Source organism: Hibiscus syriacus, unplaced genomic scaffold (genome assembly GCF_006381635.1).
Source record: "Hibiscus syriacus cultivar Baekdansim isolate YM2019G1 unplaced genomic scaffold, ASM638163v2 tig00110319_pilon, whole genome shotgun sequence".
Taxonomy (NCBI): domain Eukaryota; kingdom Viridiplantae; phylum Streptophyta; class Magnoliopsida; order Malvales; family Malvaceae; genus Hibiscus; species Hibiscus syriacus.
In genome coordinates, this window is record NW_024062678.1 from 988140 (window position 1) to 1058353 (window position 70214).

Genomic DNA, 70214 nt, shown 5'->3' on the forward strand with positions numbered 1-70214 from the left:
ATTTTTCCATATAATTGTAACCATTAAGCAACCTCAATGGTTAAAAGTAGTAAAGTTTTTTTCAAAGGTTATGTGTTCGAACAACTGCATCTGCAGAGGATATATACATTGTCAATGATTAAAAGAAATTATGAACAAATGCTACCTTGTAATCACTTCGGACTATTTATATATATTAATTTGATCTTATCCTATATTCACAAACAAATGTGATCTTATCCCATATATATTTCTTGTAATATACATATTAAATGGTACCTAATGAGTGACATCAATGATTAAAGAGAATGTTATTATCCTTTAAAGATTTGAATTCGAGCAGTTACGTCTGTACGATACGTGCGTTGTCAATGATAAAAATATTATGAAAGATTATGAACATATACTTTCTTATAATCATCACCCCCAATATATATATATCTCAGGATGCAGGGTCAAGACTATAACAATTATTAGTAAACAGCTAAGCTAGTGGCACTTCACTGCTTGTTCTTTTATCCAAAACACACTTTCCCTTTTGACCACAATTTTCATTCAATTATGTGTTTTGTTTTGGACAGATTCAGAAACATGTTTAGTTAAGACATCCATGTCGATTTTACTTTAATTTAACTACAACATAGAAGTCAGCATATTCACACCCAAGTTCATTAGCGACATATTTTTATTTAGTTTAATTAAAAAATTATATTAACTAACAATTAGTTTATCTAGTGGAATGAGACACTAGATCTTTTAAACACTGTCAAGAGTTTAAATATTGGCGTTTATGAATGGAACAAATTGAGTTGAGAGGGTTGTCTCAGTATTAGACCTCTACAATACTTGATCCAGATTATTTGATTAATAAATCATATATCAGTGGTTGTATTTAAGGACGGACGTATGATTTTCAATGTTTCCAAAATAAAATATATTAAGTTACATTAAGTTAGACCAAATCCGAATTTAATGATCCTCTTAGCCAAAATGCTTCTTACCATATATTGTGAATGATTTTTAGTGTTTAATTTGGCTTTATATAATTTTTCTGATTCAGGAATTATACAATTGGATTTGCAGATCTTTGCCTATTTTTCCTTTAATTCTTGAGTAAACTACGATACCTATCACTTAACTTTCTTTTCACTCCTACTTCGGCCGCTAAACTTTTAAACACTTTGATTTTATCACTCAACTTTAGAGATGATTTTTTTGTCACTCTAACTCTATGTTGACATGAAAATTTTTATTAATTTTTGAGCCATGTGGGCACCAACTCATATTTCTGCCACCGCTTGTCGTGATCGACCAACGCACCAACTACCATCGCCAATGGTCGTTAGATCATAAAATTTTAAATCGCTTTATTTTAAATTCGAATTTCACCTGAATCTCAAGATTCGTCTAATGAGTATCCTATCCGACAAAGCTCTTTCAAAAGACCTTGGTGAAAATCCGAAGGCCAACAGAGCTTGTACTTTCACCAAGGCTTAAGCAATAGGGTGCAGCTACGACTAAGGCATTAGTTCTATACTTCTATCAATAAATTTTCATCGAGTCTTGTTGGATGGGAGATGACGATCGTTAGACCCCAAAATATGAAAGTTAACAGAGCTTCTATTTTCACCAAGACTTATGCAATGAGTCTATTTTCACTAAGACTTACGCGAGGTGCAATTACAGCCATGGGAAATTTTCACCAACTCTTCTATCAAAAAATTTTCACTAAGGCTTGTCGAAAAGGAGATGGAGCTTATTAGATATTCGATGAACAGAGTCTCTATTGAAGATCCTAATGGTGGAGAGATCCCTCTTGGGGCACGGAGAAACATATCTTCGGATTCCATCCGACGATGGACGATGGATGACAAAGATCAAAGAATAAAAATTAAGTGTTTAATGCTAGATTCATGAAATTTTGGGGTGTTTTTTTTTTGTTAAACAAACATCAAATTCATATCCAGAAGGGCGAAACAAGTTTGGTGAGAAATTTTGAAACCCATCGACCGGTTGCGACAAGCGGTGACCAAAATTTGGACAAATGGAGAGAAAAGAGGAGAAAAAGAGGAAAATGAAAGGGAAAAAAAGTTTAGTAAGGATTTAAAACTACGTCGTTCTGCTGTAAATTTTGTTTTTTTTTCCAAAATGATGTAATTATAGTACTCTTAATCACCTCATAGCACTATTCACTATTTAACGGTAGGGCAAACAAGATATTAACCGTTCAAAAGTTGAGTGATAAATTTGAGAATTTTTAATGTTATAGTGACCAAAACATGAGGAAGAAAAAGTTGAACGATGAAATTTGTAGTTTACCCTTAATTCTTTTATACCACATAGATTTATAGGGTTATTATTTTATATTCTCCGCACATTATACTACTCCGAGATCAACTTTTTGGGTTTGCATTCTAAGAACAAAGACATGGATGCATGCATAAGAAGATTTAATATAGTAGTGGGAATGAATAAGACAACTTCCACTTACTAAGGGTATATAATGATCCCACTGTATCCTTGAACTTGCCTCTCCTCATCTACCTAATATGTGACCCTAAACCTACATGGAGTGGAAACCTATCCTTTTAGTTAGAATTTCAGGATAGACACCATCAATAAAATAGGTAATTAATCGAAAAAATTTTGAATTTACACATGCGGACTCTCAACTCTCAATGGATTCACCAGTGGCCCTACCTCCTTGTTCTTGCACGCTAAGAGTTGGTCAAAAGGAGGCCAGAGAAGAAAGATTTTAATTGGGAAAGAGTAACAAAAAGCTCTTATCAAAGTAGCATTTAAAGATCCTACAACCCACATTTCCCATCCTCTTAGGGGCATCCCATGACCCATTTCAAGCTGTCCTCCTCCCTATTTCTTGTATGCATTGCATCTGGCCCCTAATTCTCCTTTGTCTACACTGCAAAAAAACAAAAATGTAACTACAAATAAATAACTTAAAATTGTTTTCTTCCTCAACCCCAATCATTCATTGAATGAATTGGCAGCATCCATTAGATTTTATGTACTGGACAAACTGGCCAGGGTTTTCATTGGCTTTGCAAGTACAACAGTGTTACCAGCTCCGAGCTCGCGACTCATGCAAACCTTTAGGTATACGAATAGTAAAACTTCAGGCATACTAATTCTAGACAAGCGGAGCGTACCTCACAAATAACCAGCAGCGGTCACTTGTCGATCACATACTACCTCGCGAACACATTCCACGCATGATCACCTGCGACCACGAGTTGATACTCGTGATCTCTTTTGATGATAAACTAGTCTAAGCCATAACTTCTTAGCACGTCCAGTCAATACCAATATCACAATAATTTCCTATCGACACCTGTCCAGGACATTATAAATAGCTATAAAACAGAGAGTAAGGGTACTTACACATTTCTTCTCCGAAAGACAAGGCCTACATTACCAAATAACCCTCCGACTATCATCTACTGTTATTGTCTACATCATACTCAACAAAAAGTTTTGTTGCCTCTGCGTTTGTAACGCGTATTTGCATCAAAATCTTATTCTTTCAAAATTCTATATGGTCAAAGTTAAGGCAAGCATCATGAGGTGCTTGTTTCTGTTTTTTTTCTCGTGTAAATGTCTTCACACAGCTTTTCAAATGACATTGTGGGGCTATAAATTAAGTATATTGGTAAAACTACAGTGCCTAAAGTTTGATTTCTTTGTTATGGGCTGTATGAAAACTCATGTCTGGTTCATTTGTCGGCCTTTGCGTATCATTTCTTAATCGATTAACATCTGAAGTTTGTCATTAAACCAGTGTCTTTAATGCAAGTGAAGTCTATTCAGAAAGGAACTGATATAACCAAAGTTCTTATTCATTTTAAGCCCAGTTTCTCCAAGTCTATCCGCAAAACATTAAGTCTGATCAAGTTGATTAAGTTTTGCATGAGGTTGGTTGTTGATAGGAATAAATAGGTCACAACAATTATAGATAGTTTACCCTTCTGATTTGAACCGAATCAAAGTTTTTTGTCTCCATAAGGAGGTAGGAGAGGGATGAATGAAGAGAAAAGCAATTCATATCTTTCTTTTAATCTTGATCGATACACTTTTTAGTGACTCTTAATGATGATGTCAGACGTAGAATTATTATAACTATCTGTAGGTTAACAAGCTAAATTGATATGGTCGTTTAACAATAGATTTAGCTCTAGTAGGTTAGGTGACTTCCCTAGAAATATCAGACATTTGAGATTTTTTCTTTGGAGATATGGAAATGTTTTTTCCTGAATTTTCCGGAATACACGAAGTACGAAGGAAAATTGGAGGAAATACAACATTGCTTGTATGCTAATTTCTTGTAAATACTCAATACGATGCTTTCATTAATGCTTCAGCATAAGTTTTCACTTATACTAATCATCATGAAATAGTGGGGTACATTTTCATCATGAGCTGTAATGAAATTAGGACCATGGCGATGTTGAGTGGAAGCCAACTCCAGCATACCTTTCCATGGCATCTGAGTTGAAGTCACAGTCTGTGCTGGCTGCCATTAGCTTCATTGAAAGAAACTGTGAAATACCCCAACGTATAAGATAGTATCAAATTACGGCCACAACGTAATATAACAGTCATATCATAACATTTTTCAAGGTCACTGCAGCACCATAATTTAGTAGCGTGACATATAATCATGCATAATTACGAACTCACCTCAACCTGATTCTGCAAGGACTGCACATAGTTGATGATCTCATCTAGCATTACTGCCATCCCCATTGTCTGCAGATTGAAAATTATCAAACAATGTGATAATGGGTGGAGAAAAGTTTTGTGGGTTTTGCTGCTTAGTTTCAGTACATTACTTGATTACCTTATAGCAGCCGGGAACAATATCTTCCAAGCATCTTAGACTCTCATTTATTTTCTGTCTTCTCATCTGAATTAGGATTAAAGTAACTATTTAATCAACGTTAGATGTCATTTTGCCTTAAAATAAAATGTTATAAAGTCGAAATACTTCAGAAAAATAAATACATATCAAAATAATTATTAACCAAACATTATAGACATTTTTTAACATTATACCCTTTCTGCCAAACTGTGACTATCAGTGGCTTCACCTCTTCTGGCCCTCACATGAACCACTTGCTTTGGTTTCTCCTCTTCCATGGAAGTGTCATTTATTTGTGCTCTTTTCCCTCTTCTCGAATTCTGCATAACAATCATAACAACCAAATTAAACAAGTTCCTAAAACCGTATTTCTTAACATAAAATCCTACATTTGTTCCTGTTGAAGATCCCGCTTTCGGAAACCTACATGAGGGATGATGATGAGTTCCCACAACTACTCTCCGATATCCAATGCTTTTCTCTTCTTGCTAGTATATTCCTCTAAACCCTGGTTGCTATTATGTTCAAAACCTGGCAGGTTTTGAAGTTGGTAAGCTTGGTGACTGAAAGGCAAGAAGCCTTGGTAATTCAAGGCTGAATTGTCCATGTTTAACTCACAAATTTGGATGGAAGGATCAATATCCAAGAAGGAAATGAGTGAAAACTTTGCAAATCCATGGAAATGAGATGAGACTAGTGGTATATAATATTTATAGTGGGATAACCTTTTTTTATTAAAAAAAATCGACTTTAAGAATAGGCATAATATCAAAATTAGTCCCCAATATTGATTAAAATTGTCTTTTTATCCCATATCCTATTTTTAGAGTATTTTGACTCCTAACGTTTCATTTTAAGATAAAAATGCTCCTAACATTTGATGGAATAATCATTTTGTCTCTTGTTCTTTTTGGGAGAGACATTTTAGCCTTCAATGTTTCATTTTAGGTTAAAAATGCTCCTATTTTGGAGCATTAATCATGTGTTAACAAATAATTTTCATCTATGGAGAGAGTTTTTGGCCTAAAGTGAAACATTGACGGTCAAAATACTAAAAAAAAGAGTATAGGCCAAAATGACTATTTAATAAATGTTGGGGGTTATTTTTGGTATTATGCCTTAAGAATAAAATAAGAGATGCATCTTTAGAGGACCACGTGGCAGTTGAAACTTCTGTGATTGTGATTTCTGCTCCCTGGTTGAGCCCAACATAGCGGATAGAGTTATATTTCCAATAATAGAATAAGCCTTCAGGCCCCAGCGGATAGTAGGGGTGTTCAAATAATCGAATTAATTCGGTTAACTGATCGAATCGAATTAGTTCGGTCGAATACGATTCGGTTACCGAATTAGTTCGGTCGGTTAACGGTTAAGAAAATTTTTAGAATTCGGTTAACAGTTAATTCGGTTCGAATTCGGTTAATTAACCGAATTAACCGAAATTAAATTTTAAATATATTATATATAACATATGGGCTCAGCCCAAACCATTTAAAACTCAATTAATAATTAAACCTAAATCAATATTAATTAATTAAAAAAGTATATAATTTTTTTATTTTATAATTATATATTAATTAAATTAATTGTAAACTGTTTTTAATTAAAAAATATTAAATATATTATATATAACATATGGGCTAAGCCCAAACCATTTAAAACCAATTAATAAATTAAGATCCAATAACTTCTAAACCTAAATTAATATTAATTAATTAAAAAATTTATCTGAATTTTTTATTTTATAATTATATATTATTTAAATTAATTATAAACTTTCTTTTGAATTAAAAACATTTAATTTTTATATAAATTAGAAAATTTTAAAAAAAATTCGGTTAATTCAAAAATTAACCGAATTAACCGAAATTATTCAGTTCGGTTAATATGTTCGAAAAAAAGTTCGGTTCGATTAACGGTTAAAAAAAAAAGTTTGGTTAATTCAGTTCGATTTTAACCGAATGAACGACCCTAGCGGATAGACTCAAATTTTAACACAAGATTAATAAAAAAATTATAGCGTAAAATATATAAATGGTTCGATTATAGGGTGTTAATTTTTTAGTCTTTAATTGTTAAAAGATATAAAATGACTACTCGACTATTCATATATTTAAACTCATCTTTTTCTTGTTAAAAATTGATGATCATTTGAGTTGGACGTTAACATATTGATTGTATATGATAAAATCATATTTTAATGATGTCTACTAACATCGTTGTTATTTTCAAGCACTGGTTCGACGACATAATGTTTCAAACATTAGCTCAACGATATAAATAAATGGATAATCGATCTACAAAATCAACTCAAACGGTTTTTGTGATTAGATTTTATCATATTCCAATCAACAAGTTAACTTTTACAAAAAAAATAATGAATTTAGAATATATGAATAGTCTGTGGCCATTTTGTAATATTTAAGAGCTGAAAGACTTAATAAAATAATATCCTATAATAGAAAACTATTTTAAAAATCTTAATAATTAAAAGATTGAACAAACTAACACTATATAGTTAGGGGATACTTTACCCAAAAGTATAAAATATTAGGAAGAGAATGATTTCTAATATTTTATTCATCAACCTTATGAGTATATATATAAGTATAAAGATCATATAATATGTAAAGTTTTATCCTACATCAAATACACCTTTAGCCTAATCAATATATATATATATATATATATATCAATCTTAAGATTTAATCTATAAATCTGTATTTAGACAAAGTTATTAAAATTTATATAAAAACAACACATCAGTATTTAACCAGAAAATAAATCAATTTTAATGAAGATCAATTATTATTTATGGAGACCAATATAATTCTAAATAGAGTACATTGACCTATGTTTACTTTATTACAAGAGAGACAACATCATTAACAGCACATCACACAAGAATGAATTAGATTAGATGTTGATGTAAGAATATAAACTTAGGCAAATTTATCCCAAATTTTATTTTATTTTTAGTGATAGAGGAAAATAATGTATTTGATTGTCCATTATTATTATGCTATTGTTATGATTGTTTGTCATTGTATCTTAGGAGATAAATGTCTATCATTATTTAAAATGTGTAAAAATGACTAATTTATTTTAAGAAAATTATTTATATATATCTCAACGAAATTATTCTTATATTTTTTAAATAAATAATTTATGGTGATTACAATATAATATTTATTTATAATTTTATTTAACTATTGATAACATATACTTTATGCACGTAACTAATCGAACTTAAAATTTAAAGAGAAAACAAAATGCCTTAATCGTTTAAGCAACTAAACGGGTTCGACCAAAGTATAATTTTAAATAGAATACATTGACCAAGTTTACTTTTGGCATCAAATTAGTGCAAGCCATTCCATGCCACGTTCTCGTTGCCAACACATCGAATCCCCGTGGCCCGAATGCTTCTGTCTTAGGCAATTAATGAATTAAATAAAAAGTTCCTTCCCCCGTTGTTCCAGTTTGCTGTATCTCACATTTATTATTAGTATTTCTGTATGACCCATCAAAGAATTATGAATTTTCTTCAAAAACAAGTTGTTTTGGAGCTCTTGATTCTTGACATAATCTTGTGAATCTTGCTACTTCCAGAAACGGGTTGGTGGAAATTTGTTCAACCAAGTTAATCTCAGACGGGGCTCTTGATATGTTGCAGGAATCAACAGATATTTCCTTGTGCACAAGTTTACGGTTTTAGAAGGATTTGAAAGTTCACATTTTCTTCTTTGCGGCAAGTGTTTTCTTTTTCTTTTCTCGTTTCTTTGGTTAGTTTAAGTAGTCGGGATTATGTTGTTATTGGAGTTCGACACATTGGTTTTCAAAAGTTATAATTTTTTGAGTCTTGAATTGGATTTCTAATGAAATCTGGAGTTGTTAGCAAATGTTTACAATCGTGTGAGTAGTTTTGTTTCATTTTTATTTTGCTTGCCGGTTAAAGTTGGTGGAGAAATATGTTACCAGGCTTGTTGTAGGTATCATTTGTTAATGCCAATTGGATACATTAAAAGATTGCAAAAAGTGCAACTCTTATTGGTGAATTCATGATATTTAAACTTTTATTTAATGGATTGCATTGCAGTGGGCATGAATTGAGGGAGGAAGTTAGAAATGGCGTTTGCGAGCAGAACAGAAATATGCTCGAGGCTTTGGTAAGAGAAGGATCGTTAAATTGGTTACTTAGCAGGCGAAGCACCTTTGCAGAGGAATTTGAGGAGAGGTCTCCATCTGCTGGAAACAATTTGATACCTGAGCTCTCTCCATTTGCGAATATCGTTGTGCGCAGATGCCAAAGTAGGTTGCTTCTGCTCCAACTTCTATCTTAATCGAAAGTTTTTTGTTTGATTAGTTTTCTATGTGCTTCTAAGTCTAATTCAGTCCGGATGCAAATAAGGACAATGCAACCTTCCTTTGGACTGCTATATGTAGTTTCCTTAACAAAAATGAAACAATGCAGAATCCTTGGAACCACTTCAATTGAGCTTCAGGAAAGTTTTAATGCTGAAGCATCTGATTCAGTAAAGCATAAGTCATGGTATGCGAGGAACTTCTTGGAATACTGCTGTTTCAGGACTCTTGCTCTTTCTGCTCAAGTGATGGGTCATCTGGCAGATAAAAAGTTTCGGCGCCTTACATTTGACATGATGGTTGCCTGGGAAGCCCCAGCAGCTTCCAGTCAATCTTTAATTAATGTAAGTTTCATATTTTATGTATTTCTTTTCTATTTTTATTTTGAATTGTCTATCCAGCTCAGTTGGTAGAGCATAAGGCTCTTAATCTTGGGTCGTGGGATCGAGTTCCACGGTAGACAATTTATAATTCGGAGGTCTCCCACGGAAGTTGCTCCCAACCTGGTGTTGGGGGCAGCCTACTATCATACCTCCCTCTTACCTTATATTACATATGAGAATAAGGGTCAGCTAATTTTTTTTCTTTATTTTTTTTCTGTGTGTGTTGGGTAGGGGGTGCTTCATCTTTTCAATCGTGAATGCATGCTACATTATATTGTGTGAGAATGCCAAATGATCTTATATCATCTGTAATTAAAACCTATTCTCTTATTTTGCACATTCAAACTTTCTCGTGTACATGGAAAATGGTTTAGGGCCTTTAATTATCAATTGAACTCTAGAATTATGCAAAAATTTGTGGTCATCATTTTGTCTTGATTGCAGTTAGATGATGATCTGTCAGTTGGGATGGAAGCCTTCTCTAGGATAGCTCCTGCAGTTCCCATCATTGCCAATGTGATTATTTGTGAAAATCTTTTTGAGGTTCTTACCATCTCAACAGGTGGCCGGCTTCAGTTCTCCATCTATGACAAGTACCTAAATGGACTAGAGAGGTACGAGTCTTTGCATTGTCAATCCTAAATACTGTCATGCCCCTCTGTTGTTTCTGTTTTGATCCCTTAGTGTTTCGAATGCAAAACTTTTCTGGTCAAGATAAAAAAAAATTGTGCTTACTTAGATCTCATTTTTGAAGGTTTAGACTTTTAGATAACAACTAATCACCAAATAGGCTATATAGCCAAATAGAGGAATCCTAAGATAAATTCTTGAAACAATATTAAAAGGTTTGTCAATTGCAATCAATCACTAGAAGGAAGACCAAAGGCCTGAAATGATAGACTTTTAAGAAGTAAACACAACAAGTGGAATTCAAATTAGTTTGTCCAGTGCCACAGGTACTAGCTACTACCAAATACTCCTTATTACTAAAATATGTGAAGAGGGAGTTGCAGAGTTGTCAAAGTTTCAATCCCTTTCTAATCTTAAATAATCAGAATTTCAAAATTCTAACATGTATGTACATACCATGTAAGTGTCATGGAAAATAATTCTTATATGGTCTTACTATACATTTTTATAATTTTTCAAAAAATTTCTAATATTTAATTTTTTGAGAATTTTGTTTCTTTTTTCCTAGTTTTTTACAATTCTTTTGAAATTTTCGGATTTTAAAAAATTGTTTGCCATGTGGCGCTTTCTGGTCCTGTAATGTCATCTTTGAATGACAGTGTAACAATGGTAACATTTTGCAAATTCAGGTACCAAAGTGCTAAAAAATTTCTAGGTACCAAAGTGATAAAAGTGGACAACTTTGGGGCCAAATAAGCATTTAACCCTATTTTATGGGGAAATTTTGTGGATCGATCATTGAAGATGGTCAGTCAAGTATGGTCAGAATTGCAAATAGGAAGGGCATTTCGTTATAACTGGTGCAAATAGGATAACACCACTTAACACTTCCCTTTCATGGAGCTCACTAGACTTGCACGTGGACAACCTCATTGAGGGTTGTTGACCTCACATGGGTTAGGCAAGAGCAACACAATATAATCTAGGCTTTGCTATCATGTTAAAGCATCAAACGTAAAACTAATCAACAATAGGTGGAGTGGCCTAACTTCAATAAACGACCATAAGACATCTATATTTAAAAGATTTGGGATACACCACTTAACAATCCTTATCAAATGATGATGTGTCAATGAGGTTATCTTCGAGGAATTGAGAATTATCACTGATACTGGAGAGACCTTGGGTTGAACTTCTAGTTTAAAATGCATGGGAATTTATTCTTGGTTAAAAGTTTATTTTGTTAGATTTGAATATTATTTGATTTCATTTCTAGATGGTGTGCCATGCCATTTCAATTTACATTATTCGGTTAATCTATTTCTTATGGATTTCCACTAATGATTCCGAGGCACAATCTGCGCCTGCCTAACATAATCTTGGCATTTTGGCTGTACACACCACCTCATAATTGAAACTCATATGGAGCATGAGGGGTTTTGTAATCCTTGAGCACTTGGTATGCAATTGACAGAAAACCCAAATTAATGTTGTGGATAAACTTTGAAGCAAATAACCCTATAACAACTTTGCCTCTAATCATGCTAATTATTTAACTAAACCAATTCACAATGGGATGTAACATACACCATTAACATGATGAATAATATGATATTGAAAGTTATTACCAGAAGCTTAGTAAAATTTACTGCCTATTCCAATGCTGATTACTCCTTGTATGGAGTTTTAGTTTTAAGTTAATCTGAAGAGTTCATAGTAAATAAAGGTCTAGTAATTTATGAAAGTATCTTCATTTAGCAAATCTGCATATCTAAATATAATATTCTAAAATTTATCTCTATAGAGCAATTAAAAGATGAAGAGCCAATCAGAATCATCTCTTTTGTCTGTTGTTCGATCATCAAAAGGAGAAAGATACTTGAGGTGGATGGAACAGTTACTACTTACCAGTTCTTGAACATATTGGAATATCAACATGGCCAGTAAGTTGATGATACCAAATTTTATTCAATAACTTGTAGTATATGATATCTTTGTTGATTGTGAAATTCTTTAGTTCGACCATACTTTTTTCCTTTCCTTCTTTCATACCGTCTTTGTTTTTTATAAAAAGCTTTGATTGTTGATTACCATATGGTCCAATATTTGGCTTGTTCTGAGATTGTTCTTGCATGTCTTCAGGTCGATTAATACTGACAGATCATGCATTGTACTTTGAAGCTCTTCGAGTTGTATCTTATGATAAACCCAAAAGATATGATTTATCAGATGATCTAAAACAACTGTTAAGCCTGAGCTCACTGGACCATGGGGTACTCGACTTTTGACAAGGCAGTCTTATACAATCAATTTCCTTGTAATTCTTCTTGTAACTGCCCTTATGGTTTTTATGATATTTTTTTTGTTGAATCAATCATGATTTGTATTTAATGCTTTAGTTTTAACATAAGCTCATCTGACAATATAATTTATCTTCTGATTGTATATTGATTTTCTCTTGTAGATCAGAACCAGCTATTATCGAGTTTCCTGAACTTAAAGGGCACACTCGCCGTGATTACTGGCTAGCAATAATCCGGGAAATTTTATTGTTCATAGATTATAAATAAGTTCAATATTACTGGAATTGAAAAGGACGCGCACTTTCTAAAGCTGTTCTTGGAATTTTGCATGTGCAAGCTGTTCAGGAAATTAGTTCCTCGAGTTCTGTTCGCTTTGAGTCTCTTCTCATGTTAACCTTTGTGACCAATTGCCCGGGGAGATTTAATACTGGAGACTCTAGCAAATATGTCAAGCTCAAGGGAATTACCGGGGTACAATGTTGCGGCTAATGGTGGCATGTACTCAATCTCATACTCAATCTCAGCCTGACCATGGTTTCGATTGCTTGTCGGTGAACTAGCTGTGGGTGAGATTAGTATGTTGGAGAGAGCAGTTAAAGAGTCTAGAGAAAACTATAAAAAAGTGGTGCTAGCTCAAAAACAGTTGATGGGTTAAAGTAGATGGTATGGCACCAATATAGCTGTTATGAGGTATCACAGAAGATCCAACTGATTGCTTTAGAGTTTCAAAAATTTAACCCTTCTTTAGTTAAAATAATGGGGTTGGTTAACTTTATATATATGTTGAATATCGTTATCGAATTAAATGTGGTTGGGGACTATGTAAATGGCTAAGCACCACATGCGTGCATTTGTTTTGTAGTGATAGTACTTTATTCTGCCTCTGATATTCTGTTCTTTCTCCTGCTTCTAAACTTCCAGGACTTATACTATCATCTCATAGTTCTTTTCTTTTTCAATTTGCAGGAGCTACTACTTCCGGTGATGGAACTTGGGAAGTTTGCTTCTTTCGCTGGTATATTGGGATGATCATCTGAAGTCTTTTCTGTTCTGTTTGATTTTCACGTACATTATCTTCAGGTATGGCACAAATTACAATTGTGTAAATGTTCTCTTACTGTCAGTTTAGGTACTTAGCCCATCCAAAGAAGGTAGTTGTGTAAGGGAGGCATATTGGTTTTTCTAAATCGGAACTCAAGTTGGCTACGAAGTTATGTTGATATCGGTAGGTTTCTGGATCATAGGAATTGGTTGTTGTCCATTTCAGGGATGGCTGGGATATGCCTTTGCATCGACTCTATTCCTTATTGCAATATTTATGGTGGTTACGAGATTTGCAACCAGGGCAGGCCTTCGGTTGAAATCATGGTAAAAGCACCTCCTCCTATGACCACAATGGAGCAGCTTTTGGCTGTTCAGAATGCAATATCTCAAGCTGAACAGCTTATCCAGGATGGAAACATTGCTCTTCTCAAGTTTCGTGCCTTGCAGCTCTCTATTTTCCCACAGGTTTACTCTTTTAGTTTGTTTTTGTCCCTACCTTGTCTTTAAACCGAGCTGCATGCGCTGACACCGTGACGATGACCAGGCAAGCGAGAAGCTTGCAGCCGTGCTGGTGTTCATAGCATTGATTCTGGCGTTGGTGCCTAGTAAATACATGGTTATGGTGGTTTCTTGGATACGTTACGAGGTATCACCTCCGAGGAAGGCCAACACGGAAGATGGATGAGGGACTGAGAGTGGTGGTTCATCCCAGCAGCTCCGGTCCTTGAACCCAAAGCCAAAGAGAAAAGGAAAGATAAGAAGAGAGTGATTAGTTTTAAAATTGTAATATGATTTACAAGAATATACCGTAATCTGAATTGGAAAATAAAGAATGACTTGAACTACTCAACATGAAATCAAATTGTTTTAAGGGTAAACTACACATTTATTACCTCAACTATTTGTTGTTTAAAAGTTGTGGTTTTATATTGGTCACCAACAATTAAAAACTTAATGGTAGAGTCATCATAGGTAGTGTCTACCATATTTTTTTATAAAAAAGTTACATCAATAGTTTTGTTAATTTTTTAAACACAGGGATTAAAATGAAATTAAAAATGTAATGTTAGATATGATTTTGAAGAAGATTATAGTTTGGTGACCAAAACGGAATAAAAGAGATAGTGACTAAACATCCAGTTTACCCTTGGTTAATTGAATTTGATAGTTTCGAATCTCAATGTCACATTCTAAAGACTAATGCTGGTATTTGAAAAACAAAAATTTATTATTCAAATAAATAACTTAAATTAAATCAGGCAACCACAATATCTCTCTGGTCATAGACTAGAATGGATAAACTGAAACTGAAAGCTCTATTTTGGAAATTCATCATAAATAGAATGGCATAGATGTAATAATAAGGTGTTTGTTTACGTGGAGTCTACCCCATGAATATGACACTTCACCAAATTATTACTTATATGTCACCATTTTTTCTCAATAAAATGTCAAATTTAGAGGAGTAATGCATCATAGTCCAAAAATTGTCTCATTTTAAATTGGTTTCTAAAATGTAAACATTCTACTTTCATCTTCAATTAGACTCTCATTCTATATTGGTCCAGACTTTTCAATACTTGAGTCCCTAAACTATGAACCTCATTCTATTTTTTTCTTAAACTTTTGAACATTCAATTTCCAGACTACGTATATACTACAAACCCGTTAAAAAACCGTTATAACTATATATATTATTATTATATTATAATTAGAAAATTAGGTCTAAGGTTGAAACCACTTACATATTTGGATGAAATTGAGGATGAAATTGGAAGATTCACAAGTTTGGGGGCCAATTTAGAATAAGAGTCATAGTTTGGGGGATGAATTTGGAATATTTAAAAGTCTGAGGATAATCTAGAAATGAAATAAATTTAAGAATGTATAGAATGTTAAAAAATTAAGGAACCATTTTAAAATGAGAACCATAGTTTGAGGAAGTGTAGTAGAATATATTCAATTAGTTAAGAAAGATTGATATTATAACTCTTTTTAAAGAAGTCCAATGCTAATCAGAAATCTAAGTTATATTGAAAAATAATATTTAGGTTAAATTATGATTATAATTATTATATTTATTATGCAAATATATTAATTATAACATAAATTATAAAATCTTATAAATTAAATTTATAGCATCAACACGTTCTAAAAAAGTAATTGAAAAAACAACAAATGTGAAGGTTTCTTGCTATTATGCATATTAAATTTATGTACTTTTAAGAAAGAAAACTAAAAATCACTATTTAATAATCGAACACAAAATTAATAGATTTGCATATAAATTCTTTATCATTCTAGCCATGATAATTATTAAATAATTTGTTATAATATTTTAACTTAAAGGATAATTTTATACTGAAACTCACAACAAATAATCAAATTAATCCCTCCATATAAAAAGCATTCAATTGAGCCTTAACCTTGTAAATTATATCAATTTAGATCTTTGACCTACATTGATTGTCATTGTGCTAACATGATCATTGCATGACAATTCATTGTGTATATGTGGTAGTCCGTAGTGTTGAAATGTCAAACCACTATGCTAATGTGACAGTCCATATACAAATGATAACGTGATATATGGAATCCATTGATTTTTTTTAGTATAAGGCATAATTGGTATTTTAGGAATTTTTTTGGCTTAGTTGATTTTATATGTAGTGTTTTAGAGGTTAAAATTCAAGATTTTAAAATTAAATTAGGCAATTGTGTAAAATAAATTTACTCCACTGGTATATTAAATAATAACATATTATAATACTTTAAAATGTTTAAATAATATTTAATAATTAGATAGGGATATTATTTTTTTTGAAAATTATAATACCATCATTTAAAATATTCATATTATTTATTTTAATTTTAGTGATATTTAATATCCATCATTTTTAATATTATAATAGATATATCAATTAAAATCGTAGTTTGATTGCAACGGGATAAATATGTTGATACTTATTAACTTAGTTTATATGTGAAAAATATATAGAAAAATAATTTTAAATTTGTATGAGATAAAAAATATGTCAATTATATACAATTATAGTTTTAATAAGAATATTTTAAATTATACAAGATAAAAAAACGTTGACAGTTTTTAAATTATTTTTTAAAAATAAAATTGGTTATAATTATACGGAGATAAAATATTAATAATTGTAATTATTAGCAAAATACTTGAAATTGTATTTGATAAAAATGTTGATAATTATAGTTTTAGTTAAATATTATATATCTATATGTTGACATGCATGAGCTATTTTTCATTTAATATGAGATTATTTTAAATTTAATATGAATTATGAATCATACTTTTTCAATTAAATAATATTTCATCTTTTATAATTCAAAAATAAATAAGTTAGTATATTTTTATTTTAAAATTGTAATCACATTATTTTTGTCATAATTTTATTTTATAATAGATAGGTTTTAAAAAAAAATCAATGTACTCGTTCAAAATGATCATATAAGATTATTTTTTATAAGTATTTTTTAAAAGTTATGATTACAATATCTCGTTTATCTTATCTATATTTAAAACTTCAAAATACAATTAAATGAACAAGTGACACAATGTCCCCCTACTATAGAGCTAGGCTTTGTTGAGTTTCCTTACTATTAAAAGTTTAATTATACCCTATCTATAGGGAATTTTAGAGTCTCTCAACTATTAAATGTTACGAATGATCACTCAACTATTTTTATGTTCCAAACTCATCATTTCTATTAAAAAATTGATGACGGTCTGAGGTGGACGTAGCATGCTGACTGTGATATGATAAATATTATCCCAAAATCTCAAGAATTATACAACTTAAACGATTATGAATTCATATTTACCATATCTGAATCACAGATTAATATCCAACTCAAATGACTATTAATTTTTAACGGAAAATGACGAATTTGGAATATAAATAGTTAATGATCATTTTATAACTTTTAATAGTTAAGGGAACACCCTGTAATTAGAGATCATTTTATAACTTTAATAGTCGATGAACCCAACAAACAGTACCCTATAGTCGAGGACTATTTATGAACTTTACTCCAAAATAATTATCCAAATTTTATAATTTAGAAACAAAATCGATATAGTATAATTTTCGTCAAAAGCATAAATCTCACACTAAAAGAAATATATTTATAAATTAAAAGGGTAAATGTAAAAAATAATTATTTATTCCTTGAAATACGAAACTGTTCCATGAATAAAATCAGACCTTATTTGCATCATCAAACCAAATAATTAAAACTATAAAAAATTAATGGAATAAAAAATATATATTTAAAAAAAAGTAAAACTAATAATCACGAAACTCATTCATCCCCTCCAATCCTGAAGAAGAAGAAATAGAGCTTCTCATGTTCGGTGTAAAACAAAGAATCAGTGTAATTATAGAACGGCTGATGATGATTGACGCAAAGAAATCGGCGGAATTCGGCGTAAAAACCGGAATATTTGTTAAAAATGAAGCCGCCGGTGGATCAAACAACGGCGGAACGAAACAAGAATCACTTGCCCTTCACTTTTTCATCGGTTATAACCGACGACGAGTCATTATCATCGTTTGTTGATCCTCTGCTGTCTTCTTCATCGCTCCTCCGCCTTGGCTGATGAGGCGCCGCCGCATGGTTAGGGGCGCTCTGATGATGATGATCTTCTTCATTTCGTGACAGTCCGTGAGTTTCTGCACCAACGCCATGAAATCTTTAGGGTGTGTGTGGATGACTTTGGGAGAGTGTGTATATGATGACCGGGTGCCGTTGCTGTTGCGGCTTCACGGTACCGGTACGCCGAGAGACAGGCTGCCGAGTACGACGACGACTTCTTTATGAAATGGGGACTCCTGCTGACTTTCAACGGCCCATTGGTAGAATTATTGGTGGTGCTGTCTTTCTTTGCATGAAATTGTGTTTGGTTCATAATGCTTTTTCCTTTTAAAAAAAACAAAAATGATTTAGGTTTCGTTTTTATAAGATTTATTATGTTTCTTCTTTTTTAAATAATAAAAGAGAAATTGGTTTTATAGAAAATTTGTTGGATAATATATACTATATAAACACGTGTTTTGGATAAGCCCACACTTATATTTTGTTAACAAATAAGGTTATTGTTGCCTAGACTTGCGGTAAATCTCATTTTTGTCTCTGACTGTCTCCAATTCTAAATTAATGTGTTAATTCCATCATACGTCCCTAAACTAAAATTTCTATTTTAAATCTGTCCTGTAACTTTTTAATATTCTAATTTCATCCTCAATCCATGCCTCTCATTTTAAACTAGTCATTAAACTTTTGAATATTCTATTGACCCTCTTTCTAAATTGGTCCCAAAACTTTTGAATCTTCTAATTTCATCCCCAACTTCATTCAAGTATGCAATTATTTCAAACCTAAATTTTATTTTCTTTCAAACATATAGACCTAACAATTTTATACAAGGGATGCGATTATTACATACATAGAGTTTGGGATGAAATCGGAATGTTCAAAAAGTTTGGGAACCAATTAGAATGAACTCATAGTTTGGGAATGAAATTGAAATGTTCAAAAGTTTGAGGACTAATTTAAAATGATAGTTATAATTCAAGGATGAAAATCTTCTAATTTCATCCCCAACTTCATTCAAGTATGCAATTAGTTTCAAACCTAAATTTTATTTTCTTTCAAACATATAGACCTAACAATTTTATTAACAAGGGATGCGATTATTACATACATAGAGTTTGGGATGAAATCGGAATGTTCAAAAAGTTTGGGAACCAATTTAGAATGAACTCATAGTTTGGGAATGAAATTGAAATGTTCAAAAGTTTGAGGACTAATTTAAAATGATAGTTATAATTCAAGGATGAAATTGAAGCATTTAATTCTAAATTTTAGGTCAAAACCTATCTTCACATCACTATAAATAACATCATCTTCTTTGAGATTTTGAAGACGCCGTACGTATCAAAAAAGTCTTATTTTTCTAATAGGGTAAAGTCATTAATTGTGAAAAAATTAATTGAAGAGATTTCAGATAAACCCAAATTATGAGTTTTTTTTCTTTTTTACTTTTGTTTCGTCAGCCACATCATAGATGAGCGCAATTGACAATTTGTAAGGCGAAGAAACATATGTTTTTTTTTTTACGAATTAAATTTAAATTCACGAAATAATTGAAGAGTCACGAATAATTTATAATACTTACTTTTTTACTTTTTCTTTAAATTTTTTTTACCTCAATCAGGGGCAGATGCATTTGGCTCTAGGAGCCGATTGCATATAAATTATTAAATATAATTCAGGATATTAGGAAAACAAGAAAAAAAATAAAAGAATTTGCATACTTATTTTGTTGAAAAAAAGAGTATCAAAACTTTTGGACCTCAACTATATTTAGAAATTTAAAACCGCCGCTACCTCAACTGTTCGTTCTATTATCAACATGTAATACCCCAACATGCACTTACTTAACAATATTAGATTTGTCTCACTTTGCCATTTGAACGAAGGATCAACGAGATTGAATTTCACAATAAAAATGTTCAAACAATTGACATTATAGGGTAAATAAAGAAAGAAAAGTACACGTAAAAAATGATTCCTTGACGATTGACATAATATGGTGCCCTGAGGGTATTAACAAAAAGGATGGTGGCTCTCGTCACGATCAAAGGTGATCGTGCACCATTTTCATCATGTTGTTCTATGAAGGACTTAACTAGGTCTTTCCATGAGCTTAGTCAGGCACGACTCAATTATCGAGCTTTACGATGATGAAATAAGAATATACTAACCTCGACTATAATGGATCACAATCTATGTGTTTTGACATGCTATATCCATTCTAGTCTCTAGACATTCAATGGATTCCTTGTTTCCTGTCTTAGTATAAGCAGAGCATATATTCAACACACGAATCATCATATCTAATATTTGAAACCAAATAAGACGCTTGGCTAATCTACAAAATGAGGCACTTCCCCATTTCTCAACTTTAGTATCAGTACTTCCTCACCTGCTTTTAGGCCAAACAAACACCGGGATAGAGAAGCCAAAAAGTAAACGATAAAAGCATCTGCAAGTCACAACACTTCTTACCACATAAGGCTCAACTTTAAAAAGCTTTGTATTGGCCTTCAAATAAATTGGCAAGCTCGCAAAGGAGCCTTGAGATGAAATTAATTCCTATAACCCTCCGCAGCTATTAAACCTTCTCATTGGCGAAGAATCTGCTGGAGCTGAAGTACTTGATTTCTTTGCTCTGGAGGCAAGAGATTAATCTGCTCTGGAGTGAGGCTCATTACCTGCTGAAGTAGTGCCTTCTCCATCTCAGGAGTCAACTAAAATGAGCAAACAGAAAAACTAACCAGTAAATAGATCAGCTCAGCTATTGATAATTAATCTTCGATTCTATGAAACCCAAAGTTTGGATAATCACCGATGCAGTACGAGGGGCCTGGTTTCCAGGACCCATCTGATTGGGAACCAAAGACGAGGGTCCTTGAAGCTGTGGTAGTGTTGAATTATCTGGTTGGCTTGACATCCAAGAAGATCCTCTATTGGCCTGCATTGAACCTCGAACTTGATTGCCAAAGTCGGATCCTAAATGTAAGCTTCCTGCCTGAAAGAATAAAGAAAATTTGTCAATTAAGCAATAGACATTTCAGACAAGGTACTGTTCCATGAGACATGGAATTTATTTCCACTAAATATAGAAAATCAAGCTCAAGGAATCTTAAAACTGCATTTGTCAATTAGTACTTTTTCATTTACTCTTTTTTCCCTTAAAATTAAAATAAATAAAGTTGAATACTAAAAATATATATCATATTTATTAACAATAAACTTTAAAATATAACACAAAGCATAAACTAGTCAACCAATCACCTAGAAGAAGTGGGATCCATATTGACAGATTGCATTGTGCCACATAAAAGGTAATTGGATATACTTTAAATACAAGATAGAACACGGAGCGTGCAGGCTCGTCATCTTAGATAAGCAAAAACAAAAAACTTGAGCTTACTTTTATAATCAGCCACAAATAATGGTTCACTAATTGCTAAAAATAATACATATAAAAAACTAGATTATCCACATACTTGATTTTGATACATTGATTGAGGTGGCAACTGATTTGAGTGTGGTGTCTGTCCTTGTGGAAAAGAGGAACCAAGGCCAGGTGGCGGTTTATTACCAGACTGGACAATAAAACAGTAAAAAGAATTAGTGTGACATTACAAGGGAGCATCCAAGACCGACTTCCAAAATGTAACTTCCGACTTACATGGAACATCGGCTGTGAATGATGCTGGGGAACACCAGGGTGCTGGAAACTGACATTAGGACCCATTTGGGGAGTATACTGATGATGTAAAGTTGGCACAGAGGAGGGTCTTGCCTGTTGTGCCATAGGTGGCTGCAGAGGCATATGAGAAATTCCAGTTGTCTGCAATGACTGTTGCAACTGGCCGGATGCCATTGGCATATGTGTTTGTTGATGATGTTGGGGCTGTGAAGATGGATGAAGAGGAAGTGAAGGTACATTTGGCAGTTGGGATGATTGAGGAAGGGGCACTGGAGGATTCAGATGTCCCTTCATCTGCCGAGGTGTCTGAAGGGAATGTTGTGTCATGGGTTGAGACGGAAAGGTTGCTGCAGGTACAGAAGCAGCTGAGATTTGTGTGCCAGCTTGGTTTTGATGTTGTTCCCTTAAAGGAGGTTGGGTCTGGGATGGAGCAGTTTGGTCCTGCAACCCAAGTTGACCTTGAAATGATTTTGCTGGTTGGATGTTTGGCATTGGAGGCTGTTGTGATGATTGCTGAGACTGAGATTGTTGTGATACAGGTGGCTGAATGGTAGGAATCTGAACACAAAAAAAATGGATTCATAAACAGGTACAGTTCCCAACATAAAATTTCAAGAAGATTTTGCAGAGATCAAAGCATACCACTTGAGGGGGCCTAACCATTCCAAGCATAATCTGAGCCTGAAGCAATAAATAAATAAACAAATAAAAGAAACCTGTTTAGACATGGAAGCTCCCCTAAAGATTTTCAACAAAACACCGTAGTCTAAACATATGCAATACACAGCAAAATTCGGTCGATTAACTATCAAGCCCTACAACATAACAATTTCCATAATTCTTATTCTGAGTTTGAACTAGAACTACAGGCATATAAATAAAAAAAAGGGCAAAAAAAGTTCATAACTCTAGCATACAAGGGATATCAAGAGAGTTTTAAAGGTAAAGGATCGTGCAATTCTCATAGTAATAGCAATAAAAATAATCATTCGAACCAACAAATCACAGCAACGTATAATAATTACTATGGAAATAAAAAATAAACCTTTAAAAGAATCAAGAATAGATTGGAAAGGGAAACGATGGGAGTTTTATTAAATTTGAAAAAGGAAATATATAAGACAAGGAAAACCTGGAAAAGGGCTTTAGTCAAGAGAGGGTTTTGAATAAGGATCTCTTTTGCTTGTTGCTGGTTTTGTTCTATAAGTGTCTGCATACACCCAAGAAACAATCAACAGAAAATACATATCTAAATTACAAATTATATTTCACGGCGAACGAACCGGCGTTTAGAAGAAAGGAAAAAGGAAAGGGAAAAATTGGAAGAGAAAGCACCTTCATCTGAGACATGATATCATAAAGTTGATTCTTCGACATTCCGGCTATGTTGGCTGGCAAGCCCTCACCGCCGATTTGCTTCCCCGCCATGATCTCCGTCGACTTTCCGTCTAGAGCCACACAGAGAGAGCGTAAGAGATTGACGTTTTAAGGCTTCTGCATGGGGTTTTATAGCATAGTGGTTTTGAAAGGCCGGCCCACAATAGAATTTGGGATCCAACCCCATTGCTCTACAAATCATCCAAAACTCAAACCCAATTATTGTTTCACTAATTTGTGCAAAAGAAAAATGGTTTGATTTCCAATTGTTTTCTTTTGACATTAGGATGTCATTAGTCTTATTCATACATCACAGTACACAATATTTTATGTTTAGAATATATGAAATTTTATAAAATTATATTAAAATTAAAAAACATATATAAAGTTTCAAAAATATAGATGGTATAAAATTAAATCGTCAGTAAAAATAATACATAAATTATATAAGAATTTAAAATATCTAGAGTATGACCCTCTTTCAACACCCATCGATTTATTTTTTATTATAATGATTAAAAGTGTTTGAATTTAAAGATGTTAATAATATATTTGAATATGTTTGAAATCGATCAACAATAAGTTGTTTTAATTATATTATTAATTAATTTTTTGAGATTGAATCTAATTAAAATTGTTGACCATATTCATGTATGTAATGGGGTGAGGGAGAGATAAGATAGTAGACTGGCTCTAACGTCAGGTTGAGAGCAGCTTCCGTGGAAAACTTTCAGCAGTCAGAATTATAAATTGATTCTAACTAATAAATTTATCTTATTATTCTTATTGAAAAGAGAAAATAACCTCAGTGACCGGAAATGCCTTATAATATACGATTTTGATCAACTTTTTTTTGATTTACCAAAATGACCAACAAAATCGCAATGCGATCTCTAAATCGCAACGCGATCTCCAGTATCGCAAATCAGTTTCCAGATTCGCAACGCGATTTTGACTATCGCAATGCGAATATGTAAATCGCAACGCGATAATACAAAATCGCAATGCGATAATACAAAATCGCAATGCAATTTTCCAAATTTACGTTAATCCAAATTCGTTGCGATTTTGAAAAATCGCAACGACTGGTGGTATTGCATTTGTTTCTTAAAAATTTTCTCTAAAAAGATAATATCCGCGCGGACGTGTAGAAGACACGTATAACCACGACCCGAGACGGGACGGTGGCGACAACAGTGCGCGAGAGTCTCCCTTGTTCTCTTCCACTCAACAAGGAAGTGGGAAATCCAAGCCTTAAATACCCATTCCCAATAGTGTTTACAATACTATGTGAGATTGAGCATTGTAAACACTTAAAAAAAATTTACACTATCACAACACATTCTTTATTGTTTCAAACTAAGATCTTACAAATGGCTTGGGAATCTTTTACACTATCGCAACACATTCTTTATTGTTTCAAACTCCACGTGAATTTGAAATAGTTAAAATGTAAACTTATTTTGGATTTTTCACTATCGCAACACTTTTTCACTATCGCAACAATACGTTTTTCAAACTTTCACAACACATTTTTCAAAATCGCGTTGCGAATTTGAAAACTGAGTTGAAAAATTAGAGTTCGCGTTGCGATTTTGTTGGTCATTTTGACAAATCCAAAAAAAGTTGGTTAAAATCGTATATTATAAGGCATTTTCGATCACTGAGATTATTTTCTCTATTGAAAATGAACCATTGAAATTAAAACTTATTAAATTAATATGACTAAAAGAATTAAAAAAAAATTGATTAATGTAATCATTAATCAAATTAAAGAAATTTTAATCGGTTCAATTAATAATTTTAAAAAATAATTTAATTAACGATTTAAGAAAAAAATTAATTCAATGCAATCTATGAGTAAATTAACCGTTTCAACACCCTTACGAGGGAACCACATTCCTTAGTAGTAATTTTATGTTGATTATTTTATAATAAATAATGAAAAAAGAGTTAATTACATCATATGTCCCCAAGTAATAATTCTCATTTTAAATTGGTCCTTAACCTTTTGAATATTCCAATTTCATCCTCAAATTATGACTCTCATTCTAAATTAATCCTTAAACTTTTGAACATTTTAATTTCATCCTTAATATATGACCATATTTCTAAATGAATCCCCAAACTTTTTAATATTCCAATTCCATGCCCAAATTCATCCAAATATGAAATTAGTTTCAATCATAATTTAACCTAAATTTTGTTTTTTTTCAAACATATAATAATATAACTTGACCAAACAATTTTATTAACAAGAGACATTATTAGTATATGCATATAGTTTGGGATGGAATTAGAATGTTTAAAAAGTTTGGGGGACTAATTTAAAATAAAGGTTATAATTTGGGGATGAAATTGAAGTGTTCAAAAGTTTGAGAACTAATTTAAAATGATAATCATAGTTTAGGGATAAAATTGGAATATTAAAAAGTTTAAGGACCAATTTAAAATGAATGTTATACTTTGAGGACATGTGATGTAATTTACTCATGAAAAAATTGAAATCACAATTAAAGCGAATAACAACCTATGAGATAATTGTTACCATGCTTGATGAAGGATAGCAGTACAATAGATCCTGAAACCCAAGGGAGAAAAAAGGGAAGAAAATAAAGAGAAAGGTTGCAAGCATACCCAGATTGACAACATAAAATTAAAATTATTTAAAAAAATAAAACTCCATTCCATTTAGGAGAGAAAAATTGCAAGCTAACCAAGATAGATTACATATAAATTAAAAAACTTCCACAACATATATATATATATGGGATAAGTTTCTATTACACAATGTAAAACAATTTTAGTTTTACACAAATTTAGGATCAATTGATGAGTGAAAATAGATGGCTGAGAAGATATTCACAAGAAGAAGAAAAAACAAGGAGTCAATCTCAGCCATCTATTTTCACTCATCCAATGATCCCAAATCTGTGTAAAACTAAAGAGTTATACATTGTGTAAGTAGATCATAACCCTATATATATAATATTCAATTTCTAAACATTGATATTGGTTTGGAAGGGTGTATAACTGCCATAAGAACCTAATGTAAGTGGAGAATTTTAGCAAGGCAATAGAATAGAAGTGGCATACCTCTGAGTGCAGTAACATTTTCTCATCAAAACCAACTGCTGTAAGACAGTTTGAAGTTGAAGCCTCTAACTGCAGATCTGCATCAACAAGCACAAACAAATTAAGGTCACAATACTCATATGCATAATAACAGCCCTCTCAACCCTACTGAGGAAACATTACAAATTTCAGATGGTAAAGGAATGGAATAATTAGAAAGAAATGCAATCTATAAATCTCAAAATATGACCAAAACGAGGATATATTGAGCTGGGAATCTCATAGATATTAAAAACTTACCATTTCATCAGATCTCAAATAGAAAACAATCATAAAGAATACTCCACCTGCTTTAAATTTCAGGAGTTTCTGAGGTTGGGATAATATCACAGAGTTTTCACTTAAAAAACACAAATTGTAATAGGACTTACTGCTTTCTTGCGAAGATACTTAATATGATTCCAATTCAGAAAGATCTCTCTAAGGCTAGGGTCTCCCTAGACATTGGTTCCACCCAAAGAAATTTTTTGAAGAGACTTATAGGTTCTTGCTAGGGCAGCCTAGTTGAAAAGGCAAATGCAGTCCGCGAATCAGTTGAAAAACAGAACAGTAAATTCTACAATAAAGAAACTTAGTGTAGCTCAGAACATTTTACCAGTTAGAAGATAACAAGCCGGTGAAAGGAAATACTGAAACAATAATAAATAAGCAAATAGGAAGTAAAAAAGAATCCTATCATCACTCTGTGACCATCTCATCCTGCTTTTGTCCTTGATAACCTTGCTTTTGACCATCAACATTATTGCTTTATTTGTATACTATAAACTTTATATCAGCATAGAAAGTAACTTAATAATTTCATTAACCAGCATCATACGGAAGGCAGCAATAAAGGAACCAGCACTAATACGGTGGTAATATAAACCATGTTCAATGACAAAGCAGTTTTGATCGAGTAATGACTAGTAGCAAGCCATAATAGCCTCGTAAAGCATTGACTACTTCTATGAATCTTATAGGGCACTTTGGAAAAATAAAATTAAGTTAGCCAGTAACACATACAAATAAAAAAAGTTTATCAGATAGGATAGGTCTTTGTTATTATAGCAAATCCTCTAAAAGTTCAATTTTGTAGCATATGGCTACAACTAAATGGACATTATGCATCTCAATGCACCATGTAAAACCATTGCAAAGTATGAAGCAAACAAACACCAAAATAACACTAGATTCAAGAAATCAACACTAAAAGCATTCGGTTGGGAATTGTTTATCAATTTCAGAATTGAAATATTGTTACTGGTTGAACTTTGATAAAAGAATATCAAAATGCAGGAAAAGAAAGCATAGCCAGGTTAGGCATTTCAATGATCATTTGACCAGAAGAAAACAAATGGCAGCATAGAGAAATAATTGAATAAACCTAGCAGAAAGTCACATGCAGTTACCTTTGTCTATTTGACTGGGTTCTGATTCAACCTGAATAAGGTCTACTTCCGGTGAACAAGGAGATGCATAAAACCCATGCCTTAGAATACCAGATGCATTATGTTCCCCGCAAATCTACATAGCTGAAATTGCTAAATCATCTAGAGCCAGAAAAGTTTCCGTAGTAATAGTAAAGTAGATTCTAAAATCATCTCAAAGGTCACGAAAACATAGCAAACCAAAAACAGGTGTGGGGAATGACAATAATATGAAGAAAGAAAAATTAAATAAGCATACATCATAATGGACAACATCATCAAGGTTGACCATCGTGCAGTTGGTACAAAACCACTGCATAAACTCTATGCACTTTTGAACAGGCTCCCAGTCACTGTCATCCTCGTTGTAATCATCAAAAGCATCTCGATCGTTGTACATATCTTGAATCTTCAATTCTTTCGGCAGCCTTGCTTTTTTCGCAGACAAACCAAAATAGCAAATGCAACAACTTAGAAATTAATCATTTTTTTTGAACCAGCATTCCATAACAACTATATTCCTTAAAATTATAGGAGTTCGTTATATGCTCTGCTTACAGAGACTCCATCAGGTCGTCTGTCATCATTTATATTTGCAAAAAATATCTCTTCCAGATGTTCCTATATCCCCTGTGTCAACAGATACGTCACAGTAACAACCTGTGATGTTCTCATCGGATACCAAATGTTTTCTTTTAAGAGCTTGATTGTTCTTAGCCTCTCCATTCATCACACAACTCGCTTGAACTGCTTCAGAAGCCATTTTGTTTTAACAGTTCCGGTGGAGATTTTCACCCATCATTCATTTATTTGAACCTGGAATATCTGCCAGCATTAGGAGAACAAAAAATTACGAACTGAGCAAATCAGACATCAAAAGACTGCAGAACTATGAAATCTGAAAACGAAGTAAATATTGGGATTGTTTACCATCTTTTAAAACATTTGGAGAAAAATAAATAAAGACATTACTTTTCAATGGTATCATTCGGATAGAAAGCAATAATTAAGTAAAAAAAAATCACAGATAACTAAAACTAACAATAAATAACAGCTGCATAAAACATCAAATCTACAAACACCCGCCAAAATATGACCAAACTGAAACTAACCAGACTTAAAAGAAGGACCCAGAAAAATTATAAAAGCCCACAATTAAAACAGAAAATTACACACAAGCGCGCGCGCGCGTACGGACACGGACACACCAAAAACTTTGTTTTTCAAAAAGGAATGACAGAGTTAAAGCCAAGAAAAAAAATGTTCGAAGTCAAAATTGAATTATCACTCTGCAGTAGAACATAGAAATCGAGACTACATAGCAATAATATAACAATAATTCAGCTATACATATCCATTAAAATACCGAAATTTCAAAATGCGAAACAGACAAAACTATACAGAATTTGTATTTTTTAGAAAATATATACTAAAAAAATAAAAACCCACATAGTAATTCATAAGCATACTTAAAAATAAGTAATAAATGAACGATTTTTTTTGAATTCCGAGGCTATTGGAAGCTAGAAGTATTCATTAGAGTCCTTGGTGATTTATTGGATTCAAGTTACTGCTCCCGTTTCTTGTAGTGTTTCTAATTGCACCCTCACTTGTTTTAATGATTTTCCAATTTGGTCCTCGGTATTCACTCATCCTTCGAATATCAAATAGATTTGAGATAAGATAGTGGATTTTTAAGAGTAAACTATACTTTTGTTTTCGGTTTGTCTTAATTTTATCGGTTTTAAAAGATTTGCTTTTATGTATAATACTAAACTTTAGGTGTTGATACTGTTGAGATACTAGTGATACTTAATTCTGATTTCAATGACAAAATGGTATATTAAAATTCAAAATTGACTTATAAAATTGATACTTTTACAATTAGTATAGATACTTTACATTGATTTCGTATCGATATCACATATATGGTACCAACACTAAATACATCCATGGATCAAATTCAACCTTAAAATCTTAAAATATGTTTTCATCCTTTCCTACATTTCATAATTCAACACGTATCACCTAGCTACACTACGAATACTTATCGATTAAAAGATATAAACCCTATCATCTAATTGTATCATGACACATGTATGATCTCATGTCAAACTCACCTTGTTAGTCATGAATTAATACATGATCACATTCTTACTACTTTGACATCATAATAAGCAAACAAACTATGAGTTACCAACTTAATGTTATACAAACATAGGTATAAGTGCATCCATATATATATATATATATATATATATAGCTAAGAGTTTAGTAAAAAAGATAATTACACTGACAAAAGTCTAATGATGACTTACGATCCAATTATAGGTTCGATATTGTCCACAATACATCTCAGACAATAATATATCATTGAATTCAATGAAGTCACAATACACACAATACTTAACATATTGATTATAAAAGCTTATTGCAACTTCTTTTAACAATGATTTGTCATCTGTTTTCTCTGAATAAGCTGATAGAAAATATATTCACTAATAAATTTAGCATCCAAATTCATATTATCATAAAACTCAAATTTGACATAAATCGCTAATGGGATCAAATTTTAGGGTTTACTTACACTTGGTGAATGATAAATTAACATTGTTCAATAGGAAATTCCACAAGCTTTCAGTGGTGTAATTTAGAGTTTTGAGTTCTTAAAACACTTGAATCTTTAAATTCAAGTTTAGGATTTTAAATCAACTTTCTTCAAATTAAGAATGAAAAACACTATTAACATCGAGAGCTTATCAAATATGTAATTAATTTGAAGTTTGGATGATTAGAATGACTTAATCCCTAAAATGAATATTTAAGAGTTCAAACCTTTTCTTTTATCAATGGTGATTTTGGTTTGGAGAAGATGAAAGGATATGGCTGCTTTGCTTATTTAATCCCACGTGTATATGGAGAAAAACCCACCTTAATGGGTTTGTAAATTTAGTCCAAATTCCAGAAATAAGAAATTTGGACTAAATAATAAGAATACAAAACTTAGTAGCTTATTCACTAAAAAGAATGGTAAAATCGTGAAGCTAATTCATCTTTGCTAGCCTTTTCACACAATCATTGCAAGAAATAATTAACCCTTGCCCATTATCTTTTTCCTTGTTTTCACTTGAACACTTATGTTTCCATTTTACATTTTAGACATAAAAGTATTCACTTAGTACATTTTAGTCCTTAAACAGCTTTCAAGACAAATCACATTTTAATACTATTTATTCAATGAAATCAATCACATTTCTAGAATACTAAAATACTGGAATAATAATTGGAAAAGAATTTTTCAATCATCGGACATCGAAAAATTCTAAACTGATTTCAAGGCGTTACAAATTTAATCTCATTTTAAAACAAGAGTATTGAAACTATCATTCATGTATTGATACTAATAAAAAGATATTATACTATTTTTAGCTTTGAAGTTTCAAAAATTCAATTTTTAATATAAAATATTGATGCTTCTGGTCCAAGTATCGATGCTCAAATCTGGTATCGAAACCAAAAACGAACACTGAATTTTTCTTTTTTGACAAATTGCACATGAAAATATGATACTCTTACTGCAAGTATCAATACTCTACAACAAAAATACAAAAATTAGTAGTTTTAGTCACATTAACATGCTTCTAAATGGGTCTAAATAGCACCAAAACCTTATGCAACCAATATGACCATGTTTTATACATAAATCATGACATGTAGACATATTCATCACATTGAATACAACATTCAAATTGATTTTAGCATGCAAAGTTCTTTCTGTGCATTTTATGTACTATGAACATACCATATAGGCCTATTAAGCAAAACTACTTCACAACCTTTCCTATCTGACCAAAAATGCATTCTAACTATTATAAACAAATTTCATATATCATGAGTGGAACATATGCAAGTTTCCAATTCCATAGCATCCAAGAATCATATTCTGACATAGAGAGTAATTTTCAACATAATTTATGCAAACTAGTACTATGTTCATGCAATATTAATGACAACTCTTGCCTGCATATACCAAATGGTCATTTTTCATTTCTATAAAGTTTCATGTAACATATGCAACCCAATATACAATTTCATACATTCAAAAACCAACACATGCTAAATTGGTTAGCATAACATGTCATGTATCAAGTTTGATCCCACACACAATGCATCATAACAAGTTCATATATACTTGTACATATTCAAACCTCACAGAATCAAAATAATCTCATCAAATACAACTCAAAAGGATAACCTTGAGCTATTTATCCTAGCTATACCGGAAATTGAAAACAACGGGGCCAATAGGGGAATGCAATACTGAAATCTAAAAAAGATCTCATAGCTCTATATATACTCAATGAACTTACAGAGTTACAGTATACAATAATCATTCAGCAACCGTTGAAAGAATTGTTCGTTCTAAATCTTCAATATCCCTCATTAATTTCTGATTCTCTTGATTCCCATTCTGTATCTCAACATGTAAAACTGCATGGAACAAAAAAACATGACAGGTCATATGTCGTATAAGAAATCTTGCAGAATTTCGGCAACCTTCTTAGAGTGAATGACTGTTTGTCAAATCTCAATAAATTTATACACTAGCATGCATCTTTCACAAGGAGCATTTCTTTTGATTGATATCCAAGCATTTCATAAACATCCTAGGAACATTGCATTATATATCTTGCTCCAAATTTACAGTAAATATCTTCCCTCTCGCTGCAAAGAAGATTTTGAAATGATGAAAATGTTTCATACAACATTATCCTAGTTTCCCCCACTTTCCCGATCCTTGTTATTTGTTCTCAACCTCAATCAAGAATACATTCATGTTCCATTCTGCTGTTTATGTTATTTATATCCAAACTTTAAGCATCATTGACATATGCGAGGAGCACAAATAATGTCCGGATCTCACTGTTTGCAGATAAATAGCAGAAAAATACTCTGATAAATACTTTTGTGATAATTGTTAGCTATATATAGATGTTATCCTTATCGTAATCTATACTTACCCTTTGTTTTACACTAATTCATTGTATCTCTCTATGTGGTTAAGTCATAACCACTATAACTAACAGTACCATTTGTTATTCTTCAACCATTCACTTCTTTCTTATTATTTAATGCTTTGGACCCGTCATGATGGGCATATTGGAAAGTAATGGAAGGGATAAACCCTTGGGAAATGGAAGATAAAGGAATGAGAAACGTAGAAATAACCAGCCAACAGAATTTAGGTGTAAATAAATGTATGTAGGACCAGTGTACTAGTCCATAAAACAAAATCAAGCAGAAATTTATCTTTTAAGACATCCTTCACCGAGTAAATCCCTTGTCGATTAATATACAATCTAGCATTCATCTGGTTCTTCAATCTAGATATGTTCTTAACAACAACTAGGAACCAGCAACATCAGAGGGGTTAAACTGAACATAGATAGTCCCTCCTCAGTCCTCAGGCAACCCAAAGCTGGATTTAATAAATGGTATGGTCTTGGTTGGGGATAATGACATCTACAGTTCAAAAAGTAAAATGGATATTGACAAATTAAGCAGACACTGAACACAGGTGATAGAAGATTACTGGTATCCTATAAAAATGGTATTTAGGTGTGACAAAACTAAAGCCTCTCCTAAGTTCTAACCTGCTGCTTCAGGGAAGTCAATAAAGCAGATGATACTTCTGTCAACAACGGAGTCTATTTGTTAATTTTGTATCTATCTGTAATGTTCCCAGTTTCTTATCTGAACTCTATATATTGAGGATACTATGGGAATTCTTTTCTCAAATATAAAAGTTGTATATTTCCACTATTTATTAATTTAATAGGTTCCCTGATCCAAAAAAAAAGGGGAGAAATGTATTATCAATGTGATGGCAGTGGTGCTGTGGTATAAACACTGGCCAGTAAATAAAAGTGACCAGTAACAATAAACATCAGGAATCAGAAAGATGAAAGGAAGACCATGTAGTCCAAACAACGGAGAGAAGGGAAAATCATGCACCTTATTCTAAGTTCTAATTATGTATGAAGCTAATTCTACATAGACTGCTAATCCTTAAAAACTGGGATATAGGGTATTACCAGCATTTGAAGTATAAAGGTCCTCAAGAACTTCTTCCACAAACGCGGACATTGAATTTCTAAAAGCATTATTTTTCTTATCCAAGAGATGAATTTCATTCTCAAGACGCTCTTTCTCTGACAGCAAACTCACCATCTCATCGTTTTCCCCATTTTCAATATCCCTTTGAAATTCTAAGCACACAGTTTGGTAAATCCTTCTCTGTAAAACGAATAGTAAGAAATTCATTATCTATATAAATTATTACAATTAGCCCATCGAATTTTACATAGATATTTAATACCTTAATCACAATTATATCATGTATATGACTCTATGAATTATGATATAAATACACCGATTGCCAAGTTTATGAATATATCGAAATATATCCTACATTTATTCTAGTTGCAAACTGGAAAATAATGTTAAAAAAGCTGCTGAAGATGATATATTATGTCATACATTTATTCAGATCAATAACAAAGAAGATAACCCAGTACATACCGTTTCCTTTCAATCCTCTTTAACATCTCATCTCGTTTCGTTGTTAGACAACTCAACTCATCCTCCAAAAATTTAAGCGAATTCCTTGAATCGGCTATAACCCAAAGAACCATATTTCAACCGAAGAAATCAATGACAAAAAAAAAAAAAAGAGTAGAAGAAATACCGGAGACGGAGAGCAAGCCATCGATTTCGAAGTGAGAAATGTAAAGCGATTTGGTAAGCTGAGACTCTCTGGTAGTAAGAGCAGCTTCGAATTCCGTACACTTGACCATCTCTGATTCTATCTCCCGCGTTACTTGAATATTGGATTCGATTTCTTCATTCACCTAACGAATAATAATTAGCTAAATTAAAGAAAATTGTTGGATTCTTCATTAGAAATTCCAGTAAATTCGGGAGGGGGCGAAGAAATAAGAAAGAAAGAGTACCTGATCGAGCATTTGCTTGAGGCATGAAATTTGGTATAGAATTGCTCCAGAATCCTCCATCTTGATTTTTCTTAATCCAAACTCCAAATTGTTGATTTGAGCTGGGGCAAGGAAAGAGTTACTTGAGAGTAAGGTGAGCAAAACTCTACTCGATTAAAAAAATCGACATTTTTCAACTCGATTCAAAAAATTAATAAATTTCACTCAATTCTACGCGATCGCTCACTCTACCTGAGCGCGCGCGCCAAGAGCTAAAGAAAAAACTACAAAACTGATTTTAAATGTTGATTTGATATTATATTGGGTAAAGTACATTCGTGGTCACTAAACTATAATTCAAATGATTATTTTAACAATTGAACTTTTTAAAGTCATAAAATAATTGTTAATTTGTCGACATATTATGAAATAATTACTACGACGTTATAAAATGATTATTAATTTTATCATATTATTACAAAAAAATTATTAAATTCCATCAAATTATAAAATGGTCCTTAAAATTATTTAACTTTATTATTATAATAATATCATTGTTATAATTTTATAACCGTTCAAAAATTTTAATGAATATTAACTTTTGAAAATTTAATGAATATTAACATAATTTAATATACTTTATATTATATGTTTATATTCAGATAAACCTAAAACAATAACTTATCAAAAACATAAATTTTGAAGAAGAAGAAATGGTGCTTATGTTGGTTGGACGAAACACGAAACACTTAAATGCGTGCAGCGTCTAAGTTAGGTAAGCCAAAAGAACATGTTTCGTAGAGGAAAGACTCTGAAAGGTATTGTCCAAATATTCTAAGCGTTTGTAAGAAGGGTCGTCTAAATGAGAAGAGCGTGTCATAATGCCCATGTTGTCTTTCCCCCGTCTTCTTCTTTTTCTCCTTCTCGTATGATTCTTTGGGGTAGAGAGGTTCATAACTCTTGAAAAGTTTTCTAGCTCAATTCTTGTTGCTGATGGTCATGTTGCTGCAACTGCAATTGGACCGTTTTGGAAAGCTTAGAGCTGGGCACGTAAGTTCTGTAGCTTCATATGCAACTATTGACCAGGAAAACAAGACACCAAGGGGACTTTAGGAAGAATATAAGGATGACATTGGTTATTTTTCTGTTGAGAGTTCATTTTGATTAATTCTTTTACGTTGGGAGGTGTTCACGCTCACCACGCCAATTGTTTAATGGTAAAATGCGGGGGTTATAATGATCATAAGCGATTCACTCCTTTTAGTTTGGACGAAGAGTCGCAACTGATTCTTTTTTGTGGAGATAGTGGACAATATTAAGCCGAAGACGAATAGTAATGGAAAAACGAATAGTTGATAAGGGGATGAATAATCGAGAAGGTTTGATCCTCTTTACCTCGCATAAGGATTTATACTTATATTTTATTTATTGAAATGTATGGGGATATATATATTGATTCTTATTGTTAGTGTCAAAACTATAGTTATAATGACTATTCGTAGATTGATAGAGTAAACGAACACGATCGTCTAACAATAAATTTGATCATAACATATCTCTCGAGTCTGCCAAAGGTCTATCAAAAGATTACGATTGATAAGAAATACGAAACTCTAGAAATTTTAACTCGTAAAAGAATTCTTCTAGAAGCTTCGATAAACGAAAAAATAATTACTGTGAACTTATATCATGTATTATTTTCTGATGAATCGTTTAATTAATAACATAAATACCCAAATCCTTATATTTACTCATTTTCATATCTCATCATATATATGTTTATTCACGTTAGAGTACGGTACGCATGAATTCTAGAAAACAATCCTATGGTGAACCTAAATAATATCATTTGTAAATTTAATCTGTCAATAATGATGTTTTAAATTTTTAGTTATATTATTTGTTACATGTTTAAAACTTTTTACAAATTAATTCAATAAATCGCACGAACCAAACGATCTCAGTAGTTAAAGAATTGTTATTATTCTTTAAAGTCTCATGTTCAAACGCCGCGTATGCATAGATGTATGAGCATGTAATGTCAAATGATTGAGAGATTTTGAACGGATACTGCAATATATTCATCCCGGATTAAGGAAAAAATCTAATTCAATAAAATCTTGACCATATACAATAATTCTATGCATCGAGTAAGAAGACAAGCATATGATAGTATACTAAGCTTCTCCAAATAACTACGTTCAATTTTTTAACAACTTTACCAGTCAATTGAAATCCACAAACTTCATCCCTAAATCAACTACCTTTTAACATTTTTATCTTCCATCTCAATCAAAATTTCATTTCTTCAACTAGCACTAATTCTTTCTGGTAAAAACCAGCACCTTTCATTTCTCCAGAAGTTCGTCCCTGGGCGTTATCAACATTTCCCAAAAACACGATCCGACCTGAAATTTTCATAGCAAACGTGAAAAGTCATGTACAAGCTCATTTTGGTACAAAACAACAACGTTTTTTGTTAACTTGCCTTCACCCCAACCACAAAAAAGACAACCATGAAGCAAAACCCAAGACCAGGGAGAAAAAAGCTACCAGTAAGCCACAAGATAATCAGATCCATCCATGCATGGACACACCATTCATAAAAAAACTGAAAATTTCAAGCAAGAAAACAAATTGTCATTCTAAGCACTACTATGACCTTTTTCAATCTTATATGGGTTAATGGCACGAATCGGTTTGTTCTAATGTGGCACCTCTACTTTCAAAATGTCTAATTTGGCACCTGATGTTTAATTCCGGTTATCAATGGGGTACTTGACCCTAATGCCCTTAAAATTTTTGCTAACATGACATGTTATCAAAATAGGTGATGGCATGTGGCAAAGTCAAAAGCATAAAATCCAAAAATATATAATATCAAGACACACTAAACCAAAAAATGACTATTAATCATTAAAGGCTTAAAGTAAAAATAAGTACCTAAACTATGCTCTCTTTTTGTTTTATGTACCTAAACTATTTTTTGGTTAAACTAAATACATAAACTATTATATTTAATCATTTTAAGTCCTATTATTTTTTCAATTAGAAAATTATTTTTCGACCAATAAGATATTGACACATCATACAAAATTAGGTACTTGTTTTGACCAAAAAAATATTTTAGGGGCTTAAAGCAAAAAAGAGACATTGTTTAGGAGCTTATTTTGATCAAAACATAGTAAAGGTACTTAAAGTGGTTATATATAATAGTTTAAGGACTTATTTTGACCAAAAATTAATTTAGGACTTTAGGTACTTAAAGCAAAAAGTACACTTTAGGTACTTTTTTTTTAGTTTAAGCCATCATAAAATCCTATGTTGCTTGGACTCGGGTATGGGTATGGGTATGTGTCTAGATGTCGACTCATCAATTGGTTAAACTTAGACTCAAGGTTACAGCACAAAAAGGTTCAAGAGGTTGTCGCAGGTGGAGGTACTTGTTTTATATGTGTTCTTAAATATAATATTTTTTTATAAGAACGTGGCCTCATTAAAAAACCCTTCATAACAATCAAGCTCCGAAAAACTTAATAGTAATAGGAAGGAGGAAAAGAGTGCCAAAATTTTATTACCAGAAATAAGGATTACATCCAGAAACAGAATAGATAAAGTACATATTTCCCCATACAAACACCGAAAACAGGACCCCTAAATAACCGAACCAAGACACCTCTCCTCACACTATCCTATACCCGATTTTGCTATACCATCAGCTTCATCATTAGTACATCTCTTAACAAGGGTAGTTATAACATTGAATTGCAACACAGTCTTCTGAATAACTCTAACCAAATCAACATAGCGAACCGGACAAGTTTGCGGGTTGTTTATCCACTTTAAAGCAGTAGATGAATCACTCTCTAAAATCAAACTCCCCTTATCCCTCCACACCGAATTAAAAAACAAGTTTAAGCCTTTTTGGATCGCTAAAATCTCTGCAAGGATCGGGGGCCTGGACCGGTTGCTCTTGACAAAGAACTCAACCTATTATTTTCAGCATCCCTGAGTACAACACCAATACCACTACACCTCCAATCAAAATTAACTGCCCCATCCACATTCATTTTAAAGAAACCCGTAGGGGGTGAACACCATTTTGGCTTATTCATTCCCAATTTAGAGGTGAACGGTTCAAATCTGCCAAGGTTAAGTCACAAGGCAGTCTACTTGGATATGTAGATCATTGATTTTAGCCAAGAACCAAGAAGCCACCCTGTATTTAACCAAAAGAAAAATTATGCCTTATCCAGTATGCCATTCTCAAACACTATATGATTCCTGTAATTCCAAACAGTCCACAAAACAGCACCCGGAACAAATTTCCAAATATCCGAACTTGGATTTAACTCAAACCATGAGAGCAGAAAACCTTTAGGATCATTTGGTAATACAGAAATTAAATTCCACATTCGAAGGATGCGCAATTTCCCACAGTTTGACACAAAGAGCAAATGATTCACCGACTCCGGCTCCAAACCACAAAACGTGCATAGAGAATCTTCAATTCCTTGGACACCCCTACCAATAAAGCAGTCTTAACAGCCAGCTTCTGATGTATCACCTGCCAAAGAAAACCTCAACTTTAGGAGGTAATAACCCACTCCAAACAATCTTTGACAGGCTGGAAATTAAGCTACTTCATGACTTACCGAAAAACACGCCCTCCCTTACCTTTCCAAGTGAAACAATCTTCAGTCTCTAATCCAGGCTGAAATGTATCCAACAACAACATCAGTTCAATCCATTGATCAGTTTCACTATTCATCAAATTTCTCCTCAAATGAATGTCCCAAATCCACCTCCCATTGCTAACATTTCTAAATTCTGCAATGAACCCATCCTTTTTAACCAACAAAGCAAACATCCTGGAAAATTGGTCTTCAAAGGGATGTTGCTTAACCAACTATCATGCCGAAACCTAATTGAATCTCCCTTTCCCGCCTGTAAAATTGGTGATTACGAAAGCATAACCCGAAGGGTGTCATTCGACCTATAGTTATTAAATGTGTGATGATAAATTAATATTTTCATATAGTATATAATACAACAATCTAATCTCTCTTCTTCTTTTTCTATCCTTATCCTTGTCATATCAACACAAGTGTGGCTCCCATTTTGGCGAGTTCAAGCATAGATAAAACCACTCACCCATTTGACCATATAGACACAATTGAATTTTTTGTTTTGTCAATTGTCACATAAGGAACAAAACAAAACGTGGCATGAAATATTAATCAAAATTACATCCTTATCACTCATGTCAAAATACATAGCACTAAAATATGTAGAAAAAAATATTGGCAGGACATGACAGTGCTTTCATTTTTTCAGTTCAGTAGAGCTAGTAAAATACTAAAGCGTGTAGTTACTATAGAACAGAAGAAAAGAAATATGCTTACCATTTCGACGAATGGAAACCTCTCTCAAGAGTCGAACCAGACCAGTGATGGAATCAGCAAAGATGTGTCTCCAGATTTCCCTCCAAATATACAATTGTACTGCATCACCCCAGGAGAAAAAAAGAGAAGATTGTTAAACCAAGATCAAGAATGAAGAAAATCAACAGCTGATATAATTATGATAAGAAATTGCAGTTAAAAGGCATCGGGCCATGCTCAAAGCAAGATTACATAGCATTAAATATCCCACTCCAACCATTCCAAGAGACTGATTAGACACTCATTTTGAATTTCATGCATAACAGAACTAATCATCCTAAGTTTATATACTGCAAACAATTCTATCTGAAAAGCTGCTATTCATAGAAATGATCAACTATAGTTCCCCACCCATTATCATGGAATAAACAAAACAGCCAAAAGCTATCTAGATTCATAGGTTAATCAGTAGTTCATTCAGTCCTTCAAAGTATATAAATAGATCATCAATTGAACCATCTTCCAATACACTTTTATGGCTAACCTTTCTAATGAGCAAGTCTGCGGTCGGGGGTCCTTTAAATATACAGCATGTAGCATTTTTAGTTATTTTATAAATCTTAGAGCTGTGCTGGAAAAGAAAGATATTCTGTGGAATAGAGGTTGCATTGAGATAGATCATGCATCACAAAAAAAGGCATCCATTAAAGATGGCTCATAACTTTAAGGATTTACTAATGTAGGGCATTCACCCTTACTCTTTACATGTTGTGCTTCCAAAACAAAGGAAATAACATTAATTAACCCTTTTGGTACCTTTTTACGAAAAAAAAAACAACGGTCAATACTAGAAATGGCAACAAGGAACAAAATTAAAGAATAGGAAAATGGACATAATCTGAATATCGGAAGCAGCATTTCTGCATATCAGGTGGACGAAATATGCTTCGAATAAAACCTTACCCAGGAAGAGCATGCTTCATGACAAGGCCTCCCAATCCCTCTTGGTAAACACAAACTCGATGCCACTGAATAGCACATCGATTAGCATACTCTTCCGGTTCCTCATTCTCATGAGGCCTCCTGTTGTTTCGAATCCCACCTGTCCCCACAGAAAACATTGTAATCGCCATCCATTTTTCAGTTTTTCTGCACTGGGGTTTGGCCTACCTGTCCAACCAAATTGCCTACAAACAGAAAACCATCAAAAGCCCAAGAACCATTTCCAGTTAAATTTCAAATAGAGTTCCAATACTAAAGATTTCTAAAGTTAAAAGTCCATCCCAAAAGTAATCTAATACGGAATTTTCACTTCTATTTTTACTTTTAACTTCTAAGTTAGCGAATGCTTAGAATTCTACAAACAGAAATAATGAAATTTGAAGAATATCCTTTAAAAGAAGAAGAATAAGACAAGAGCAAAATCATTGGAGTGAAATGAATGAACCTTGTAAATGCCCATATCAAGGCCATTCTCACATCGGGCGGTCGTATAAACGACTCTGGGGGGAGTCCTTGGCAGATTCTAGGGCGAGATGAGTTGGGAAATGGATCAGAGTCGGAGTCGGAAGTTTCAGCAGAGGGGGAAAGGGTGGCGGTGCTAAGGGGAAGTTTAGGAGTTTTGGGTTAGAGAGAAGAGATAGACAAACCCTTCTTGATAAATTTGTCATTGAATTCGCCATTTTGGTGTTGAAAACGTGAGGTGGGTTTAAAACCAAAACTTAAACCCTAACTGTATAGTTTTTTTATAAAGTACACAAACGGTGTCCGATATATAAGTTGATATTTTGTTAAGTTTCTGATTATTAGAAGTTATAAATAATCATCTAACTATAAGTATTGCTTTATTAAGCCCTTTCAACTATAAAAATTGTTTTCTCTGTTTTATTGAATCACTGACTATATGTATGTTCTAAACTCATTCTTCTTTGTAAAAGTTTTGGCGTCCGTCTGAGCTAGATGTTAATCTACTTATTAGATATGATAAATCTGATCATATAATTGTTTAAGTAGTATTTTGTGATCGAGTCTATTTACATCATGCTATCGATCTAGTGCTTGAAACATTATGTCCTTGAACCAGTGATTAAAAGCAACGACAGTGTCGATAGACATGATTTTATCATATCCCAATCAACATGTAACATTCGGATTAGACAATCGTCATTTTTTAATAGAAAAGGTTGGATTTGAAAAATATTAATAGTCGATGATCATTTTATAACTTTTAATAATTGAAGACTGAATAAATGACACTATAATCGAAAGATCATTTCTAGTGCTTGAAACATTATGTCCTTGAACCAGTGATTAAAAGCAACGACAGTGTCGATAGACATTGATTTTATCATATCCCAATCAACATGTTAACATTCGGATTAGACAATCGTCATTTTTTAATAGAAAAGGTTGGATTTGAAAAATATTAATAGTCAGATGATCATTTTATAACTTTTAATAATTGAAAGACTGAATAAAATGACACTTTATAATCGAAAGATCATTTTATAAATTTTAATAGTTAATTGACTCGACAAAGTAGTGTCTTATAGTCAGGAGACTATTTGTATATTTTACCCATAATTTTTCTTTATAATTTATGTGAGCTCATTATAATAAACTATTTTTAGTTTATATTTTAAAAATAATTATGATTATTTTATTCAAAAATTAACGGGCATAATATCATAATAAATTAAGTTTATACTAATTTTAAATCATTACATGAGTACAATTAGATGATTTATATTATCTTTTTTTTTCAGTTAACATATTCTCATTTCTTATCATTAATTTCAAGTCTATTTTTACTCCTAATAATCTAAAATAAATATATTTTTTAAATTTTGGAGTATTTATCGATATCCAATCTATAAAAAAGTTTCAGATTTCACTTGTTTTATTTAACGTTCTCTAAATCAAATAGGGCTTATAAGAGTCTCTTGAATTAGAACACAGAAAAGAGATGTTAGACAAGGGATGCCAAATTTCATCTTTGCTTTCACCAATCATTTGGCTGTAAACTGGACTACCATTTCACAAAGCCTGAAAATGGATACAAAACCAATCTATATCTATGTTTCAAATGGTACAAAATTTCCATATTTGGATACAGAATGCAAAAGTTCAGTCTTCCATCTCTTTACACCGCAATAAAGCCGGCAGGTTTAGCCTCATTCTCGGCTGATCTTCACCCTTTTGGTCACAGGAGATAAGAAAAGCTTTCTAACCGAGGCAACGGGATCTATAACCAGCAGAATAAAATCTAGGAAGATTATTATCATGGATAAGAGCCCACAAATTTTCTTTTAATTATCATGGATAAGAAACAGTTCCATAACGAATTGCTTTATGGATGTCGAAACCTAACTGTTATCAACAGATTCGAAAATTGAGTAAAACTGAGGACATGCCATACCATATTCACATTCATAAATACTTCCATTTCAGCTCCATTACTTGAATAAGTAACATTTCGAATTACCTTAATCATGGAGGCAGATGAAGGAGGAGAACATGCCGGTGAAGAACGAGGACAATCTTTCCCACATAGCAAAGCAGATAATGTTTGTTGCCATCCGGGTGCCCCACCACTCATTGATGCAATCCATGGACAATAATGCCTGTGCTGCCTGATTGGATCAAACTCTGATATTTTATCCATGCGCAGTTGCTTTTGATCCTTTCCTGGAAAATGGGGGAACATTAGTTGATCACCCCTTGTAGTTAACTTACAAAATTCATGAAATCAGGCAGACAGGAATATAACATATGCAAATACCACAAACCCATAAGCCAGATATAACTTACATATCAAGAAAGAAATATTTTTATTACCAATCAGATAGACGACAAAGTTCTAATGAGGAATTAAGAAAAGGGAAATAAAAGACCACGCATCTACTTGATCAGCCTTTCCAGGTAGCAGTAGCACTGAGAAAAATCACAAAGCTCCTAGCTGCTCCAACAAAAGGTTTAAAGTACAACAGACATATTTGGGGCATTATTAAGAAGCAAAAAAATAAAAAATAAAAATAAAAATAAAATAAAAAAATATTGAATTCTAACTTGTGTCAACGAATGTAAACGTGCCATCCCAGTGGCTATGAAGTGTTTTGAGTGTAATCAGAGTTCATTATTGCCTAATTATCCTTGGATCAATGACCTTTATCAGTCCATTAAGAACTTTAAACCGTTCTGTTGCAAATTCCAAGATGAAAATAAGATAAATAGAAATTATATTAAACCCCATCACCATAAATTGAAAGCAACTCCAGAAGATAGTCTCAACCACCAACATCAACATAGTTATTCCTTCCATGTAAAAACATTGTTGCTTACTTTGGGCTTTAGTGTACTAGAAAAGTTGAGCATTCTTATGTGTATGGAAACAATCGCACAATCACATTATAGAAAATAGAATATTCACACAAGATATCGTAAGGCAAAAAAAGGAAATCCATATCCTAATTTAACTTCTGTAACATAAAAAGAAGTAGCATCTTCCTCCAATCGGAAAAAGTTTGTAGTTTAACTTTCATAATCATAAAACAATATCGGTTAAAAGCATAGCAGCAATGCCCCAAAAAAAAGGGAACTAATTAACAACATAGAAAATATAGGGAAAAAAGGCATATTGACAGTAGAACTTTCATTTTATTAAAACTTTTCCAATACTACCGAGAATTAAGCTTGTAGATAGGAATAATAATGCATTAATGCTTACCTTTGGGATAGGATAAGCCCTTATTGTTTTGTGCAGTCTGGACTTCATCGATCACCCCTTCCTCACTATTGGCACAAGTTTTGTCTTCTCTTGAGGTCATCTTGTATGTGCCATCAACATTTAAATCAACTTCCAAGCAAGAGGCAATACATGTAGAGTCTTGATTAGGTAAACAAATTTCTTTATCACAGACTTTCTCTGCTTCTGCAGTTTGTTCTGGATGGCACTTTTCAGATGTAATCATAACCGATGAATCATTATTTCCTTCATTTCTAGGGAAGCATTAGCACCTTGTGTCATAACAGAAGAGCCATCATTGTCTACCTTTTCAAGATAGTTATTACTTTGCCAAGAATCTTGGACTACATTCTGAGAACTCTCTATTTGAACCCTCATATTAGAATCATCTGTACCAGCATAAGGAGAAATTTCTTTTGCAGTGACGTTGGATCCTTCTAATGGAGTGACATTTCTAGAATTGTGATCTCTTGCACAAACATCATGGTTTGAACAAGGAGACTGATCATTGCTTTTAGAATTACAATTAACTGGTCCTCCTTGTTTGCCATTTGAAGTTCTCAACTCTGCCAATGGGACACCTGGCTCACTAACACTATTATTAAAACAATCTATTTCTTCCTGAAACTTGGATTCTACTGGAGTATTTTCTTGATTACTATATATCTGATCTCTAAACTCTGGATTATACAAAAACCTAGCACTTAAACTCCGGCCAATAACAGGTAAATGTATTATTGCTTTAAAGTTTTGTCGTGTTGGTGGTGGACCTCCTGCTATAGTAAATTTTAAATTTGAAGATTGCTCCATAGATGATGACCTACTGTTCGAAGGAACACCACCATCACAAACATTGTTTTCGTGACCAGAATCATGGGCTCCAGGATTGACTTCTTCACACCCAAATAATCTGAAGAACTCTACAGGCTGTTGAACAGTGAGAAAGCCCATAATCCAAACACTTGCGCCACAAAGTCTGCAATCTAAAACAACAGTTTGGGATCATACTGCAATCTAAAAGAATTCTCAGTCTTTATTTGCCTCCAAATTTTCATTTTCATCAGCTGCATGAAAGTTGAGACACAAGTTTAGTCCATAATCAGCTCCCTGAGGTAAACTTAAAATTTCAGCATCTTTGGCAAACTGATTCTGTCCATCCTTGCAATCAACTACATAAGGTAGTAAACGTGGTTCCCAGCCACAGAGACTTATAAGCTTTTGAGCCTGCAAAATTTTCAAATTAATCAGTCTTCAACAGCAACAGAAATTCAGGAATGCATAAATGATAAAAATCTCCAATGCAGGACATGTTATATTGTACAATCATAAATTGGCGAAACCATTGGATTATTATCACTCTTTTTACCGAAGCACGTGGATGGTATGAAAACGCAGTACAAGAAAGTTTCAGAAAGCAACATGCTGTTTAAGTGTACATGTACCAGCCCTAATGTACTTGTAATGCAAACCACAATGAGAAACAAATTTCATACCTGATAATACAAGTTAGCAGAATCCACATCAGATCCATCTTCTACACTTTCTAGTCGAGAAAACTCACATTCTCTTTCAGAAAATCCACCGTTAGGGGTTCTTAGAAATTCTTCGAGCTGAGGGCTTCTCATAAATTCAATGGCCGAATATGAAATTACTGGAAGAGTTATAAGTTGAAAGAGTGGGTTGGATCTCGCCGGAATTTATCAACTAAATCAGCAGGCACAGTGGGAGGAAATTCGGCCAGTCTTTCATCACAGACATTGTCAATCCAAGGGCAAAACATTTGTGTCCACTATCCAGCTTTAATCTAAATACTGAGGCTGCCTTCTGAAGAGTTATAAGTTGAAAGAGTGGGTTGGATCTCGCCCGGAATTTATCAACTAAATCAGCAGGCACAGTGGGAGGAAATTCGGCCAGTCTTCATCACAGACATTGTCAATCCAAGGCAAACAATTTGTGTCCACTATCCAGCTTTAAGCTAAATACTGAGGCTGCCTTCTCAACTGAAGTGTAAGAAAGATGATATCTAATTTAGCTTTGTAAATACCAGAATTTCCATACTATTTGTTCAAAGTTAAGCAATATTAGATACAAAACATGCCTGCTGCCGTGTCCAAGAAGGTGGAGTAGAAAAAGGAGACGTGCTCCGCATGATTCACAGGCTAGAATGTCCATATCCACATGACCCAACCTATCGTGGCACAATTAACAAAGCACTTGCCACCTAAAAGAATGGAAAAATTATCAGCTCTTTATATATATAACTTACGAAAGAGCGGAATCAGATATGGAGAACATAAAATAGAAACCTTGGGCTTGGCAAACCAGGTCATGGATTTGAAAGTTGATAACCTCCTGAGAAAATCTCCTCTATCCCATGGTCTGCAATTTGGAGATTCACTCGCAACTAAGCAATGCTGCTTCTCTTCCGCTGCTAAATCATACGATGGATTCGGCTTTCTTTGCTCGTAATAGTTGTCCTTGTCTTCCCAAGCCTGTTCCCGGGGCGGTGGCGGTGGACTACCAGTTAATACAAACATATTAATAAACAAATAGCAGTTGACAGAAATTTCAAGTTTCATCGACTAGAGGAAACAAATCAATAGTTAAAAGGAAACCTGGAGGAGGAAGGGTTTGAAAGAGCTTGTCCATGATCGAATGAACCTCTTCTCTGCATCGTCGGCCATCTTTACTTTATCGAAGAAATAAAATCTTCGCTGTACAAAAAAAAAATAAACGAAACAAAGGAGGAAAAGAATGTTGCTGAACTTTTGCCGCTCCTACAAGACTGGGCTCTGCTAATATCTAACCATTGGCTTTCTTCTCGCCTAGCATTGTATAAGTTCAGGGCCAGGCTGAGAGCACAAAATAATGAAGATAGGTCAATTAGTAGGCCCAAAATAGGAAAGCTTCACCTTTGGATTCAAGGGTGTAAAGTGCAAGTTATGGCGTATGTGATTAAGAATGGAGACGGGATCCGAACTCAATCGATTCTGGCCCAATTCGATTCTATTGGATTGGATTTTTATAAAATTATCGGGTTTAGTTGGATCGGGTCAAATTTTTCAGGATATTTTTTATAAATATATTATTTGTGTTGGTCAGATTCAGGTTTAAACTTTTATCTCAAAAAGATGGGTTGAATTCGGGTCAGGTGAAGAGTATATATTTTAGGGTTAATGTATAATTTTCAGGGCGGGTCAAGTTAGGTCAGCCGTTGGGTTGTTTTTGTAGTTGAGTCATTGATAGTTTTAGCGAATGTCTAAGAAAAACCCGTTTAATTTAAGGTTAAATAATAATGGAAATAAGAATAGGTAAAAATGTGATAAAAATATATAATATTTTAGGTTGTAATTTAAAATGTTACGAAGAATGTCGTTTTTGATTCACACCATAGTTTCATGTTGTTCAAAAAGGTCGTACAATGGACAAAGTTGAGCCACTTCTTGGTGATGGGATTTATCACATATCTATGACCTAAATATCTTCACTTTCTCATCAACTTTAACTCATTCAAAATGGTGCTATGAACTGTGAAGAATCTGAATGATATTCCGGGTCAGCATCCTGGTTTTGCTTCACTTGCAGCCGGTGCCGTTTCTCCGGTCACCTTCAGGTCAGTTCATACATACATAAATACATACATACATATAGATCATGCATGGATGGTCAGTCTAAAGCTAATTTATTGGCATGCATTTAGAAAATGAAAAAAGCAAGCTCCTGCAGGAAGATGAGGTGCAAGATGAGGGAACTGAAATGTTCAACAGCAAGAACATAGAAATGGAATTAAACCCAAAGTTGATTAAGAAAATAATCGGTGAAAAGTCCGAGCATTCGCAGAATCTTGTAATGGAGTTGGAGATGGAGAAATCGACCCTCGAAAGGAGACTGCTTGAGTTGTATAGTCTGAAAGAAAAGCTATATTACATTGCTTGCCTGCAGAGGAATTTAGATGACAAAACTGCAGAAATCGAAAAACTCGAATTTGCAATATTTGCACTTAGGGATGAGATAAAGGATCTGAAAGAATATAATGCAGGTAGCTTGGAAGTGAAGCAACTAGATATGGAAAAGAAGATGATAGTGGAAATGCAGATGAAGAATGGCAATGCTAGCCAGATGAAGAGGCAAATATTTGTTCTTCAAGAGCAATTATCTGGATTTGCTGCCAATGAAACCTCTGTTCAAGATGCTTCGGTCGAAAAACGGCTTGAAGCTATTAAAGATATCGAATTACAGGTCCTTAAGATGAGAAGAATAAACAAAGAACTTGAGTTAGAGAAGAGAGAAATTTCATTTAAGTTATATGCTGCTCATGCCAAAGTATCTGCACTTTCTGACATGAAAGAGGTAAATTTAAGTCTGGATTTCTTTTCTTGCTAACTGCTAGTTTTACTATTAGCTATTGCACAAATTACTCGCGTTCGTGTTCATGTTCATGTTCCTGTTCGGTCCACGAAGTTCATACTCGAAAGTGTGATGCACCTCAAGGCACAAAATAGCAGAATACATCATTGCTTGAATCTGAAAAGTTTTCCTCTTAACTGGTGCTGTTGCAGATTAAGACTATTGCCAAGATTAGCGAACTGAGACATGTCAATGGGGACCTCTTGAACGAAGTCGAAAGACTGCAGAAGAGCAGATTCGCCATGGTTGAGGAGCTAGTGTACCAACGCTGGCTCAATGCTTGCTTGAGGGCTGAAATCAAACATCATCAAGAAAGAACTTGCAAGAGAAAGTTCAGAAAGCTTCAGACCCTAAATCGAGCAAGATAATTACACGATTCCTCGATACGAACAGCACTTCGTCATACACCTCTTCAACCAATACTGAAGAGACAGATAGTAGCACCATTGATAGCTCTTGAAATAGTAATTCCGGCACGGGTGATTGCGCCTCTGGAGCGACGATCCTAGTGTTGTTTTATCACCAAACAAGTCCAATAAAAGCCCTTCGGACAGAAATGGCATCATACGCAGGTTTTCTACTTCAATGGTCCCTTCAAACACATCAATGCTAAGCGCTAAACTAGGTGGTACATATGGCAAGAAAAATGTGTCAGCTCCAAAGGAACTTACTGAAACTATGAAGATGCCGGATCTTACAAAAGTAAGGAGAGTTTCTTTTGATGCTGCTGCGGTCGAAACAGTTTCACCGGAATCGGTAGAAGGGCTATTATGAGAAGGGAATCGTTTCTTTAGTCACCGAGGATCGGTCAAGTGCGAAGACCGGTGCATTGGCTGGCAAGAAACATGAATCTCCGTCTGAGATCGCTCCAGTGGAGCCAAACCAGTCAAGTGATCATTCAAATAGGAGATCCATTGACAATGATGATGGTGACGCCAAAGAAGTTAGCAGGGTGGTGTCGGAACCGTCTTTCGGTTGGGCATGGAATTCAGTTTCGACTTGAAAAATGTGGATTGGAGTCGCCACCGATCATTTATTTTAAACAAAATAGGTTGATCGGATACCTTATTTCTTACCTGATCCGCTTCTTACCAAAGATGTGTCGGATTCGGGAGTCGGTTACAGTCAAGGAAGGGTTAGCACCCTTGAACTGCCCTTTCGGTACTGTGTAATTTCCAGTTTTCTTTAATTAAGAAAATTGAAAGTTAAATTAAAAGGTAAAACATCGATCCGAATTACTTACCCTTGATTGATTGAAATTCCCTTAAAAAAAGACGTTAAAGAACGAAAATGAAAAAATAAAAATAAAGGAACAAGAATAAGATAAAAATAGAAAAAAAAGTTAATAAGCAGTAAAATAAATAATAAATGAATATTAATAATCTATATACAACCAATGAAAAATACAATGAATAAAAAATGATCATCAAAGAATAAAACAAAGTAAAGAAAAAGGTAATCGAATAAAAATGATTGAAATGTACACATAATAATAATGGATATATAAATAAACTATTAAAAGTATATATATATATATATATATATTAAAATATAGCATTAAGCAAAAATAATCAAATAAAGAAAAAAAAATAGTATACATATATAATAATAATATATATATATATATATATATATATTAAATTAGTAAAATGAAGATAATAGTAAGAGAAAATCGCCTCAGCGACCAAAAAAATTATAATACGATTTTAACCAACTTTTTTTGGATTTGCCAAAATGACCAACAAAATCGCAACGCGAAATAAAAATCGCAACGCGATCCCCAGAATCGCAAATTAGTTTCCAAAATCGCAACGCGATTCTTGAAATCGCAATGCGATAGTACAAATTCGCATTGCGATTTTCCAAAATCGCAACGCGATATTAAAATCGCAACGCGAACACATAAATCGCAACGCGTATCCGTAAATCGCAACGTGTATCCGTAAATCGCAACGCGTATGGGTAAATCGCAATGCGTATCCGTATATCGCAACGCGTATCCGTAATCGCAACGATAATCCGTAAATCGCAACGAGAATCTGTAAATCGCAACGATAATCCGTAATCGCAACGAGAATCTGTAAATCACAACACTGAAATTTTGGGTATATAACCTGAAATCATAAACTAAATCCCTAAATCGCAACTCATTCCATCTCCATCTATCACTCTCTCCGGCGACATCCGTTCCTATATCCACGACATCCTTCCCAATCCGGCAACAGGTTTTAGTTTCGCAGCTCGTCTGTTTAGTAAATTAATTTACAACCATGAATCATCTAATGTTGATCATGTTTGGATAGATTTGTGTTTTGGAGGTCATGGGATAATGTTCATGGTGTTTTACAATATGCCTTTACCCATGAATCTTCAACTAAAATTGTCTTTACAAAAGTTAACTTATGAAACTCTAATGCTACGTGTTTCAAATAATTGAATTTAGAGCCCCTAAGTGGATTTAGGCTATCTTATCAGAGAAATGGTAAAGTTTATTTGTTAACCGACAATGAAGATGTTGAACGATTCATTGCTTACATTAGTGTTTCACAAGATGATGTTACATTGTATGTTGTTGAACCTAGAAGTAGTATTGTTGGGTCAGTAGCGGGTAGTAATCAACTAAGTTTTTCTCAAAACCCACAACCTTTCTCTAATCCAAATCCCAATCAACTTTCAGCACCAAATTCGGTTTTCGTATGACCATAGACGATGATGAGCCAACAGAAAAAATTGTGAGTACTAGTCAGTATTCGAAATTTGGTCTTGGTCAATATCCGGACTTTGATATTGGTCAATACACGGATTTTGATGATGTTTCAGAAGAAAAACAGACCATGCGTGTAATGATATTGATATTGGTCAATACCCGAATTTTGATGATGAAACAGCCGTTGCCGAAGAATGTATTGTTGATGATAATGAGGAGGAAGTTACGACTGTGATGAACATGTTGAACATCCATTCTGTAATTCATATAATCCTGAAGAAGAAAAAGAAGAAGAAAAAGTCCCCGAAGAAAAGAAATGCCACGGCGTATAACTGGAATATGCCAGAATTACTTCAGATACCGGAAGAAGAGTTGATAAAGAAAGCAGTTGATTGTTACACAAAAGTTATTCGTATCAAGAAAGATGATTGTTTTGATACAAAGGAAGACTTGAAGATAGCTTTATATACGAAATGTGTGGAAGATGGCTATCAACTAAAAGTTAACAAATCAAGCAAAGATCATTTCGAACAAGGTGTATGATTGACAAAAACTGTGGCGTATGATTGCAAAGAGATTTGCAAAATGTTTCAAGTTAGGACTTTTATTGATAAACATACATGTTCAAGAACCCAAGTTTTTCCTCACCATAGACAGGCAAACAAAAAGGTGTTGGGTGGTTTTCTGGCTGAGTTAATGTTTTTGAATGGCAGGGTATATCGGGGACATGAAATTATGACTGACATGAATGCTCGTTCAAGATTAGTATATCATATTCTCAAGCTTGGAGAGCCAAATGTTATGCCTTGGAATTGTTGAGGGGTCGCCAGAAGCATCGTTTGCCCAACTGCCGGCTTATTGTCACAATTTAAAGCTGAAAAATCCTGGTCGGTAACTCATATCAAAACAGATAGAGATGGACGCTTTGAGTTGCTGTTTATCGCCATTGGTGCTACGGTTTTTAAATCATATAATTTTGTTGACTCATTTTTGTTAGTTACATGCATTTCACATTTAAATGATTATATTTCTTGTGTATATTATTTTGTAGATTCGTTCGTTTATTACTTGCATGCGCCCAGTTATTATAGTACTCGGACAACATCGACGTCATCCATCCGAGTGAAACCAGCTTTCTTATTAAACAATTTCTTCAGGTCGTCGACATGTAGGTTCGGCTTCTCCATTGACTCATCCGGAAAACCCGGGATAACCATGATGGCGGGCGATATGACGAGTGTACCGACCTACATCATCGTGTCCGAATCGTAGACCAGTGATTAAGCAGAACTCCTTCCGCCCAAACAAGTATACGCTGGTGGAAATGAAACCATATCTCTTCCTCACCACGTTGTATACTGTCGGGTAGATTTGATGTCATGGTCTGAAGCCACAAATGGGTCAAATTAGCATCTCCACCCGGATGCTGTACTCTCAGCCATGGCCCGAAGCAGGTTTCCTCAAACAATTGTCTTTGAGCAGGTGAAAGCTTCGAAGCAATTGTAGTGGCCAGGCTGACTTTATTCTCAAGGTCAATTGAGCCGAAAAAAATTTCTACAAAAACAATAAACATACCAAGTTAGATATACCAAAAACTACACTGTGAAGATATACCAAAACAATAAACATAAAAAGTAGTTTATTCTTGAAACTAAAATTTGCAACACTGTTTGTCTTTTGGTTGAAATGAAAATCGCAACGAGAGAATCGCAACGCGAAATGACAATCGCAACGAGAGAATCGCAACGCGAAATGAAAATCGCAACGAGAGAATCGCAACGCGAAATGAAAATCGCAATGCGATTTTGGTTTCGCGTTGCGATTCTCTCGTTGCGATTTTCATTTCGCGTTGCGATTCTCTCGTTGCGATTTTCATTTCTCTCGTTACGACAGTCATTCTCTCGTTGCGATTTTCATTTATCTCGTTGCGACTCTTCTGCAAATTGAAACTTGAATGGATTGCATTACTTCAACCAAAAGACAGAACAAAGACAAAGACAAATATTAACTTGAAAATCGCAACGAGAGAATAGCAACGCGAAATGAAATCGCAACGACAGAATCGTAACGCGAAATGAAATCTAAGTGATATGAAAAACCTACAATAATGCAAACATTTCAAATAAAAATAATTAAAAAACTAACCCTCGGAGGTTGATTTTCCATTTCTGAATATTGTGAGGGATTTCTGACCGTGAATGTTGTGAGGGATTTCGTCGGAGATGGGGACGAAATCTTCGGATGGGACGGATTTCTTCGCCGTAGAGAGAGAGGAGATGGGACTGAGTTGATTTAGGTTTTAGGTTATGAGTTGCGATTACGGGATTTGTCTTAATATCGTTTTGTAATTTGAAATAAATACGTAGCGATTATAATGGCGCTTTAAATATCGCGTTGCGATTTACGGATACGCGTTGCGATTTTATGTATTATCGTTGCGATTTACGGATACGCGTTGCGATATCGGATACGCATTGCGATTTACCCATACGCGTTGCGATTTACGATACACGTTGCGATTTACGGATACGTTGCGATTTATGTGTTCGCGTTGCGATTTTCATATTCGCGTTGCGATTTTGGAAAATCGCAATGCGAATTTGTACTATCGATTGCGATTTTCAAGAATCGCGTTGCGATTTTGGAAACTGATTTGCGATTCTGGGGATCGCGTTGCGATTTTGTTGGTCATTTTGGCAAATCCAAAAAAGTTGGTTAAAATCGTATATTATAAGACATTTTTGGTCACTGAGGCGATTTTCTCTAATAGTAATAGTTATATTAATAAAAAAAATATATATACATATATAATAATTTGTAAACAAACAAAAAGTAATAATATAAAAGTAAAATAGAAACGTATATGTATAAGTAATAATATTAAAATAATAATAATTATAATAAATAAATAAAAAACAAAGTAACATGACTAAATTGAAAGAAACCCTGATTGAAGGTCGAATTCAAAGAAATGGGGTTTAAAAATCGAATTTGGGGGTAAAATGGAAGTTTTAGAAATCGGAGGGTCAAAAAGCACAGTTTACCCTTTATACAACAGAAACATGCGGATCCCCTCATTTAAGCCAACAAACGTTTTAAAATTCATTTCATCCTTATTTGAAACCAAAGACTCCCCCTTTTCATCCTTTTCTCTCGCGTGTTCATCCTAGTGGATGAACACAGGCTGCCTATTTCCAGAACCCGTCCGTTGGCCGCCCCGCGCCGCCTCGTCGGCCGCCGTTCATCGACGGTAAACCTCGAATTTTTTGATTTTTCTGAAAGCTCGTACCACCCTCGTCACGAAAAACACCACCATTTTCTAAAATAAGCCTCGTAGGGGTATAGATCTAGAAAAGAAATTTTCGTACACCCCTACTCCGGTCATTGGCTTTCAATGTTTAAATCTGAGAGAGACAACATGCAAAAGAAGGAAATCACAACACTCATGCGAGATCGATAGTAACGAACGAGGTAAAGTATTCTTACCTTTTTATTCATTTTGAAGTTGGTACAAAACGATTTGGTTCACTGCTTTGTCTGCGTATTTTTGCTTGTTATTTTGTATATCCACCGTGTGAAAAATCTCTCTCGTTCTCCCTTTCATGGGTTCTGATTACATATATTTATAGGATAAAATCCTATTTTTAGGTATTTACAACCGAATAAACACTGCAATCTGTTTGTGTTTGTTGGTGATGAATGGGTTTCGTTCGCCGGACGCTTCGGAGCTGTTGGAGGTGAGAGACGTGCACCGTGAAACTCGAAGGGAGAGTCGTGAGGCATGGGATTCTCGTTGAAGGGGAGAACGGCGCCGGAGAGAAGCTGGCTAGGGTTCTGGAAACCCTAGCTTTAATGGGTCTTGAACCGGTTTGGGCCTGGGGCGTGTAATGGGTTACTGCTTGTATTGGCCATTGTTTGGTCCTTTATTGGACTTGTACCCTAATAAATAAATATATATATATAATATATATATATATATATATATATTATAATATATATAATATAACATTAGAGGACGAATTTGAGTGTCTTCAATATAATATAACATTAGAGGACGAATTTGAGTGTCTTCAGCTGCCCCTCTTTGCTCATTATCGTGTAACGACAATAGAGCAAAGACTAAAAGACACGAATTTCAGTCGTATCGAATTTATTCCGTTGTGGAGTTGAAATCCGATATTAGGACTGGTTTGTCAATTGTACTGAAATATGGAATGACTCTATTGTCGTGAGGTCGAGTCAAAACTAGAAAATTCTGAGCCTGAATCCTTCGTCGTGAAGTTGAAATCGAACTCAGAGTACTGGAAGTAGCTCATGGATTGTCTTCTAGCCAAAGATACTTTGTTGTGAAGCTGAAACTCGACTTGAAGACTTTGGTGTTGTGGTGTTACAGACGACTCCGTCGTCGTGAAGTTGGGTCCATCTGTTTGTGAAGTTGGAATTGTTTATGGCCCCTTCGTCGTGAAGTTAAACCTGAGAATTGGATATCCTTCGTCGTGAAGTTGAAATCCAAGTACTGTTCCGAGTCCAATATCCTCCGCTGTGAAGTTAAAACTGGTTCTGGAACTGGGAAATTCTTTACTGACAACCAGCGGTCCCTTCGTCGTGAAGTTGAACTTGCGTTGTCTGGAGTCCAATATCCTTCGTTTTGAAGTTGAAATTGGCTCTGAAATTGAGAAATGTTTGTTGAAAACCAGCGGTCCCTTCGTCGTGAAGTTGAACTTGAACTTGCGTTGTCTGGAGTCCAATATCCTTCGTTGTGAAATTGAAATTGGCTCTGAAATTGAGAAATGTTTGTTGACAACCAGCGGTCCCTTCGTCGTGAAGTGAACTTGCGTTGTCTGGAGTCCAATATCCTTCGTGTGAAGTTGAAATTGGCTCTGAAATTGAGAATATTTTTGACAACCAGCGGTCCCTTCGTCGTGAAGTTGAACTTGCGTTGTCTGGAGTCCAATATCCTTCGTGTGAAGTTGAAATTGGCTCTAAAATTGAGAAATGTTTGTTGACAACCAGCGGTCCCTCGTCATGAAGTTGAACTTGCGTTGTCTGGAGTCCAATATCCTTCGTTGTGAGTTGAAATTGGCTCTGAAATTGAGAGATGTTTGTTGACAACCAGCGGTCCCTTCGTCATGAAGTTGAACTTGCGTGTCTGGAGTCCTATCCTTCGTTGTGAAGTTGTGGCTCTGAATTGAGAGATGTTTATTGACAACCAGCGGTCCCTTCATCGTGAAGTTGAACTTGCGTTGTCTGGAGTCCAATATCCTTCGTTGTGAAGTTGAAATTGGCTCTGGGTAAAACCTGCAAAGATATGCATGTATGCGATGGTATGGATGTCATGCTCTTAGGTACCTAAAATGTAGGCAACATATGTTATTCTGGGCTCTGGAGAGAAATCTTGATCTCCGGTGGCCTGTCGTTGTTGACTCTTGATTTTGAAAGCTTGAGGTTCTGATCTCTGATTGAATTCTTCAAATGTTTAAATCTGATGTGCACATTCTGTTTTTTCTTGATTTAGAGATACTCCTCAACTAACTCAGTATGTGCACGAGCCTTGATCGGCTTTGGGTACCTGTACTTTTCAATGAATCTTTGTACATATATGCGATATCTTTCATAAAAATAATAAATCATTAGATTTAAATCAATTCAAGATGCTCCAAAGGAATTAGAGGAACGATGGTCTTTATTCATAAGGGAGAGAAGAACAAACAATACATGGCAAACATTCTAGAAAACTAATACACGTGATGTGTAATGAATGTCTTATATATCGATAATGTGGACACTTCTGAGCTGAAAGCCGTTTGATGACCTTGAATGCAGCCTTTGCCAAAGGATCCTTGAAATGCGATAACGTTTGGGAGAGTGCAACATTTCTCCAATTTGTTGAGTTCGTAGAAGATTCATGTGCCGGGATGTTTCCACTGTTAATATCCAAATCGCCCTTTCCGGGTTTTCAACTTGGACCCATCCTTGGTTGCAAGACGCCCTTTGCGGGTTTTCATCCTAAGCGAAGTATTTCTTAACTGCGTCCGAGTTGATGGGATGTGCCGTTCAGGTCCGTCCATTTCAGCCAGACGAGGCTCCTCCGAGAAAGCCTTTTTCACGACTAAGGTCCTTCCCAATTTGGCGTCCATTTTCCTCGGAAATCCTTCTGGACTGGCCAAATTCTTTTTAACACTAGATCCCCTTCGCAGAATATTCTCGGGCGCACCTTTTTGTCATGTGCCCGAATAATTTGTTTCTGATAGATTTGACCATGATGAATGGCTTTCAGTCTTTTTTCCTCTATCAGATTAAGCTGATCATATCTGGATTGTGCCCATTCTGCATCATCCAGTTTAACTTCTGACAAGACCCTGAGAGACAGAATCTCGACTTCAATGGTAGCACTGCTTCTATTCCATAGGCTATGAAATGGAGTTGCCCCAGTCGAAGTTCGTACCGAGGTTCGATAAGCGAACAAAGCAAAAAGCAACTTCTCATGCCAGTCTTTGTAAGTTTCAGTCGTTTTCCACTATCTTCTTAATGTTTTGTTTGCTGCTTCTACTGCTCCGTTCATCTTTGGTCTGCAGTGGAATTGTGATGTTTTATGTTGAACTGTTCGCAAGCAGCACTCATCTTGTTATTCAAGTTGTGCGTTATCGGTGATAATCATTTCAGGTAGACCATACCGACATAATTTCTTTCTTCAGAAACTTGCAAATAGTGGATTGAGTGACACTGGCATAACGCAACCTCTACCCATTTCGTGAAATAGTCAATTGCTACGAGAATGAACGGTGACCATTCGAAGCCTTCGATGGATTTGCCCGATAACGTCCATGCCCCACAGAGAAAGGCCATGGTAACGTCATTACATGAAGCGGATGGGGTGAACATTTATCTTGTCTCCATAAATCTGACATTTATGACATCTCCTAGCATAGTTGATGCAACCGCTTTCCAGCGAGGACCAAAAATATCCGCATCTCATTATTTGTCTTGACATCATATTCCCATTTACGTGTGCTCCACAAACTCCATCATGTACTTCTTCAACTATCATTTTTGCCTCTTCAGCATCGACACACCTTAACAGAACTTGGTTATGGCTTTTCTTGTATAAAACATCTCCGTCAAGGACGTATCCAGCTGCCAACCTTCTAAGGGTTCTCTTATCGGTTTCGGTGGCTTTTTCTGGATAACTCCGATGCTTGATATACTGCAGAATGTCGTAGTACCAAGGCTTAGTGTTTTTCACTTCTTCAATTTGGTAACAATGAGCTGGGTACTCATACGACTGCATGTTAATTGGCATCATTTCAGACTCCCCACCAGCCCTGAATGCGGCTGCCAATGTAGCTAAAGCGTCAGCCATCTGATTTTCTTCTCTAGGCACGTAGTGGAAGGTGACTTCGACGAACTCTTCGAGTAGATCCAACACTAGTCTTCGGTATTCTAACAGTTTTATATCCTTAGTTTCCCATTCTCCTCGGAGCTGATAGATTACTAAGGCTGAGTCACCATACACCCGTAAAGTCTTTATATTTTGCCCTAATGCAGCCCGAATTCCCAAGACGCATGCTTCATATTCGGCCATGTTATTGGTGCAATCAAAGTTTAGTCTGCTGGTAAATGGGTAATGACTCCCTTCCGGAGAGATCAGGATTGCCCCAATGCTATGTCCTAATGCATTTGATGCTCCATCGAAATGCATTCTCCATGAGCTGTCTGTTGAAGTATCTGCTTCTTCTAAAGATATGGCCATCAAGTTTTCATCTGGGAAATCAAAGTCCAGCGGTTTATAGCTCTCATCATTCTGCTTGCCAAAATCGGATATGGCACTGCCTTTACCGCTTTTTGGCTCACGTATTCGATGTCAAATTCAGACAAATCTGCCATCAGGCTAACCTTCCGGATAGAGCAGGTACACCCATCATGTATTTTAATGGGTCTAACTTGGAAATCAGCCAAGTAGTGTGATACAACATGAATTGTCGGAGTCTTTTTATAGCCCAGACCAGGGCACAACAAACCTTCTCCATAGGAGGATATCGGACCTCACAATCGGTGAACTTCTTGCTTAAGTAGTAGATGGCTCTTTCCTTCTTCCCGACTCGTCATGTTGACCCAAGACACCCCATGGAGCTCTCGAATATGGAGAGATACAAGAACAGAGGTTTTCCTGGGATAGGGGACTCAGGATAGGAGCGTGGACATGTACTCTTTTACCTTGTCAAATGCAATTGACAGTTTTCATCCCATGTTCCGGGCTGTTTTTTCGGAGAAGGCGAAAGATTGGATCACACTTGTCAGTTAACTGAGATATAAACCTGGCTATGTAATTCAATCTTCCTAAAAAACCTCGGACCTCCATTTGTGTTCATGGAGGAGGTAGACTCTGGATAGCCTTAACCTTATCAGGATCAACTTCAATGCCTTTTCTGCTGACTATAAAGCCTAATAGTTTCCCGGATGTCACCCTGAAGGTACACTTGCTAGGGTTCAGTCGTAACCAGAATTTTCTCAATCTCTGGAAGAGCTTTCTCAGATTCTCGACATGTTCATTCTCGGTCTATGCCTTGACAATCATGTCGTCGACATAAACCTCGATCTCTTGGTGCATCATATCGTGGAACAGGGTCACCATAGCTCTCTGATATGTTGCCCCAGCATTCTTTAATCCGAAAGGCATCACTTTGTAACAGAAAGTTCCCCACATTGTGACAAAAGTGGTCTTCTCCATGTCTTCGGGATACATCTTGATCTGATTGTACCCCGAAAAATCCATCCATGAATGAAAAGTAGGCGTTCCCGGCCGTGTTATCCACCAGAGTGTCTATGTGTGGCAGAGGAAAATTGTCCTTGGGACTTGCCTTGTTAAGGTCCCGGTAATCAACACACATGCGTACTTTCTCGTCCTTCTTCGTCACAGGCACTATGTTGGCCACCCACTCCGGATATTTGGCCACTTGAAGAAAACCGGCATCAAATTATTTTTTGACTTCTTCCTTGATCTTAAGGAGCATTTCTGGTCGCATTCTTCTCAGTTTTTGTTGCACAGGTTTGAATTCTGGTTTGATTGGCAGTTTGTGAACTACCATATCTGTGTCTAGTCCCGGTATGTCTTGATACGACCAAGCGAACACATCTCTGTACTCCTGAAGTAAGACTATCAGGTTTTGTCTTGCTTCAGTCGAAAGAGTTGTGCCGATTTTAACCTCATTTTGATCTTCTTCAGTGCCCAAATTTAAGATTTCGATCGCCTCCTCACGTGGTAGTATTTGCTTTTCTTATCTTTCTATCATCCTCAACAATTCAGTAGGCAAGTTGCACTCCTCTTCATTATCGCATTCATCAAATTCCCCAAGACAAATGGTTGATTCAAAATCCACTTCCTGATCAGGATCATCAGTGTCTACATTATCATTATCTGTGGACCTGAAAGAAGAAAAATGTGCATGTGTGAGAGGATAATATCCCACACGGAACAGTCAAGAATTAACTTCGAGGGTAAGTGGAAATGAAGTACTAGAATGAAGGAGATAAACAATGAATTCAAAAATAAAAGAAAAATTTGTTTGCCCTGGAAAAAGAAAAATGCATCTTTTATTAAACTTAAACAAAATGTTTATTCACCCTTACAAAAGATCACCTATTGCCCCGGGTATAGGCAAATAGGGATAGTTCGAATATTACTCTGAAAGACTCTTGTAAACCACAGGTAGTTCTTCCACCGACCAACTGCTAGGCACGAACCCAGGTGGCAGAGGGCATATCCCGGATCTAGCTCCGTTGTCAACATCTTCTCTGGTCACGGCATTGATGTTCAAATCTTCCAGAGCTATTTCTAACTCAGATATGGTGGTCTTAAACATATAACCACCTGACTTGAATGTTCTGAAAAGAGGCGGGAATGTCATAGGCTTCCATTGGAGTTTGTTTCCAGTCAATCTGGCCAATCTTCTCTCCCGGATCTTTTGGATCTCCTTTCTCTTTTCATGATAACTGGGCTGAAAACCGAGCCCAAATTGGTCTAATTTTGAGATAGGAAGGACATGATTGATCATTCCTTGCAAATATTTCCCAAAACCTCTCCCGGTTCTGGCGCCTCGGCCCAGGGTTTGCTTGATCTCTATCCTTGTGCATTTGGAGAGTCGGGGTCTTGGGATCCTCTCTCCTTCTGCCACAAATGTGGCATTCACAAACTCCAAGGAGCGGAACGAACATTCTACCGCTTCCTCGTCTACTTCGATGTACGGAGCCTCCGTGGTCACGCTTGCCACGATATCTTCCTCAGCGTTGATAATTACTAAGGCCCCATCAATAACAAATTTGACTTTTTGGTGCAACGTGGAGGGTACTGCATCGGCTTGGTGAATCCATGGCCTTCCCAAAAGACAGCTATAAGACGGCATGATATCCATCACAAGGAACTCAACATCATAGGTGGCTGGTCCGATGGTCAATGGTACCTCGATCTTTCCGATTACCTCTCTTTTGGTCCCATCAAATGCTCGGACCACATTCTGACAAGCTCTCATATGAGAGGTATCTATCGGTAGCCTCTTCAATGTAACTAAAGGCATCACATTCAGGGCTGAACCATTATCGATTAAGACGCTTGGTAAAGCGTGTCCCTTACAGTAGGTAGTAATGTGTAACGCCTTTGTTCGGCCTCTTCCTCCGGATGGAATCTCATCATCTGAAAACGAGATGAGATTATCAGCTTGAATATTGTTCACCAGTCGATCCATCTTGCTGACTGATATGTCTTGTGGCACGAACGTTTGATTAAGGACATTCAATAACGCTTCTCGGTGTGCTTTCGAGTTTAAAAATAGTGCTAACATTGAAGTACGTGTAGATAAGTTGTGGAGCTGCTCTACAATGCCGTACTCACTGTGCTTCAAGATATTGAGGAACTCTTTAGCTTCTTCCTCCTTTATAGGTTCATTGACAACTAGAACTTCTTCTTTGAATGGCTCAAGTGGTCTTTGCCCCACTTTGCTATCGCATCCTTTGGAAGTACTCACCTGGCATTCGTACTTCCATGGCACTTGCCGATTGTCCTTATATTAAAAAGGCCGAGGTGCTGTGATTACCACCTTGGCTGGTGTTGTCACCGTCATATTTGCCTTAGGGGTAATTATCAAAGGACTACCCCTACCAAGTCTCCTGTCGGATGATTCTCTGGTGGTACAAACATCTGCTTCCAAAGAATCTTGAATTTCTTCGTAAAATTCCAGCTCTTTCCGGTTCATCATGAGCTGGACAAATGATCTGAACTCTGGGCAATCTTGCACTTTATGCCCTTTTTGGTTGTGGTAACAACAATGGTTACCATCTCCATTTTCTGTCGTATCTGGGTATGGTGTAAGAAGCCCCGCCCTTACCATTTGGCTCCATACCCAAGCCAAAGGAGATTTGATCTCTGAAACAATCGATTTAATTTTCTTGCCCCCTTCGGTAGTAACGACATTGATTCCTGTCTCCTGATGATTGGGTAAGGGATTCTGGGCGACGTTTGGTGCTCCGGAGTTGAAAGTGATCCAATTCTTGTTCCGCATTCATTGCACAAGTCTTTTGAATGCGAGACAACTTTCAATCGAATGCCCCTGCACACCGCCATGGTATTCGCAGTGAGCGCTCTCGTCATACCATTTCGGGTAAGGGGGCTTTATTGGATCCATAGGATAAGGCGATACTGTATGAGTGTCGAAGAGCTGTTGGTATAATTCTTTATACGTCAAGGGAATGGGGTCAAACTGCTCCCTTTCCCTTTTCCTTCTTGGGTCCCTCTGGTTCTGTCTAGAAGTATCGGATGGTACAGCTGCTGTGGAATTTGAACTTGAGATCGTAACCCCCTTGTTGACGTTGTAGGTGTTCACATTGTTGATCTCTCGCTCTTTGTTTTTCATGGGAGGCTTTTTACTGGAGTCTCCTCCCTCAATCTTTCCTTGTTTAATGGCCAACTCGATCATTTCTCCGGCCATGACTAAATCTGAAAAACTCCCCGACGTGATTGCTACCAAATGCCCGAAGTAAGGTGCCTTCAGGGTCTGTACAAATAGCTTTCTAGTTTTCTTTTCATCCAAGGGTGGATGAACTTGCGCAGATAAATCCCTCCATCTCTGTGCGTACAATCGAAAACTCTCATTGTGTTTCTTCTCTAGGCTTTGTAACATGACCCGGTCTGGTCTCATATCGTTGATATGCTTATACTGCTCCAAGAAAGACTTGGCTAAGTCTTTCCACGTCTTGATATGAGTCCGGCTAAGCTGGTTGTACCACCGAATAGCTGAACCGGACAGGCTCTCCTGAAAGCAATGGATCAGGAGTTGGTCATTCCCGCCATATCCTGTCATCTTTCGACAGAACATAGTGATATGGGCTGAAGGGCAGCTGTTCCCGTCGAACTTCTCAAACTCAGGAACTTTAAACTTTGGTGGAAGTACCAAGTCTGGAACTAGGCTCAGCTCCATTGCGTCCACTCCATAATAATCATGGTCTCCCTGGACCATCTTTATTTGATCTTCTAATATTTTTATCTTTTCTTCCATCTTTTTGGCTTTATCTTCCTCATCAAAGTCTGGGACATGATAATCATCCGGATGATCGTCAGGGATGATCGTAGAAGTTTGTATCTTCACGGCAGGTGCAACTTTCGCTTTGGTAACGAATGAGTCCCCAGGTAGTGTTGCTTTCCCTTTAGTAGCAGATGCGTCCCCGGGTAATATTCCGGGTGAGATAACCACTTGCGGGGTTGGTGGTATGGCCACCCCCTCGGAAGAAATGCCCCCTGATGCACTAGCTTGTTGTAGACCCGACAACTTGGCTACGATTTGGTCGACCAAGGACTCCTGATTTTTCTTTATGGACTCCAGAGTACTTTCACTGTTCTGAGCCATCTTATCTTCTAATTCCTTTTGAAGTCTTGCCATGTTCTCTTCGATCTTCTCCATTCTGGCTTTCATTTGTCTCTTTTTTGCTCGAGTATTGTGCGGGTGATGTGTATCTGATGCTTGCGGTGGTAAGCTCGGTGTCTAAGACATGTTCTGTTAGTTAATACGAATATAAAAACATGGAAAATATAAAATAAACAGACGTGAAATATAAAATGCAAGAAATGCAATGCATGATGTATGCAATTGGAGGCATTGATCCAGAAAAGTGTTCATTATTATAAATAAACCCTTGTTCAGACAAAAATGTCTTATCTTTTAAGAGACATAAAAACAAATTAAAGGTACATTCGGACTAAATCCTCTAGACCCCGAACAGCTTCCAGTAGGTTGACAAGTCTTCTGTCTTCATCTGTCACTGGTTGAATGCCTTGTCGAACCACACCAGCTTCCCTTGCTAGGCCGTGAAGATGACGGGCTGCTTTTTGCTCTTGGTCCAAGAAATCTCGGATGGTTGCGTCTCGGGCCCTCACCCTTCGTTGTGCTTGTTCCCAACGGAAACGCCATTGTAAAACTCCGTCGAAGGGCACCATCTGAAGCTCGTTTGCTTGCCTCTTGAATCCATCTACAATAGCTTCTAACTCAGCTATTGTCTTGCCATCTTTCTCCTGCTATTTTTCTAAGTCAGCTACCCGAACTCTCAAGCGCTGGTTCTGATATTGACTATCTGCCAAGCGTCTTTGGGCAGTCTTCATCTGTTCCTTCCAAGCTTTCTCATCAGGCCCCTCAAACTTCCTTTTTAGGCTATGAGCTTCGTCTTTCCAGTATTCAGAGGTTACCTTCAATTTGGCGTTATCGTTGACCTTATCTTGATACCCCTTTCTCAAGTCTTCGAACTCAAAACAGACTCTTTTCTGTTCTCTTTCCAGTTTATTTGCCCGGTCTTTCTGAGAGTCAGCATCTAGCTTCCACTGATAGCGCTCGGCTTCAAGTTCCTTTATCCTTTGCTTCAGCTCACTATTCACGGCTTCAAACTCGGTCTTGGCTATCTCGAGTTCAGAAGGGACATGCATGAGATGTTCTTCCATGGTTCGGGTGTCATCACAGTCTGGCACATGGATGTTGTCATTCTTTCTCAATCTTCTCCACTCCACATAATCCGGAGTGTGCTTCTGGCAGCTACAACATCCATCCGGAATACTTTCCTCCACGAATCGGTTGCTTCTTTGATCATCTTCTTATAGCTGTCGCCGTGATACTCAAACTCTGACCTAGCCAACCCGCATGTTGCTGGGACAAACTGGCGTGCTCCATACTGTCTAAGTGCTAATAACGGAGCATACCCGACTGCTCCCCAAAGTCCAAGTAAGGTCACAGTGTCAGAGTCACCACATCGAAAAAAAAACGTCACTGAGAAATAGCCAGGGGGCTCTCCAAACAATATCCCGGTCCTGAAGATGCGTAAAGACCTTCATCCATTTTTCCTTCGAGGCGCCTTCATGCCATTTTAAGGTGATAAATTCACCTAGAGGTGAATAGGTGGTGCTGAAACGGCGGTAGGCAACCCCGTTAATCTTCCAGAAGTGGCTGTGAATCCAGACCTGAAGGAGCTGAATGCACCCGGTGAATCTTCCTCCGCCAGTTCTTCGGCAATGGTTGAAAGATCGAAAGGTCTCGGCCAAGATGGCTGGTGCTGGGTTAACTCGTTTAGAAAGTTGCTCAAATAGTTCCACCACAGCAGCGTCAATGCACCCCAAAGCTTTCGGAAAGATGATCAAACCGTACAGACCCAGTGCAAAAAGGTCTATAGTCTTCCACTCATCAGGGTGGTTTTTTTATTAGTTTCTTTATGTGGATCCATTCAATTCCTTCTCCACTGCCTCTACGCTGAGTCCGATCGATTACCCACTTCTCATCTACTCCTGCAACTTTGGCCAGTGCATTCTTGAAGGGCTGGCTTTTGATGTGTTTAATGTAGGCTCGCTCAAGCTTGATGCTTTCACAATGCAACAGTGTAGTGTATTCTTTGATGGTGGGCACCATATCCTCTTGGTTAAAAGTGAAGCAACTATATCCCGGGTTCCAGAATTGAACCATGGCTCTGATTAAGGGCTCATCAGTCTTAACATGAAGCAAGAGTGCAATGTCACCGTACCGTTGGCTGAACTTCTGTCTCCGATCATTCTTCCAACTGTCCCAGATATCTCGAAGCTCTTGTACATTGTTCTGTTTTAGGCTGATAGGGGTGTAGCGAACCAACTATGACACATAGCTTCCTTGAAGACTGTCTCCCTTTTCACTTTGAGTATTCTTGGACCATAGTCGTGCCTCAGCGTTTTCAATCTCTTGTATTACAACACCTTTGTCCATGAATTCAGATTATTTGAGTTTTAATAAACACCTTTTTAGGGATCAATGGCCTCTTGTTATGATGCAAATGCTAAAAACAAACACAAAGGCAAAAAGGTTAATAAAATATAAATAAATAAAAATAAATAAATGGTAAAGGAAAAAACATAAGGACAAAAAAAAGTTAGGAAAGAAATGTCCTAGGTTTTGGAATGTGGTTTTGGGGTAGGCTCTATTTATTCAAAGTCTCCCGGTTTAGGTTCTAAAAACGGTACTCGAGTTCTCATTGCTGGCGCCCCCTTGGGCCGACCAGACCCTTAGTATGAAACCCATCACAGGCTTGTGTGGACTAAGTTAAACTCGAGAGGACACATTCCCTTATGCCCATACGGAGAATAAATTCACACGAAGGCATAAGGTATATGAATCCCGAAGGCTACTTGCTAGGCCCATACGGTGAATAAATTCACACGAAGGCGTCGCTTTCACCCCCACTTAAAACGGGTTCGGAGCTCGGGTTTAGAGCCTTAGATGAAAAATGTTTGGAAAGCTGAAATCATTAGAAAACGGCCAGTCCAACTATTTATTCGAAAAAATATAATAAAAAATAAGTAATAAGGATCGAAATATTACCTTAAAATTTAAACTTACCCTTTTCGTTAAAAAGACAACTGGAAATTACCTTAGCCTGACTCACTTACCTGGTCCCCAGCGGAGTCGCCAAGCTGTCGGAACCGTCTTTCGGTTGGGCCCGGAATTCGGCTTCGACTTGAAAAATATGGATTGGAGTCGCCACCGATCATTTATTTTAAACAAAATAGGTTGATCGGATACCTTATTTCTTACCTGATCCGCTTCTTACCAAAGATGTGTCGGATTCGGGAGTCGATTACAGTCAAGGAAGGGTTAGCACCCTTGAACTGCCCTTTCGGTACTGTGTAATTTCCAGTTGTCTTTAATTAAGAAAATTGAAAGTTAAATTAAAAGGTAAAACATCGATCCGAATTACTTACCCTTGATTGATTGAAATTCCCTTAAAAATAAAGACGTTAAAGAACGAAAATGAAAAAAATAAAAATAAAGGAAACAAGAATGAAGATAAAAATAGAAAAAAAAGTTAATAAGCAGAGTAAAATAAATAAATAAATGAAATATTAATAATCTATATACAACCAATGAATAAATAAATACAATGAATAAAAAATGATCATCAAAGAATAAAACAAAGTAAGAAAAGGTAATCGAATAAAAATGATTGAAATGTACACATAATAATAATGGATATATAAATAAACTATTAAAAGTATATATATATATATATATTAAAATATAGCATTAAGCAAAAATAATCAAATAAAGAAAAAAAAATAGTATACATATATAATAATAATAACATATATATATATATATATAAATTAGTAAAAAGAAGATAATAGTAATAGTTATATTAATAAAAAAATATATATATACATATATAATAATTTGTAAACAAAACAAAAAGTAATAATATAAAAGTAAAATATGAAATACGTATATATGTATAAAGTAATAATATTAAAAATAATAATAATAATTATAATAAATAAATAAAAAAACAAAGTAACATGACTAAATTAAAAGAAAACCCTGATTGAAGGTCGAATTCAAAAGAAAATGGGGTTTAAAAAATCGGATTTGGGGGGTAAAATGGAAGTTTTAGAAACCGGAGGGTCAAAAAGCACAGTTTACCCTTTATACAACAGAAACACGCGGATCCCCTCATTTAAGCCAACAAAACGTTTTAAAATTCATTTCATCCTCATTTGAAACCAAAGACTCCCCCTTTTCATCCTTTTCTCTCGCGTGTTTATCCTAGTGGATGAACACAGGTTGCCTATTTCCAGAACCCGTCCGTTGGCCGCCCTGCGCCGCCTCGTCGGCCGCCGTTCATCGGCGGCAAACCTCGAATTTTTTAATTTTTCTGAAAGCTCGCACCACCCTCGTCACGAAAAACACCACCATTTTCTAAAATAAGCCTCGTAGGGGTGTAGATCTAGAAAAGAAATTTTCGTACACCCCTACTCCGGTCATTGGCTTTCAATGTTTAAATCTGAGAGAGACAACATGCAAAAGAAGGAAATCACAACACTCATGCGATATCGATAGTAACGAACGAGGTAGAGTATTCTTACCTTTTTATTCAATTTTGAAGTTGGTACAAAACGATTTGGTTCACTGCTTTGTCTGCGTATTTTTGCTTGTTATTTTGTATATCCACCGTGTGAAAAATCTCTCTCGTTCTCCCCTTTCATGGCTTCTGATTACATATATTTATAGGAATAAAAATCCTATTTTTAGGTATTTACAACCGAATAAAACACTAATGCAATCTGTTTGTGTTTGTTGGTGATGAATGGGTTTCGTTTGCCGGACGCTTCGGAGCTGTTGGAGGTGAGAGACGTGCACCGTGAAACTCGGAGGGAGAGTCGTGAGGCGTGGGATTCTCGTTGAAGGGGAGAACGGCGCTGGAGAGAAGCTGGCTAGGGTTCTGGAAACCCTAGCTTCAATGGGTCTTGAACCGGTTTGGGCCTGGGGCGTGTAATGGGTTACTGCTTGTATTTGGGCCATTGTTTGGTCCTTTATTGGACTTGTACCCTAATAAATAAATAAATTATATATATATATATATTATAATAATATGATAATATATATATATAATATAACATTAGAGGACGAATTTGAGTGTCTTCAATATAATATAACATTAGAGGACGAATTTGAGTGTCTTCAGGTGGCAAATGCTCGACCGGAAGGGCGGCTGCATTCGAGCATTTCCAACGTTTTTCCTACTGAAAATAAGATAGTCTCTCTCATAAAACCTCATATATGTGCTTTTATCTTCTCTGTGTTTGTTTTACTTCTGTGTTTTTTACATCTTTCTGCAATGATATGCTAA

General features: G+C 35.2%; 8 protein-coding genes and 3 pseudogenes across 9 annotated transcripts; 2 read left to right on the forward strand and 9 right to left on the reverse strand.

The window, feature by feature from the left end:
* Positions 1-4342: 4342 nt before the first annotated feature.
* Positions 4343-9136, reverse strand: LOC120117170 (transcription factor BEE 3-like). Its single transcript, XM_039137479.1, has 6 exons — positions 9122-9136; positions 5245-5343; positions 5050-5175; positions 4835-4900; positions 4675-4743; positions 4343-4532 (listed from the first exon to the last, which is right to left on the reverse strand). The coding sequence occupies exons 1-6, from the start codon at positions 9134-9136 to the stop codon at positions 4425-4427; spliced, it is 483 nt and encodes a 160-aa protein (XP_038993410.1). The 3' UTR covers positions 4343-4424.
* On the forward strand, positions 9106-14372 carry LOC120117171 (annotated as a pseudogene).
* Positions 14373-17896: 3524 nt separating this feature from the next.
* On the reverse strand, positions 17897-18519 carry LOC120117172 (annotated as a pseudogene).
* Positions 18520-20171: 1652 nt separating this feature from the next.
* On the reverse strand, positions 20172-23365 carry LOC120117298 (cleavage stimulating factor 64-like). 2 transcript variants are annotated; one of them, XM_039137587.1, is made up of 7 exons: positions 23227-23365; positions 23024-23101; positions 22534-22572; positions 21871-22449; positions 21686-21784; positions 21022-21204; positions 20172-20923 (listed from the first exon to the last, which is right to left on the reverse strand). In XM_039137587.1, exons 1-7 carry the CDS (start codon positions 23317-23319, stop codon positions 20798-20800), a joined length of 1197 nt encoding a protein of 398 aa, XP_038993518.1. In that variant the 5' UTR covers positions 23320-23365; the 3' UTR covers positions 20172-20797. The 2 variants fall into 2 exon arrangements, with proteins under 2 accessions (XP_038993518.1, XP_038993520.1); XM_039137589.1 differs by having other exon boundaries at positions 20790-20945.
* Positions 23366-25798: 2433 nt separating this feature from the next.
* Positions 25799-28572, reverse strand: LOC120117173 (histone deacetylase 15-like). The gene is made up of 6 exons (XM_039137480.1): positions 28470-28572; positions 28368-28386; positions 28069-28279; positions 27792-27906; positions 26365-26441; positions 25799-25849 (listed from the first exon to the last, which is right to left on the reverse strand). The coding sequence occupies exons 1-6, from the start codon at positions 28570-28572 to the stop codon at positions 25799-25801; spliced, it is 576 nt and encodes a 191-aa protein (XP_038993411.1).
* A 3542-nt stretch (positions 28573-32114) lies between these two features.
* On the reverse strand, positions 32115-34920 carry LOC120117174. Its single transcript, XM_039137481.1, has 5 exons — positions 34823-34920; positions 34558-34720; positions 34388-34485; positions 33905-34106; positions 32115-32300 (listed from the first exon to the last, which is right to left on the reverse strand). The coding sequence occupies exons 1-5, from the start codon at positions 34880-34882 to the stop codon at positions 32200-32202; spliced, it is 624 nt and encodes a 207-aa protein (XP_038993412.1). The 5' UTR covers positions 34883-34920; the 3' UTR covers positions 32115-32199.
* Positions 34921-36892: 1972 nt separating this feature from the next.
* LOC120117175 lies at positions 36893-41895 on the reverse strand (annotated as a pseudogene).
* Positions 41896-43196: 1301 nt separating this feature from the next.
* On the reverse strand, positions 43197-45203 carry LOC120117301. The gene is made up of 3 exons (XM_039137591.1): positions 44912-45203; positions 43670-43872; positions 43197-43436 (listed from the first exon to the last, which is right to left on the reverse strand). Exons 1-3 carry the CDS (start codon positions 45153-45155, stop codon positions 43359-43361), a joined length of 525 nt encoding a protein of 174 aa, XP_038993522.1. The 5' UTR covers positions 45156-45203; the 3' UTR covers positions 43197-43358.
* Positions 45204-45924: 721 nt separating this feature from the next.
* On the reverse strand, positions 45925-46867 carry LOC120117302. The gene is made up of 3 exons (XM_039137592.1): positions 46762-46867; positions 46423-46589; positions 45925-46153 (listed from the first exon to the last, which is right to left on the reverse strand). The coding sequence occupies exons 2-3, from the start codon at positions 46552-46554 to the stop codon at positions 45956-45958; spliced, it is 330 nt and encodes a 109-aa protein (XP_038993523.1). The 5' UTR covers positions 46555-46589; positions 46762-46867; the 3' UTR covers positions 45925-45955.
* A 250-nt stretch (positions 46868-47117) lies between these two features.
* Positions 47118-47696, reverse strand: LOC120117176. Its single transcript, XM_039137482.1, has 3 exons — positions 47545-47696; positions 47236-47446; positions 47118-47150 (listed from the first exon to the last, which is right to left on the reverse strand). The coding sequence occupies exons 1-3, from the start codon at positions 47601-47603 to the stop codon at positions 47118-47120; spliced, it is 303 nt and encodes a 100-aa protein (XP_038993413.1). The 5' UTR covers positions 47604-47696.
* A 776-nt stretch (positions 47697-48472) lies between these two features.
* Positions 48473-50339, forward strand: LOC120117177 (protein CHUP1, chloroplastic-like). The gene is made up of 5 exons (XM_039137483.1): positions 48473-48542; positions 48630-49279; positions 49489-49667; positions 49909-50038; positions 50097-50339. The coding sequence occupies exons 1-5, from the start codon at positions 48473-48475 to the stop codon at positions 50337-50339; spliced, it is 1272 nt and encodes a 423-aa protein (XP_038993414.1).
* Positions 50340-70214: the final 19875 nt, after the last annotated feature.

What these genes read in the sequence shown, in the direction of transcription:
- LOC120117174 (XM_039137481.1), bottom strand. Translation starts at nt 34,882, where the DNA reads ATGGAGGATTCTGGAGCAATTCTATACCAAATTTCATGCCTCAAGCAA. An exon ending in TCAAGCAAATGCTCGATCAG is followed by an intron (nt 34,721 to 34,822) that starts GTACTCTTTCTT and finishes ATTATTCGTTAG; the next exon opens with GTGAATGAAGAAATCGAATC. An exon ending in CCTTTATACTTCAAATGCTG is followed by an intron (nt 32,301 to 33,904) that starts GTAATACCCTAT and finishes TGTTCCATGCAG; the next exon opens with TTTTACATGTTGAGATACAG.
- LOC120117298 (XM_039137587.1), bottom strand. Translation starts at nt 23,319, where the DNA reads ATGGCGGGGAAGCAAATCGGCGGTGAGGGCTTGCCAGCCAACATAGCC. An exon ending in ATTCACAGCCGATGTTCCAT is followed by an intron (nt 21,785 to 21,870) that starts GTAAGTCGGAAG and finishes TTTATTGTCCAG; the next exon opens with TCTGGTAATAAACCGCCACC. An exon ending in AATCAATGTATCAAAATCAA is followed by an intron (nt 21,205 to 21,685) that starts GTATGTGGATAA and finishes TTATTCTTTCAG; the next exon opens with GCAGGAAGCTTACATTTAGG.
- LOC120117302 (XM_039137592.1), bottom strand. Translation starts at nt 46,554, where the DNA reads ATGAGAAGCCCTCAGCTCGAAGAATTTCTAAGAACCCCTAACGGTGGA. An exon ending in CTGCTAACTTGTATTATCAG is followed by an intron (nt 46,154 to 46,422) that starts GTATGAAATTTG and finishes AAAATTTTGCAG; the next exon opens with GCTCAAAAGCTTATAAGTCT.
- LOC120117170 (XM_039137479.1), bottom strand. An exon ending in GTCACAGTTTGGCAGAAAGG is followed by an intron (nt 4,901 to 5,049) that starts GTATAATGTTAA and finishes ATCCTAATTCAG; the next exon opens with ATGAGAAGACAGAAAATAAA. An exon ending in TTGTTCCCGGCTGCTATAAG is followed by an intron (nt 4,744 to 4,834) that starts GTAATCAAGTAA and finishes TTCAATCTGCAG; the next exon opens with ACAATGGGGATGGCAGTAAT.
- LOC120117176 (XM_039137482.1), bottom strand. Translation starts at nt 47,603, where the DNA reads ATGCAGAGAAGAGGTTCATTCGATCATGGACAAGCTCTTTCAAACCCT. An exon ending in TCAAACCCTTCCTCCTCCAG is followed by an intron (nt 47,447 to 47,544) that starts GTTTCCTTTTAA and finishes ATTAACTGGTAG; the next exon opens with TCCACCGCCACCGCCCCGGG. An exon ending in CCTGGTTTGCCAAGCCCAAG is followed by an intron (nt 47,151 to 47,235) that starts GTTTCTATTTTA and finishes CCATTCTTTTAG; the next exon opens with GTGGCAAGTGCTTTGTTAAT.
- LOC120117173 (XM_039137480.1), bottom strand. Translation starts at nt 28,572, where the DNA reads ATGGCTTCTGAAGCAGTTCAAGCGAGTTGTGTGATGAATGGAGAGGCT. An exon ending in ACCCAGTCAAATAGACAAAG is followed by an intron (nt 26,442 to 27,791) that starts GTAACTGCATGT and finishes TTGTTGATGCAG; the next exon opens with ATCTGCAGTTAGAGGCTTCA. An exon ending in AAATGTTACTGCACTCAGAG is followed by an intron (nt 25,850 to 26,364) that starts GTATGCCACTTC and finishes CTTGGGTTTCAG; the next exon opens with GATCTATTGTACTGCTATCC.
- LOC120117301 (XM_039137591.1), bottom strand. Translation starts at nt 45,155, where the DNA reads ATGATTACATCTGAAAAGTGCCATCCAGAACAAACTGCAGAAGCAGAG. An exon ending in GGGCTTATCCTATCCCAAAG is followed by an intron (nt 43,873 to 44,911) that starts GTAAGCATTAAT and finishes CCCATTTTCCAG; the next exon opens with GAAAGGATCAAAAGCAACTG. An exon ending in CATCTGCCTCCATGATTAAG is followed by an intron (nt 43,437 to 43,669) that starts GTAATTCGAAAT and finishes TTTATTCTGCTG; the next exon opens with GTTATAGATCCCGTTGCCTC.
- LOC120117177 (XM_039137483.1), top strand. Translation starts at nt 48,473, where the DNA reads ATGATATTCCGGGTCAGCATCCTGGTTTTGCTTCACTTGCAGCCGGTG. An exon ending in GTTTCTCCGGTCACCTTCAG is followed by an intron (nt 48,543 to 48,629) that starts GTCAGTTCATAC and finishes GCATGCATTTAG; the next exon opens with AAAATGAAAAAAGCAAGCTC. An exon ending in AGATGCCGGATCTTACAAAA is followed by an intron (nt 50,039 to 50,096) that starts GTAAGGAGAGTT and finishes CGGAATCGGTAG; the next exon opens with AAGGGCTATTATGAGAAGGG.